This window comes from Lagenorhynchus albirostris, chromosome 14 (genome assembly GCF_949774975.1).
Source record: "Lagenorhynchus albirostris chromosome 14, mLagAlb1.1, whole genome shotgun sequence".
Classification (NCBI taxonomy): Eukaryota; Metazoa; Chordata; class Mammalia; order Artiodactyla; family Delphinidae; genus Lagenorhynchus; species Lagenorhynchus albirostris.
Genome location: NC_083108.1, coordinates 75,460,494 through 75,532,582, shown reverse-complemented (window position 1 = coordinate 75,532,582; position 72,089 = coordinate 75,460,494).

The window sequence follows — 72,089 nt, the reverse complement described above, 5'->3', positions numbered from 1 at the left end:
GAGGCAGATCGAATGGCTGTAACCTCAAGGTTTCAGTTTGTACAATCCATCCCATTATTGGGCAGATGGGGCTGTCAGTCCACTCCAGTGGGATTGTAGAAGACGTTGCTTGGGTTTCAATTTCATTATTTCTTATACAAATACGTATTAGCATTTACTATGTGTTAGGCTCTGTTCTAGGGGTTGGAGATATAGCACAGAGAACCAAAATCTGCCTTCATGAAGTGTATATGCTTTCCCACCTCTTTGCTCATTTGGACTTCAGGTGACCATCTGAGATGTGCAGGGGAAATCAGATTACCCTCTCTTGCAGTAGAGGAAAGCCATGAATTGTAGACAACAAGAAGCAGCATAGTACAGTGTCTTTATATCTGAGAAGGAATTGCAGATCTGAGCTCCAGAATGTGACATGTGGGGAAGGTCACATGATCTGGGTGACCACTGGTACAAGGAGGATGAAAGACACTTGAAACAGATTTGAACTCAATTCACAGCCTGGAGCCCACAGTCAAGAATCTGGAGGCTGAAACCTATCTTACCTCTGCTGGTTGCACTCAACTCACTGATCTGCAAACATAAGAAGGGTGGGAGGGAGATGCAAGAGGGAGGGGATATGGGGATATATGTGTATGTATAGCTGATTCACTTTGTTATAAAGCAGAAACTAACACACCATTGTAAAGCAATTATACTCCAATAAATATGTTAAAAAAAAAAGAATACCTGATTGTCCTTACAATCCACTGAATTTTGGGATATTTTGTTATGCAGCATTGTTGTGGCCTGGCTGACTAACACAGATGGCTTGGGTCACTTGGGCAATGGTTCTCCTATGCAGCAGTGTTGGGTCAATGACCCCCGTATATTGTATTTGATAAATCAGCCAACCTCCCATTTCAATTTTGCAATCATGTGCCTGCCTCTGAACCCCATGCAGATTAGCTCTGTTACTTCTTTTCCTGATAACCTCTGTACTCCGTGGTGGATGGGGCTTATGAACATATCATTGGAAACAAGACCTATGGGATAATGAATTAGAAAATCAGAAAGTCCTTTCCCCAACCACCTTTCACCCACCTTCCTGCTGCCCCTTAAGCCATGCAGTTTAGGATACCTCTGAGCTTTGAGTGACTCAAAATTTATTTGGGGGAAGGACACATGGAAGAAGTTACTTACCCAACACTGAAGACGTCATTTAAATGTAGGAAGGCAGAAACCCACCAAACCAGGGTGAGACATTTCCTCTAGGAAACAGCGTGCCCTGATGTATTGAGTGTTTGGCTGTGTTCAGCACGAACACAACTTAGCTTTTCTTTTTATGAAAGCAATCAGCATTTATAAAATTCTACCCCTTCCACCCTTCACCTAACTTATGAGCCCTTTAGCTATAACCTTCTTATGACCTGCCGCTTATATGGGCCCGAGTCATTTAAAACTCAATCCAAAGTGAAACACGTTTCAGCCGTGGTAAAATTAATTCCCTCACTCTTCATTGGTCTGAGACCTCATGGGGGAATCTGTGGCTTGAGGGGGGTTGAGGGGGGAAAAAAAAGCAAAGAAGGAGAGTTTTGTGAATAGAAAGAGGCTTCTAACAGGAAAGATATTTATAAAGCTGCATTTGGGTACCGTTCAGTTTGGAAGGAATTTGTTATAATGGCAATATATAAATCTTTGAATGGTCTCATAAATCATAGCTTCGTGCCCAGCCAATCAGAAGCCACGAAAACCTGGCACTTTGGAACACTCAAATCGTTACTAGAAAGATCCAGTGTGGCTCCTTGGAAGTGGAATCGGAAAATCTGGCTACATTTGGGGATGTGTGGAATGTCTTGAATTACTTCTCAAACATTTTAGATTTGATAAAACCCAAGACACGGCTTTTCCAGCCCCATTTCCCTTCTCCCCCACCTCCTGTAATTATTAAACCCATGTGTACATCAAGAGAAGCTTAATCCATGTGTTTCTGATTCATTTACACTTAACTCATCAAAATATTGTTTTTAAAGGGCTGTTTGTTGTCCAAAAAGCCTTTTCCCCTAAGCTTGAAAGCTTTAACGTCGCAGAAGCAGGAAGCTGCTTGTTGCCAAGAGTAAATGGGTGAGAAGTCCAAGGGATAGGGTTTTGAAGTATGTGCAACGAATGTTCAAACAGGTTCTGAATGGAGCCAAACCTACTTTTCTATCTCTGAGCAATCTCGGGAGAGCCACGGGGCGGAAGTTTCAAGGAACATCATCTCTTCCCAAACCGCGTGAAACTGCATTCCAGGGAGAAGCATGGCCAAACCAACCAGAAATACAAAATGCAGGCATGGAAGGAGACCGGGGCCGGTGACCCTGTGAAATGAGAAAGCACTGCCTTGAAAGTTAGTAAAAGCCACATGGTTTTTGTCACAGCAAAGTCACTCGTATGCTTTTTTTTTTTTAATAAATTTATTTATTTTTAGCGGTGTTGGGTCTTCACTGCTGCGCGCGGGCTTTCTCTAGTTGTGGCGAGCGGCGGCTACTCTTTGTTGTGGTGCGCGGGCTCCTCATTGCGGTGGCTTAATCTTGTTGCGGAGCACGGGCTCTAGGTGTGTGGGCTCAGTAGTTGTGGGGCATGGGCTTAGTTGCTCTGCAGCATGAGGGATCTTCCCGGACTAGGGCTCGAACCTGCGTCCCCTGCATTGACAGCAGGATTCTTAACCACTGCGCCACCAGGGAAGTCCCGCTCATATGCTTATTCGGGCGTTCCCTGCCTGAAGGGCTATCGTTGTGTTCTTGCCCTGCTTTAGGCACCGGTGTCCGTATTTTCCATGTGTATTCATTCACTGAACATCCTGAGGAAGGAGGTACCGTTATTATTCCCGTTTTCCAGAAGGGAAAACTGAGTCGTGGACCAAGATCATTCCTCCAGGAAGGAGTGGTGGGTGGGATTCAAATCCAGGTGATCTGCCTCTGAAACCTGAGCCTGTAAACCTCACACTACCCTGTCTGTGGCTAGTTTGTGACTGGTTAATTCATTGAATAAATATGGGTGGAGGTCCTACTATGTGCTGGTCACCAGAAATAGTACATAGAGGAGGCAGTACAGTCCCTAGGTCGTGGGACTTAATCTGGTGGTGGGGGAGGAACATAAAACAAATAATTTATTTGAGCTCTGAGAAGTACCACAAAGGGATAATGCATACGGGGATGGGGGAGGGGCACTACTTAGTCTGGGGAGTCCGGGGAGACTGTCTTGTGTGACATTTTAATTTCAGACTTGAAGGATGGTGTTGTGGGTTGAACTGTGTCCCCCGCTGACTCCCCCAATTTACATGTTGAAGTTTTAACCCCCAGTACCTCAGAAGGGGACCGTATTTGGAAGTAGGGTCATTATAGATGCAATTAGTTAAGATACAGTCATCCTGGAGCAGGGTAGGCGCCTAATGCAGTATGACTGGTGACCTTATGGAAAGGGGAAATTTGGAGACAGACACGCACACAGGAAGAACGCCCTTGAGAATATGAAGGCAGAGATCAGGGTGAGGCCCCTACAAGCCAAGGAACGCCGGAGATTGATGGCAAACCCCCAGAAGCCAGGAGAGGGGCGTGGAGCCATCGTTCCCTAGCACCTTCAGAAGGAGCCTGCCCCTGCCCACACCTTGATCTTGGACGTCTAGCGTCTAGAATTGTGACACGACTCCAGAACTGGGTTTCGGCTGTTCAGTTTGCGGTGCTTTACCATGGCAGCCCTAGTGAACTCATACAAGTGGGACGGTGTTAGCCACGTGCAAGGGGCGTGGGGCGTAGGAAGGAGGCGGGAGGAAGAGAAATCCAGGAAGAAGAATGGGCTTTGCCAAATCCCCGAGGGAGGAGGGAACTTGTAGCATCTGGGGACTCGGAACCAGGGAGTGAGGGCGATAACAGGTAGAAGATGAGGCAGATTGAAACCAGACCCTGGCATCTGAAATACATCATGCGGCATCTGTGTAAGGGAGAGTGTGGAACCAGGGCAGGGCTTTAACTGGGGGATGGACATGATTGGAGGTGAACTTTATTTATTTATTTGGCTGTGCCGATCTTAGTTGCAGGATGCGGGATCTTCGTTGCGGCATGTGGAGGCTTTAGTTGTGCCACGTGGACTTCTTAGTTGCGGCACGCGGGACCTAGTTCCCTGACCAGGGATTGAACCTGGGCCCCCTGCATTGGGAGCATGGAATCTTACCCACCGGACCACCAGGGAAGCCCCAGAGGTGAATTTTAGAAGCAGTGCACTGACTGCTGGAGAGAGATTGAACTTGGGTGGTGGGGAGCAAGAAAGGGTGTAGAAGTGCCGTTTGGAAGTACTGTGTCACGCCCAGGGGTTTCGGCTTAACTGCTCCTCTTAAAAGGCCATATTCATCAAGTCATCCCCTCCCCACCCACCCGCAGGCTTCACGTGCCTGAGGAAGTAGGGTAGACTAGGATATGGAGGGAGAGCCAACCATGTATTCTGTGCACTGTGAGCTCCTCTGACCGTGTGCTCCTACTTCAGCTGTGAGCCCTAGCACATCCTCTGCAGCGGCAGACATCTGTGATTTCCACCTGCTTGCCATCCATTCCCCCTTCTTTCCAGTAACATCTGTCTGCTTTTGCTCTGGGGAAGCCACCCCTCTCCCAAGGGTGGGCATGTCAATCAAAGTTCCATCCTCCCCGAGTCGTGGGGTGAGCGTGAAACCCCAGACGATCAGTTGGGCTCTCCTGAAAATTGTCTTGAGTGGAGTGATGCAAGGACTAAAAAGGGTTGGAGCTGATGCATCCAGAGGGTGACGCCTTGAAGAGTGTCACCACTCGTTCTTGCTTTTGGATGTTGTGTTCTGCTTCTTGTTTTCTGAGTCTATTCTTTAGGCTTTGTGAGCTACCCAGTAATCTTCCAGAAAAGTCCTGCTTTGCTTATGGCATCCAGAGTTGGCATCTGTAGTTCACAACTGAGAACGCCCTAGATGAACACTCTTGTATAGAGTCAGGGCTCAAAAATGGATAGATGGAACTAATCAACATGGATCACAAAACCCTCCCCTTGCCAGCTTCAGAAAACGGCTATGTTTGAATTGGGTCAGGACATGGATGATTTATGTGACCTGAGGCACCATTCAAAGAGGAGGGAACGTTTGAGCTCATGGGGTTTTAGATGTCACAACCCCCAGTCCCCCAGTCTAAGAGGGTCTCATGTTTTACATGCTTGTCAGATTCATAAATCTGAGATGGAGAAGGTAAAAAAAAACCCCTCAGTCCACTTCCTGGAGACCCATGCCAAATATTTCCCTGCCATGGATTATTTATCTTTAGATGCTCCTTGGTCTGGATCTTTGTAAAAGTTGCCCTCTACGAATGATGGTGCCCTTATTTCTGGACCATCAAATTCATCCTAAACAGTGAGATCGTTAGGCAAACTCGTTAAACAATTTAACACTCAAGGATTAGGCTACTACCTTCACCTTTCACCTTTCCGAAGATTGGGAGCATCTCTGCGAGTCTTCCTGTCTCGTTCCAATCATCACCATCACCACCACTCCATCTTAGGCCCCACAAGCTTTTGAGGGATTCAGACAAATGCCGCCTCATGAGTGGGATGTGTTCCAAAAATTTACAGTAAGTCAGTGGATGGGAGTAAATAGGTATTTTACCATAGAAGCAGTGTTACACATGTGCAGAGTGATATGCTTATTAGAAAGATCTCATTTTTGTTAACCGCCCTCAAAAAAAACCCGTCACGCTCACACACACACACACACACACACACACACACACACACACACACATATCCGTGTCTATCTAAAGATATATAAAAATGTAGGCTACACACCAGATTGCTGATGCAGATATCGTTGAATAACAAGATACTGGGCAATTTCTCTTTCCACCTCTTATTTACATTAAAATTCTTTTCCTTTCAATGAGCATGATTAGTTGTCTAATTAATCAACCAACAACTACATAACTATGAAAAGAGAAAATATATAATTAACCAAAAACTACAAAACTATGAAAAGAGAAAATATAGTTCCAAAGGTATTGCGTGCTCCAGGCCAGTGATCACTATTCTAATAATTTAATTGCAGTGGTTTTAGAATATTAATATTTACAAACCAACACAAACATAATGCTGATTCTGTAAGTGAGCTTATTTAAAAAATGGTTTCTGAGTATAGCACCAGGCTGGAGGCATGAACGCAGGGACTGTGTGTTGGTGTACCGTATCCCTAGTTGTTTAGCACATAATGAAAAGAGGAAGACAGGAAGGAAGGGAGGAAGGGGCCATCTAGTACAGTGGAGAGAGTTTTAAAAAGTGCAGTCAACATTTTAGGCTTTCAGCTTGAGCTCTGACTTGACCTAGATGTGTGGCCTTGGGCAAGTCATTTCCTCCCTTGAGCCTTGGTTTTTCCATCTGTAAAATGAGAAGATAGGACTAAATTGTCCTGGATCAGGGGTTGATGAACTCTGGCCCTTGGGTCAAAGTTGGCCCACTACTTGCTTTTGTCAATAAAGTGTTATTGGAACGACTCACACTCCTTTCTTTACATATGGTTATGGCTGCTTTCATGATACACTAGCAGAGTTGGGTGGTTGCTACAGAGACCTTATGATATGCAAAGTCTTAAATATTTACTATCTGGCCCTTTACAGAAAAAGTTTGCTGGCCCCTGGTCTAGAGGACTCTCAGTTGAATCCATATAGGAATCTGTACTGCTTAGGGTTTGGTTTCCCACTCCTGTGACCTTGGGTTTGTATTTTCCTCCCTCCCATCTCAGCCCAGTGATAGGGAGGGAGGGTGGGCAAGAGTTGCCTTTGAACTTCTGTGAGTCACTCTAGTGCAGGGTTCACCCCCTTAGTCTCCTGATCTGCTGTTGGAGGGTGCGTAGGATCAGCTGGTCTGGGAGGAGGGATTTGAGGGGTGGGAAAAGTCTGCCTTTTGCACGATGCTCCTCAAATTAGAAAATTGCCTGAGTAATTGATCATGCCGTCAGCACCTTTAAACGCTCTGTAAAATAGATACTCAGATCCTTCCTGTCCTGTCTCTTACGCCAGCTTATGGACATTTCTGAATACGAATCTTCATTGATTATTGGAAACATTTTTCCTTCCTGTGCAAAATAATCATAATCATTTTCCCTAGATGGTCAGGTGACGGAACCCATCCTGCACGTGCATGTGCTTTTCCCTCTGATGTACTTCTCCTGCTCTGCTTGGGCTCATGAATTATAGATTATATTCTTCTCTTTGCCTTTTAATTTGTCCCATGGATGCTGAAACCATTTCAACCGACCCTGCACTTTCCCCGCTTAGGGCTTTGTAGGCAAGATAGACTTAATTTTCTGGGCAAATAACCCCTTGCTGCACCAGCTGTATCTAATCAAATTCCAGGGCCTTCTTCCCACCAATGATAACACTGATTCACTAGTATGATTCTTCGGGGGAGACAGACCTCTGGTCCCAAAGGCTTGGAGACGCTGAAGTTGTGTGTAACCAATGCTGGTAATTGCTCCCCTTTCTGGGACGTTGCAAGAACTTGTTACAAAGGGCTCTCCCGCCTCCTGGGAAAGCACACTAGTCATGACTCAGTGCGGCTCTTTGGTCCTGGTTTTTCTCAGGAGAATCTGTCCCCATTTGACTCTGATTCTGGGGTAAGCTGAACAGAAAACGAAGACCAAACATTTCTGCGTTTCCTCCCTTCCGAGCCCTTTCCAGATCCAAGTGTTTCTCCTGAGTCGTGCCTCTGCAGCCCACATGGTCATTGTATTTCTCCAGGGCTATTAACAGAAGTTACAATAAGTCAAAGATGAGGGAGAGGGATGACGTAGTCATATTTTGCTGATGGCTCCATATCTTTTAATGTCTTTCTTCCAAGGATGAAATTAAATGATGGGTCCAGAGTGTTTTGTAGAACAATGAGTCTCAACCTATAATGCTCATACAAATCTGTTAAAAATGCAGATTCTGACTCTGTAGATCTGGGTTGGACCAGGGATGCTGCATTTCTAATAAGCTCCCATGTGATGCTGACGTTGCTGGTCTGAAGACTTTCATTAACAGGTTGGGTAACATAACAAGGTTTGAATGAAAGGCATCCCATTGTATAAAGGTTGGCTTCCCCTTACAAGTACACTAGACCCTAAGAAATGGGGTAGGGATCCAAACCCAGGTCTGCTGGACAAGCCTGCTACGGTGCTCTAGGGACTTCTGGTATACCTACAACAGCTTGACTGGGTAAAGTGAGGATGGCTCAGGACTAAACAGGTGAGAGTTTCTTCTGTTCAAGCAACAAGTAGGTACTGAACACCTACTCCTTTTTTCAAACCCAGTGATAATTCTGAGTTTTGGCTGGAGGGGCTTTTATATGTCCTCATTTCTGTCTCAGTGTGTTTGAACTTGTACCCCCTTCTTGAAATATGCTTTTGCCAGGTCTTCCTCTTGGCTTGCCCATGCAGTTCTTTTAGGTCACAGCTAAAATGTCACCTCCTCTTAGAGACCTTCCCTGACCATCCAGTCAGTCCAAACTACGCCTCCCATTGTGCTCCACACTATTTTGTTTCCTTCAGAGCTCTTGTCACTCTTTGACATTGTCTCGTTCACTTGTTTATTTTCTGTCTCTGTCCACTAGACCGTCAGCCCCACGAGAGCAGAATTTGCCATGCTTTGTTCACTGTTTCTCTCCCGGGGCCTGGCACAATACTAGATACACGGTTGGTGTGCAATAAATGTTTGTTGGATGGATGAATGACCCCCAGGAAAGTTAACAGGGACAATGTTTATTATACTGCTTCTAATAACCCCTTCTGATCATACCTAGCAGGATTTATAGGACATCTACTAATATAGTAATGGCAAATTACTCTTAAAGGGCCAATAAAGCCACTCCCATTAAGACCTTTGTGGTATGTCAGTATTAACAGAGTCTCAGCTAATATATGTGACTGAAAGCCACAAAACCAAATCCGCTTGGTGTGTTAGTCTGCTTGGACTGCTGTAACAAAGCCCCGTGGACGTGTTGGCTTAAACAACAGAAATTTATTTTCGAACAGTTTTGGAGGCTAGAAGTCCAAGATCAGGGTACCAGCAGGATTGGTTCCTAGTGAGACCTCTGTCCTTGGTTTGCAGATGGTACTCTCTTGCTGTGCTCTCACATGGCCTTTTCTCTGTGTGTACACACAGAGAGAGCTCTGGAGTCTCTTCCTTTTCTTATAAAGACACCAACTCTATTGGTTTAAGACCCCACCCTTATGACCTCATTTAATCTTAATTATGTCCTCAAAAGCCTTATCTCCAAATATAGTCACATTGGGGGTTAAGGCTTTGAATAGGAATTGGGGTGGGCAGGGAGTCACAATTCAGTCCATAACACTTGGTTTGTAGAGATTCTGACTTAGGCTAACTCGAGGTAAAAGGGCTTATTACAGGAATATAAGGGGGAATTCAGGAGGGTTTCTTGGTAGAAGGGGCCCTAGGGTCCTCAGAAGCTAGTCTGTGATTTATATTCTAGCTTCTACCATCAAGGTGACGGCTCTTTACTGAGCATCTGCAGTGAACATTTCTTTCCATCTCATTTCTTTTTTTAAACCACTTTATTCAGGTTTGTTTGACAGACACAAAGCTGTACCTCTTTATTGTACAACTTGATGAGTTTGGAGATAAGTAGGCACCTGTGAAACCATCACCACAATCAATGACATAAACATATCCATCACCTGCAAAAGTTTCAAACACTTAACGTAAGATGTATCCTCTTAGCAAAATTTCAATTATACTATACAGAGTTGTTAACTATAATCATTATGCTTTACAATAGATCTCTAGGACTGCGTCACCAGGGAAGTCTGTCCCTTTTCATTGTTCTGAACACCATCCTGCTTTCTAATTTTTGCTGAATTTTAAACCATCAGGGCCCCAAATATTATAGAGTAGAATGTTAAACTAGCGTGACTTCCTATTTGCAGAGCACACTTTTGCAAGTACTGGATCCTGAACCAAGACATTTCACCAAGTAACAGGAGTTGATTCTGTCCCAGAAAGCTTGTTAGTGTGGTCCTGTCCCTCTCCTCACATCAGCTTCATGAGTTCTACTCTTTTTGGTCTTGAGTAGACAGGCTTTGACAGATAAGGAATTCCAAAGATACTCTTGAATGTTAAATACCTTAGCACTCATTGTAAACCTTCCAGGGTGCAGGGTAGGCATCCATCAGAGCTGATGGGGATTATTTTGCATTTGGTTGATTTCACTAAACATCTTTTTCTCTTGTTGCTTTTATTTTTATTTTAAAATCTTGACCCAACACTGTCTGTCAAGTTTGAATAGAGATGCAGAAAGATTTTTAAATCAAATTCCCCACCTGTCCAGAATCTAGGAAAAACCCCACAGGATGTTATGTCAAAGGCCACATGAATAGTTCATTTCTGGGGAGGGTTAGAAATACATGGAGAAGTGTGTTTCCTAGAATCTCCTTTATTGTCCAAGCAGGGCTTGGGCCCTGCCCTCAAGCCTTAGTCAGAAGCCCTGGGGTTAATCTTCCTAAATGACGATTAACAGGTGGGACATGTTGAAATCCCTGTGGCAAGACCTCTGGGTCTATAAATCTGCAATGGGACCAATGCTCTGAATTCTTAATCAAGCCTGTTTCCTTTATTAATCTCTAAGAGCGGCAGTGATTTATAAGATGGGTTTCCATTTGGTCCAGAAAATGAAATTCATTTCACAAACCTATAAGTGTGGTCCAAATCAATTGGCCATGAGACTTTCCTATTTCATGCTCTGTGTCACACTGCTCTTTTAACTTGATTGTTCCATTACCAAGTATTCACTTAAAAGCCTCTGCTGGGTCTCTGTGTCCGACACAAATAATATCAACTCCAATGCAATGATCACAACGGTGACTAAGACTGGGCTTTCAGATGACTGCAATTGGAAAGGAACAGGAGATGAGCTGAGAAAAGAGGGGGAGGTAATGGAGACCTAAATCATCTGATGCTGAGGTTCCTGAACTGATGGAGGTTGGGGTGATCATGGGGAACCCATTCAAATGCAGGTTTCCGGGCCCACCCATGCCCTGTCATACTGGAACCTCTGGGAATGGGAAAAACGTCTGGAGAATCCTACATGTGAAGCCAAAGATTCTAGGGATACAGGGAATTTCTCCCTCAGTCTAACAAGACCAGCTTGTTCATTCATTCAAACATTTGTTGAACACCTACTATGTGCCAGGCACCATGGCGGGAGCCTGGGATACAACAGTGAACAAATAGAAAAGAATCTCTAGCTTTGCGGATATGGTGACCACTTCATCGATAGTGGAAAATATAATAATAGTGATTATTAGTGCTCCTTGAATACTCACTAGAATATCTCATTTAATCCTCAGTGTAGCTATAAGAAGTGGTGAGGCTACCCCCCATTTAGAGATGGGAAAACTAGGACTAGAAAAATTGAGTTACCCAGAGTCACTGCCGATAAGTCGTGGAGCGGAGATCTGGACCAAGGTCTGCCGAACCAGCCTGCTACAGTGTGCTGTGGACTGTGTGTCTTCATCTGCTTCAGGTGAGGATGGTATTTGACTAAACACATGACTGGTCCTGGTGTTCAAGCAACAGGCAGTTATAGAGCATCTGCTTTGAGAAGACCCCTTCTCCAGAGGCGGAGACCCAAGGGTGAATGAGATAGCACGTCTGGCAGATGGGAGAGCCTCACCAAGGCACAATATGACACAGGTGGTAAGAGCTGCGGTGGGGTTCTGGACTGGTTAGTCAGCGCACATGGCAGGGGCTCCTGCCCATGGTTTGGAGGTCTGCAGAGGATTTGTGGAGGACGAGGACCTGTGAGAACTGAACGGCCTGGATGATGGAGAACTGCACGTACAGTAGTTCTCAGGTTCTTAGCCTGGCCAGAGGGGCTGGTGGGAGATGAAGCTGGAGAGGAAGGTAGAGGCCAAGTCATGGTGGCGTCCTAAGGAGTCCGGACCTTCCCGAGGGTGTTTGGAACACGTTGAATAGTTTGATAGTTCCGCACGTAAATTTCAAAAAGAGACTTCCTGCTGCAGCGGATTTGGGAGATGAGTTTAGGTGAAGCAAGGAGCCCACTTAGCCAGGTCGGAGGTAATGGGAGGAGACATTGTCAAAGGTTATCTCAACAACCTCACACGTGTGTGCGTCCACGAGCTGGAAATGTTGGGGGATCTCCTTGCTGAAGAAACGGTGCTATGGTACTACTCAGCTGGGATGCTAGCCATCTGAGGAGGACCAGTTGCCCTTTGGAATAGCTTCCAGGAGTCAAGAGCCAGGATGAGGCAGGCACTGGTTCGAGGATGTCAACACTGATAGCCTGAGCCCTGTCAGTTGCTGTTAATACTGTCCAGATAATTTGGACCCATATACCACATATTACCCAGGCAATGATCCACTTGGTTTGGGCAAAAGGCCATGAGTGACGAACACATGATATCCATGGGGGCAGTTGGTTGGATTCAGGGAATTTCTGCTGATACCAGAAGGAAGTGTAGAACAGGGATGTGTAAGCAGAACAAGTGTTAGTCCTGCTAATGGATGCCACCTGGTGACCTTTCGGTGATAACAGTGTCAGGCACATGATAAAGACTCGTGGTGACAGGAAACACCCTATGTTTACAGAACAATTGTCTCAGCATGGGTTCAAAGTGCAGATTGCCTGTGTTAATTTGGAAATCCTCAGAACAGCTCAGAAAGGTGAGAGTGTGTCTGTGTTAAGCCAGGATGCTTTTGCTGGAGGGCTGGGTGCCACAGCATATCACGTCGCTGTCATCATTGCCATCATCACCGTCAGCATCAGCATCTTTGCCATCTTCTTCATCACCAGTCTTCCACTTCTTGGAATCTGCTATGGGCCAAGTTGTGGTAATCATTTCATAGGCTCATGTCCTTATAGCGGCCACAAGGTCCTGTGGGATCGGATCCCTTGTTTCTTCTCTGTCCATCTCCTTGCTTACTCTTCTCTAGCCTCAATAGGTTGCTTGCTGCGTTTGACTATACCAGACACATTCCCACCTCAGGACCTTTGCACTGGCTGCTTTCTCTGACTGGACCACTCTTCCCCACCTCCCCACCCCCTCACTCACCTTCTTCAAGTCTCTGCTCAAATATCGCCTTCTCAGTGCGACTCACCCTGACCATCTTATTCAATACTGAAACTTTTCTTTCATATACTCTTAATCTCTGCTGCTTTGATCTACATTTCCCCCTATAAAACTTATCTTTTAACACTCAAAATAACTTACTTATTTCTTAATGTCTATTGTCTGTTTCCCTTGCTAGAATATAAGCTCCATAATGGTGGAGAATTTTGTTGATTTTGTTTCTTTTTATATTTCCCAGTACCTAGCACTGTGCCAGGCGAGTGTAGATGTTCAAATAATGTTGAATGAATGATTAACCCTCAGAACAACTCTATACAGTAGAGGTTATTTAACCTCATTTTATGGATGAGGAAATGGAGATTCAAAGAAGTTAATTCACTAGCCCCAGGTTACACAGGAGAGCTGCCAATTTGAACACATCTCTGATTCCAAAGAAGCTTTCACCCACCACTCTTTGTTGGCTAGAATCGAGTGAGGGGCTTAAAGAGATCATTGGGCTTGATTGAAGTTACTCCTTGAGATGAAGAAAGAAATCCATCTTTTTGGAACCTAACCCCACATGTTCCCTGTGGGGTCAAGCCTCTTCTCATGAGCAGTTTGCCTTTGATGTAACATTTAAGCCACAGTTAAGCCAACTGAGTTGAAAATTCAACAGATCAGCAGATTTTAGAACATCAGGAAATGGGGTGAAACTCCAGAGGGGGACTAACCTGTCTTGAGGAGCTCTTATGGGGATCATTGAAATTAGTCCTGCCTCTGTATTCACCCACCCCTGGGATCGACAATTTTCTGTGTGAGAACCCAGAACAATTTACTGCACTGGTCTGTTCAGGAGCCTTGTAGGGACCCTGCTGCTTCCCTGCCCAGAATCCCTTCCTTCTTCACTGGAAGCAGCCTCCTCATTTCTCTTTGGAGGATCACCCCTCTCCACTTGCAGGTCATGTGGCTTGGGTGGGGCTGACACCCATCAGATTCAGAGCTGTGCATGAGACTTAGTCTGGCCAACTGGGCAGTCCATCCCTGGGCCCCAGTGATTGGTTGAGGAACGGGTGTGAGACTCAAATGGGTTCGGTGAGAAATAGCTCTGGGACTTTTGCTGGAGCTCTCAGGAAAGAGTTCTTCTCCTTCGAGTGAGTTTCTGAGCTGGCAGAAGGCGAGTCTGGAGCTCCCTGTGGCCTTTTTTGAGACTACATGTTGAAAGTCTGTCTAGAAATGACGTTAACAAAGAGGGAGGAGAAGAACCGAGAGCTGGAAAAAGGTTTTACTGGCATATAATTTGAGCCCCTGGATCCAGCCATGCCTGAAATCAGCCCTCTACACTTCAAAGCTACACAAGCCAATAACGTTTTTCTTTTGCTCAGGCTGGTTTCAATTTGATTTCTGTCACTGGCAATCAAAAAAGATTTCTGCTTAATCCAAACGGGTTTGGGTTTTAAGTTGGAGAAATAACAACAAGCGGGATTACTTGTGTACCAACACAGTCCTAATAGGAAAGTCCACTAAAAGGGAGGGGATCGTTTCAGACCCTCCTTAATAGAAATGAATGATACTCAAGTCACTTTATAGCTACCTGTATGAGCCTGTGCTCTTATTCCTTTAAATAGGGGTTTGAGCTGGAAGGTTCATGTTTTTCTGCATTTGGGATCCCCCTCAGTCAAGAAGCCTGGGTCCTTTTTCCTCCTCTTTTATACCTTCCTTTCCCTTCCATTGAAACTTGCTGTGACCCAACTGTGCAGAGAATTAAACGCCTTTGTACTCCTCAGTGTAGCAGCCCTCAGCCCTCCTTTCCTCCAGATAGATTTCTATCTTCTGAAGGTATCCTTGTATGTCCTGTTCCCAGAGCCTTAAGTAGAGTGGACAGACTAACTCATACTAAAGTGTAAATGGCTAACAACTCAATATTTTAAGTGGAGTATTTGGATAGGGCAATACTTTAATCCAAAAGATGGGAACGGTAGGAAATGTTAGCATGGGATTCCTTTCGGAAGGAGTGGGGAGGTTCCCAGCATGGTTGTTCGTCTGTTGCACCTGTATGTGAGTTTAGCCTCCCCCGTGTTGGAGGATGGTGGGGGCATTTTCCAAACCTCGTAGGCTGTAAAAAGTCAGAGGGGTAAAGGAGCAATGACAGTCCAGCCTGGGCCTCTGCATTACTCCCCGCACTCCCATCCCATGGGGTTGGGCGTTGACACGCCGCTGACCGGCAGCCGAGAATAGCCTGGCACTGGTCCCAGAGGCCATCCTCCCCCATCAAGGACTTGGAGGACAGAACAATCCATGCCCTGTAGCAGGAGGGTTTCCACCTAGCACCTGATAAGCTGGAGCTGAGTTTAAAGAAAGCCCATCAGATGGTACATGTTTTCAGGAATAAGACGCCCCTATCGGTCCCAAGTTGGGGGGTGATGGAGACACTGGTGGACTTAATGCATTGCTGGCCCAGACCCAGGCTCTGGCGGCCCATTCCTCTCAAATTCCTCTGTAATCAGCTAAATTAGCCCATTGATAGAACAGCTCATCAAGGGGCAGCTCGGAGGAGGGATTGATGGACGGTCACCTTTTCAAGGGGCTCCGGACTGGGGGATAAATGGCCCATTTGCTCATGAGGTTGCTATCGAGTGCTCTCCCTAGGTCAATAATTTTTTCTTTCTTGCCCTCACTTCCTGGTGCTGGGCAGAAAGAGGCCCATGCCATATCAGGTCTGACTCTTTCCCAAGCTGGAGTGCAAAGCTCGTCCTTAACCCACTCATTGCCAACAGAGTACAGCCATCCTTTTGGAGGGGAGGTCTTTCCTTTACATACACTGCACATGCACAACTGTAACGTGAGAGGCCCCTCCCCATAATTATCCTGCAGGAGAGAAGAAGTTACAAACACTTAGGTCCCTGTGAGGTGTCTCACATGATGGGGCACTCCTGCGATTATTTTATTTAGACCAGCAAGGTCCTATTTAAGAATAACTTGGACATCAAAGCGAGTTCTTTGGAAGATTCCAGCATTCACCTGTCAGAACCAAAGAGACGTAACAGTAATTCCAGGAGCTATGACTCAGAACTGCCAGTATTTGATGTCAGTGTAAACAAGCCTTCTACAGATGACTTTACAAACAGCTCTGTAAGCAGTGGTGTTGTAGAGGTCACATCGAGACACCTACAGGATGAATGAGGGAAAAACACAATTGTCCCAGCCGTCACCATGTTGTATTTATCAGTACCTGTGGTCTGAAATAACATTTCTAGTGATGGCATATTGCATGGGTCAAAAACGGCTGCGTTTCTAAAACACTTGGGCAGAAGTGAACATGACTTGAGCTGCAGCGCCATGTGAGATGGTACAGAAAGGGGCTTTCTTAAGACGACGATGCAGGCAGAGTTTGAATGAAATTGTTTCATGGTATGTGAGCGGGAGAAAGTAGATTTTCTACATCAACATTATTTTACATTATATGTAATTTAAAAATATATGTCAAACTCAATAAATTACATATGATAAGTATAAACACTGGACTCCATCGAGGTCCCTAAAAGTTGTAAAGTCAAGTTATATATACATATATATATGTGTACATATATATATGTATATATAATTAAAAATTATTTTTAGATGTTCCCATTGGGAAAAGCATGGGTTCGTCTTATAGGTGTGGGTCACCTTATATTTGGAATTCTCTCATAGTCAGGTATATACCTAAGAATCTTGGGTATTTCTGAAGGCACAGGGATGATTTCGGGAGAGACCGGATAATTTTTCTTTCGGTCTTAGATTTAAATGTGTTTAAACTTTTCTACTGTTTTTTTTTAATGTGCTTGGAAAAACAAGCAAGGAAAAAAGAAGGGATGTTTGATTTGGGATAGCATTTTCCAAAGTGAATTCTGTCCTGGGAGCTGCTTCATGAGAAAAAGGGTTCCATCATCAAAAAGTTTGAGCAACAGTGTACTCAGTTGCACCTTTTTGAGGAGTCAGATATACTTGGCATATCAAAGGCTCTGAAACGTCTTGCAATAAGGGAATGTACCCAAGAAAATGAATTTAACTTAGAGCTCCCTAAAATCACTAGATCTTGAAACTCTTTTCTTACAAAACACTTATTACCATCACACAAAATAAAACTGAATGGTATCCCAGAAACAATGAATTTGAGCTGGCATTAAAAATGTCAAGGGAGGTCACAAATATGAAATATTTTGCACTTATATTTGGGAGATATAGTAGAGGGCGTCTAGGTATTTAATTGACCACGTAAGAGTCCATCCCTTTTTCTCTCTGACAGAGTACACAAATTGTGTACCGTGGACGGCTTAGATTTTGTGGCCAGGTAGGCGTAGAATCAAACTCTGGCTTTGCTGCCATCAGCTGTGTGTCCTTGAACAAGTGTCTTCACCTCTCTGAGCCTCCATTGCTACCTCTATAAAATAGGGGACCAATCAGTACTTACCTTACAGGATATCTATGAGAGATGACATGAGATGGTACAGAAGTATCTAGCATCATGCCTGACACTTTTAAGGACTCAGAATTATCGCTGCTGTTTACTATAATATTTCTTCTCACAGCCCCTGAAGTTTTGTAGGTTTGCTCACTTGGCCCAGCTTTATCTGGTTAGCATGCTTGAATTGAGTTGAAAAAAGAGGGATTGTAGCGATCAAGTTAGGGCAGACTTCATTGTCAAGGCATTTATCTTGGGAGTATGCAAATGACCTTGCTGATTCCCACCTGGAAGACTCCCTCTCCTATTCTCCACCCCACAGAGAAGAAGCCTTGTCCCAGGAGTGCGGACACATCACAACCAGCTCACCAGAAATGAGGCTACTGGAAACTTCAGAAGTCATACAGTTTCTTTCAGGAGAGCTGTCAGCTTCATTCATTAAAAAATGAAGCTCCACTTTATTGTATTTTAATGACGAAAGTCAAACATACACATGATAGAAATTCAAATACGACAAACGTCTGATGTAAACAGTGAGAGCCTCGCTCTCGTTGACACTCTTCTCCGGGGGCTGGACACTGTGAAAAATTTGCCGGGTTTTCTTAAGGACTTTTCAATATCATCATCATCATCATCATCATCATCATCATCATCTTACAAGCATCTTTTGAGTGCTTAATGTACCAAGCCAATGAAAATCCCTTCCATTCATCTCTCATTTCACCCTCACACCACATTGCGCATGGGCTGGGCACTAGGGTTTCCTCTTATTTTACGGGGGAGGCAATTGGGGCTCAGAGAGGTTAAGAAAACCCAAGGTCACACAGCTAGGAAGTAATGGAACTGGGTTGTGAACTCCAGTTGGTTCGACTAGGGTCCACATCCTTAGTGATTATTACACACACACAGACACACGAACACCCCACAATTTTCTATCACCAGATAGGATCATATTATCCCTAGTGGTTTGCAACTTACCTTTTTTCCTTAGCTATATATCATGAACACCCTTCCTTGACAGGACCTATAGCCCTAGCTCATTCCTTTTAACAGCTTGCATACATTCCATTATGGGGAGGAACATAATTTATTTAACCAGTTTCCTGCTGACGGGAATTTGTCCATTTGTGACTGTTCCCTGTCCCTCCTTGGCCCCAGAAGGGCTGAGCTTCCTTCAGCTCTCCGGCTTTCAGAGGAGAATCAGCATCGTGTCTCCATCAATCTAAGCTATGTGGTCTTTAAAAATACATAACCCAAAAAATAAGGCTCCATTAAACAAACTTATAAAATATGAATTAGTTGCTTACCCTGCTCCCTGTTCAAGAGCATAAGGGTCATCCCCCCGGAACTTAGGAATGGGGATCTTCTCTGGTCTTCCGCCCTAGGTTTACAGGAGGGGTGTCACCCTCTCAGATATGGGGTCTTGAACCCAGTTAAATTGTGCATCTCAAATGGAAAGGACTTAAGTAATTTGCTGAGCCATGAAGCACAGCTAAATGTACTTGAGTGAGTGAGCGAGTGTGTGTGTGTGTGTGTGTGTGTGTATTCAGGTACGCTTTTATCAAATCATGCACTGAACAAAAATGTGTTCAGATAAACTCTTAGGAAAACAGTGAACTGACCACTGATGGAGAGGCTGGGGAGTTCTGGGGTTAAGGCCATGGGTGTGAAGCCAGACCACCTGGTTTGGAGGCTTGACTCTGCCATGTACCAGCTTTGTCATCTGGGCAGTCACTTAATCTCTCTGTGCCTCAGTTTCTTCATCTGGAAAATGGAGATAATAACAGTCCCTACCTGGTGGGGTAATTGTGAGGGTTAAATGAATTCAAATAAATAAAACAGTAAGTACCTGACGCATCCTATCATACATGGGCTGGCTGTCATAGTGGTTAGATATGTGTACACTATTATAAATCTTTTAGAATTACACAATTAATATATGACCACTGAAAAGGCAGTATTGATTAGTAGCAACAAGGAACCACGCCCTGGCTCCCTCAAATCACCTGTACTCCCATGTGGAAAGAACCACTGTGAACACTTTGGTCTGTAACATGGCAAACATTTTCCTTTGTGGGTGGGCACTCTTTTGCACGCACACAGATGCACACCCCTCCACATTCACATGTGTGATTTAATTATACAAAACTTATATCTTATGTACTCTTTTATAACTTAATTTTTCACCTAACAAATTATCAACATACCCACTGTATTAGTTTGTCAGGGCTACCAGAACAAAATACCATACGCTAGGTGGCTTAAACAGCAGAAATTTATTTTCTCACAGTTCTGGAGGCCAGCAGTCTGAGATCAAGATGTCGACGGGGTTGATTTCTTCTGAGGCCTCTCTCCTTGGTTTATAGTTGGCTGTCTTCTTCCTGTGTCCTCACATGGTGTTCCTTCTGTGTGTGTCTGTGTCCTAATTTCTTCTTCTTATAATGACATCAGTCATATGAGATTAGCATCCACCCTGATGACCTCATTTTACCTTAATCACCTCTGCAAAGATCCTGTCTTCAAATACTGTCACATTCCAGGGTACTGGGGCTTAGGACTTCAACGTATGAATTTTTAGAGGACACAACCCAGTTCATAATACCCGTTTTTGGGACATCAGGTATTCTCTGAACCAGAAATCATAGATATATTTTGTCTTGTGTGATGACTCTGATCAGCTGGTATATCAGCTGGTATAGCCTGGAAGGTTCAGTGTTGTGAAGGATTCTGAGGTCCTCTCTGGGCACAGTGGGGAAGGTTAAGATGACCTCTGCTGTAGGTGAAGGCCTGGGGAGTGGTGATACGTGTGTAGTGGGTTGTGCTTTTGACTGAATCCAACTTGAGCTGGCCTGCTTTGTGACTTAGCTTTAGTCCATCTCATTACAGAGAGTCATGTTGTGTGGTAGCCACACCTGGAATGTGGCTTTGCCCACACCGGTTCCTCCCATCCTGACCGCCAGGGTGATAATGATGCTTGAGGAGTGGATGGACATGGTTGAGTCCATATGGCTGACACCACTGGCCACATAACTCTCAGCTCTGAAGAATCACCTGCAATGGGCTTGACTAGATTTTCTCCCCTCTGAAATGACCAGGTGCTTTGGATCATCTGGCAACAGTGACTGATGTTTATTCTGCTTGTGCCACTGCTAAGTAAGGCCTGATTTAGGGCAAGGAAATAGAGTCCATGTGTATCCTTCCTTGGCTCACAATTTCATTTTGAGGGACCCTAATCAATTTGTCAATATACAGTTTTTAGTTACATCCTACCAGTGATTTGGAGATCAGCAAGAAAAAAAAAAAACTTGTGGAAATAGGTTTCTATATCACACATTCATTCATTTCATCTTTTTTTTTTTTTTTTTTTTGCGGTACGCGGGCCTCTCACTGTTGTGGCCTCTCCCATTGTGGAGCACAGGCTCCGGACGCGCAGGCTTAGCGGCCATGGCTCACGGGCCCAGCCGCTCTGCGGCATGTGGGATCTTCCTGGACCGGGGCACGAACCCGTGTCCCGTGCATTGGCAGGCGGACTCTCAACCACTGTGCCACCAGGGAAGCCCTCATCTTTTATTTTAATTCAGCAAATATTTACTGAGAGCTTAAACATACAAAGCATTATAGCCCACTTAAGAAATGCAGAAAGTGAAGCAGAGGAAAGGTTAGAAACTCTCTCTTGTATTTGATGGTTAGTCCATTTTTCTTGACTCCCATCCCATTATTCTTTCTCTTCCCTCTTGTGCAGAAATGCACATCTTAAGACACCAGGAAGACCTGGCACTGAGAAGGGAAGTAAACAACATGTCAGCATCGGGGCAGGGCTGGGGAGAAAGCTTTTGTAGATCAAATTTAGCTCCTGCATTACTCAGGTGGTGAAATGGAGTTTGTGAGAAATTAAATCATTGTCAAAGTCATATAGGTTGTTGGTGGCAGAGCACGATCCTGGAGCCAGGCATTCTCCTTCTTGGCTTGATCTCATTCTTGGGCATCCCAAATTTGACTCTTTTGTTATGTGGGAACCCCCAAATGTGTAGGAATCAGGTGTTGTTTTTGTAAGCATTTGCCAAGAAGAGTTACGTTCAAAAACTTTCCGCCTGAGGGAAATTGCCGGTCACCTGAAATGTTTCCAAGGGGTCTTTCAGTAATGTACATTCCTCTCACCTAGGTAGGAGAGCACCTGGTCCACCTCATCTCCATTCTCACTGGATGTAGCCATTCACAGTAAGGACAACCACAGAAACAAAACTTTGCTAATTTGATAGCGGGAAAGATGACATCACAGTCATTTTCATGTTTCCTTCTTTGACCTACAGTGTTGTTGTGCATTTTCTGATATGTTAATTGCCTGTATGTATTTACTCTGATCTGAATTGCCTATTCATGTCCTTTGCTCATTTTTCTATCATAAGGCTTCGCAAATATGCTTTACATAGGAATATTAATAACTGTTTTTATAATTAAAACATGAACCTTGTGGATGCTGCAAATATTTCAGCAAATGTTTTTGTATGGATTAAGAGGCTTTGCCATTTTTAATCTTTGTTGTCTCTGTGGTTATTCCACCAACTCCCTTCCTCCTAATTATGTGTATCTTGCTTATTTTTTTCTTGATTAAACCCCTCGGAGTTTTGTTTCTTTGCTTTGGATTTTTAAAATCTAAACTCACATATTTCTCCTTTTCTCTTTGTTAATAGTTCTTTATATTTTCCTCCGGTTGTTTTTTGTCCTTTTCTAACTTCCTGAGTTGATGCCCAACTCATTTATTTGTATCCTTTAAATTCCAATAACGGTAGCATTTAATACTATGACTTGCACTTCTGATTACAGCTTTGGGCACCTCCCATGTGATTTTTAAAATACACAGTATTCTCATTATTGTTATTTTCCTTGTTGTAATTGTTGGGTTTGATTTCCTCTTTGTCTCATGCTATTTGGGACGGGCCTTTAAATTTCTAAATGGGCAGGGTTTTAAAAAATAAAGTAATATCTAGTTTTATTACCCTGTGGTCAGACAATTCAACTTTGAGCCACTGCTTGACATTTTGAGTTCAGAAGCTCATGTATCTGAGATAGGCCTGAGAATGCCCCTGCTCTTTGGGAAGCTGAAGGTCAGAAGATCCTCTGATCCAGGATGGAATTGAAACTCTCTCCAGAGAGTTCTCATCTGTAAGCCTGATGTGGATAATAGTGATGGTTGTTAAAAAGTCAAGGGTTAGAGGGGCAGCTTCAGAATCTGCTTTTTTATCCCCGCCCCACCACTGTATATTTTAAAGCTGAAAGGTACCTGGCAATATTGGAGGCTAGAATTTTCTCCTTTTCAGTAGATGACGGTGTGAATGATATAGAACGTAATAGTGTTCCCTCACTGCAGGGACCTAGGTTTCGAAGCTGCTTATGCTGCTTCATCCAGAGAGAGTCCCAGGACTGAGTATGTTTCTTAGGAACTTCACCATACCTTGTGCTGGGTTCTCACTATACCCCAGAACTGTTGGTCTAGTTGATTACTCGCTACCCATAAAGTTGAGCTTTAAGAGGGGGGCCTAGCCAGTGGGCTGCAACTACCTTCTTGAGTCACTGGAAAGGCGTGTTGTTGAACCGTGGATTTTCATTTGAAGAAAAGAAGTGTTGCCCATTATAGCATCCACTTAAAAAACAGAGCAAGGGAGAGATTTTTATTTCCATATGGGTTATGTTAAGGAACGTGTGCGCACGTATGTGTGTGTGAATGTGTACACATACGTTAGAAAGAGAAATGGCCCTATTATGGGAAGCCTCATTAAAGAGGCCTGGAAAGGGTTAGTCCATTTGCAGACTATACATCTTAATCTCCTTACACAGCACACTAACCTGGAAGGAGACAGAGAATCTATGGCCAGAGGGACCCTGGCTTCATTCCAAGCCCTGGATCAAGTAGACCTTGCCTTTTCCCACCGGCTACCCGTCATTAGCACTATATATTAATCTGGAGAAACTGTTCTCCCAGGGGGCCCCAGGAAATGGGAGGACATGGAAGCCGGAGCAGAGTGGGGGAGACCCACGTCTCTCCTCTGGCTGCTGCTCGTTTGCTGGCAGGTGCATCTGGGGATTGGAAACTGGGGAGAGGAAGCCAGGAGCATGCTATAGCTTAAAGCAGTGCTGATAGGTTGAGCGGCCTTTCACCTGTTGCTGGCTGGTTCCCATGTGTGTTAACAGCTTCCGACTGGCCTCGTTATTTGAGAAACCAGAGGCCTTTTGACAAGGACCCTGAAGCTGTTTCTGCATACGCCCCCAGGTCCTCTCAGGGCCCCATTTTAGGTTCCGTGTCACAACACAGAGGAGGGGGAATAGGCAGGGGCTGGCTGCTGGGATTCTGGCTTGACTCCACCCGAAGTGTAACCTGTGACTAGTTGCTCATCCTTCCGAGCCTCAGTTTCCCCATGTGAAAGGTGTGCATGTGTGTGCGCGCGCGCGCGCGCGCGCGTGTGTGTGTGTGTGTGTGTGTGTATGTTGGGTTGGGTGGGAAACAGCAATTCCACCTACTTCTAAGGTAGAAGGATTAAGGGGAGAAGGAAGATGGGAACTTTTTATTTAATTTTTAATCATGTGTCAGGCTTTAGACTGGTACTTTCATGCAGATGTTCAGAACATCACTCATTTCCCTTCCTACCCTTGTCCTGTGCAGTGCAGCTTGCCCTCTCCCTAGTTCCCTTCTCTGCCTTCCCACAGCATCTAGTCTGTCCATTAGCCAGCCCCTTGCTCCTCAAAGTGAGCCAGCACCATGGGCATCACCTGGAAGCTTGTTAGAAATGCAGCATCTCTGGCCCCACCCCCGATCTATTGAATGAGGTGCGTCAGTTGAACAAGATCCCCAGGTGACTCCTGTGCATTGTAAGGTCATCAGTCCTGCCCAAGAGGCTCTTCTCCACTTGTGTGCACGTGCTGGTAACTCAGGAGGCTTTCTCCACGAGTAGCTTCTGTTCTGGGCATTGGCATGAACAAAGGAAGCACTGAATGGGCCAGGCCTAAACGTTTAGTCACGCAGGGGACCGTGTTCTGGATACACAGTGTTCTCTCTTTGTCAGTGCTCTTCCAAGTTTTCTGATTACATCAAGAAGGGAGCCTCTGTTGGGGGCTTTATAAGGCTTGGTGCATTATAAAGGGGTCCTGACTCCATAGTCAGGAGCAGAGACAGCTGCTCAATCAGGGCTAAAGATGTTCCTTGGAACTGAAGACAATTAAACCTGGGGGAAGTGGGTAGGAGTCCCTGGGATCATCTGAGGCTGAGAGTCCATCTGATATCCAGATGCTTTCCTAAATGTCCGGTCTTCCCAGCTAAAAGTAAGCTCCTTCATAGAACAAAGCCTGCATTCAAAGCTTCATTTTGTATGGTCCCTCTGAGGGATGCACCATGTGTGCTCCAAAATTTATTGCCTTGACCTGGATTTTAGCCTGTTAGAGCAGGAAGGTGTCATCAAGATATTCCATGGTAAGACGTATATTGCAAACATGCTCCTATCCTTCTTGCTTGTGCCCAGGGCAGACATCACTAATCAATTATTGCACTCTTCCACTCTGAGCTCAGATCTGGATACAGCACTATAGACCATCGTCAATTGATGAGAACTGGTTTGGTCTGCATCAGCACAGTTGGCCTCAGTCCAGATCTCCTGAGTGCCAGAGAACCCGTCTGGCAGGTCTGTTTCTGAACAACCCGTCTGAATGCCCCTACAAGCTAAGTATTGGTAATGGTGATGGATGTAGTGAGGATGATAATTAGGGTCCTTTGGAGAGAGAAAACCTCTTTCTTTTTTTCGGTATGCGGGCCTCTCACTGTTGCGGCCTCTCCCGTTGTGGAGCACAGGCTCCGGACGCGCAGGCTCAGCGGCCATGGCTCACGGGCCCAGCCGCTCCGCGGCATGTGGGATCTTCCCGGGCCGGGGCACGAAGCCGTGTCCCCTGCATCGGCAGGCGGACTCTCAACCACTGCGCCACCAGGGAAGCCCGAGAAAACCTCTTTTGAGTGTGGAATTGGAGACAGGAATGATCTCAAATAATTGGTTCCTTTAGCACAGATGGAAGGAATATGTCATTTTTGTTGTTCCAGCATCCATCATCCTTATTTTCTTTGGGAAACTCCACTCTTAGTTCTAGTGGTTCAGGTAGGATAGACACTATCTCCCTAGTCCAGGGACTAGCATGTGGCCAATCAGAGCACTCCATCCCTCTAGCCTCAGTGATTGGTTCAGAGGAGAGCATGTGACCCAAGCCAGGTGTGTTAGACTAGATCACAAGGTTTAGTCCAAGTTTGAAGATGGACAAGGGTAAGTCCTTTGGACTTGGTGCCGCTTACTTTTTTTGTTTTACTACTAAAGTAGTTGATAAGCAATATGAAGGATATAAAGGACACAAGCCTGTAGGTAGTGAGTGTGGTTCATTATCTCATTGAGGCATCTGTGACCTTTGATTGTCTCAGTACAGTGAGATGTCTGCCGTGTCGAAGGTGGGAAGGATAGGGACTTGTTGTCTTTTATATTCCACCATGTCATCACCCAGGCATCATATTTATTATATATAAGGTAATAATTCTCTGACACAGAAACCACATGGTCAAGCTCTGAGGTTCTAGGCCTTGAACTCAGCACTGGGGCAATGTCCTCTTATCTGCATCTTTGCTGTAGGCCTAGGAGATTTTCACTTGGGACTTTTTAGCAGGCAGGTCTGGATATAGCTATATCATCCTAGGCTTCCATTCCAGGACTCATTGGACTGTTGGCAAAGAAGTTCTTGCTGTCTAGTGGAGCAGGATCTGGGAGGAAGTAAGCTTAGAGATACTATAAAAAAAGAAAGACCTCAAGCTCTAATGATTTCACTTTAGCCCCTGGATCCAACTATGCCTGAAGCTTGTATGCCTGTAGATTTTTTTTCAGTTAATTGGGCCTTCCCCTTTTTGCTTAAGCTAGTTTGAGTTGGGCCTCTGTCGCTTCCACAAAAACAGTCCTGACTAAGGCAGATGGAAAGTGGGGGTGTATGAAGTGTCTTGTTTGAATTGTATTGCGACTCAATATTCATCACTGGAAAAGGTAATGGTGTGTGAACCAGGAAACCTCCAGCTTCAATTATCTCCCCACAATCACTCACCTTCTTGGAGTAGCAGTTTCTGCTTCTGTGGTAGAAGAGGGTTTTGCTGGATGGTTGCTAATGTGATAGAGACACTCTAAAGGCAGAGGAGAAATTCCTCAAGAACAGCCAGGAATAACCAGATAAGCTACACCACAACACTAATGGTCTGAGTCCTACCAACAACCCTATGAGGTAGGTACTGTTGTTATTCCCATTTTACAGATGGTAAGACTGAGGCACTGGGGAGGGAAGTAATTTGCCTAGGGTGGCCTTGCTAACAAATGGCAGAAAGAAAGAAAGGGGAAGAGAGAGAGCAAGAGAGAGAGAGTGAGAGAGAGATGGTGGAGTGCTTTGCCTTGCAAGCCCTTTTCCACGTGCATGAGACTGGCAGATTACTGGCCCAGGAATAGGTTCCACTGCGGTAGCTCATGCGGCAGCACTCACCATAAAGGAAACAACGTCTTCTTGGGTGGGTGCACGTGCTTATACCTACTCGGCTGGTGTAGACTCCAAGTTAATCTACCGATCTCACTAGCTACTGCCTATTTAATCAGGTATGCTTTGTTCACATTTAAAAAATGCTGCATCTGACAAGATCCAGGGGCGGATACTGAGACAAGTGGGCCAAAGTTTGAGAAGTAGGCTATTTATCTAATCTCAACTATAGTATCTCCTCCAAGATGTTTATTCATTACAAAGGGGTAAATCGTAACTTTATAGTAGAGAAACCTGGCAGACACCCATATTAACCAAGTGATCAAGGTTAATATCACTAGTAAATTAGACATCACCACATCTTAAACCTCTTGACACAATGCACTGAGAAGGACGCACCATTGTTTCTGTAGCATTCTTGCCCCCACATGCAAAACCACCCTGCAATCATGGGAAAAAGCAACAAATCCAAATCAAGGGACATTCTACTCAATAAGTGGCCAGTCCTCCTTAAAAGGGTCACGAAAGGCAAAGAAAGACAGTGGAATTGGTACATATTGGAGAGGATTAAAGAGAAATTACAACTAAATGTAATGTGGGATCCCAGATTGGATCCTGGAACAGAGAAAAAACATTAGTGAAAAACTGGTAAAATCCAAATAAAGCCTGTAGACTAGTTGATAGCATTGTACCAATGTTAATCTCCTGGTCTGGTTAATTGTACTTCAGTTATATACGATGTTAACATTTGAAGCTGGGTGAAGGGTATATGGGAACTCACTGTACTAAATACTTTTACAACTTTTCTGTAAGGCTGAAGTTATTTAGAAATAAAAAGTTAAAAAAAAAACCCTGATGCTGCATCTGTATTTGTAAGCCAAGGATGTGGAAAAACTGGCAGTTTTCACATACTGCTGGTGGGTTGACAAGTTGAGAAATAAATTTAGAGGACTGAGGAATATGTATCAAGAGTCTTATTAAACATATGAGTCCCTTTGCCCTAGCAATCACATTTCCAGGAATTGACTTTTAAAAAAAAAAAACAAAACAGGAATGGTGCGCAAGATGTATGAACGAAGATGTTCATTGCTGTGTTGTTTATAATATTGAAAAATTGGAAACAATCTTTTTTTAATCTTAATTTTATTTTTATTTTTTGAGGCAATAAAACAATTTTTTATTGAGAGAAAAGATGCAGGGAAAAAAAAGAAAACCTTGATTACAGTGTGTATTGCCATTATTTGAAATGAACATTTCTCTCATAATTTTCAGGGTTAATTACATTTTAGGACAGATTGCCAATTAAAAATTGGAAACAATCTTAATGTCATATTTAAGTGAAAAAATGTAAATTACAAGATAATATGTGTCGTATAATCTTATTTATCTAAAAAAAGTCTTTAAAGTCTGGAAGGACGCATCAAACTGGTAACTATAGATATCCATGGGAGGTGAGATTAAGGAAGTATTTTTATTTTCTCTATATTGGAACTTTAACATACATCAGATATATTATGGGGGAAAATGAACGTATGCCCTTCTTTTTGAGAAAAGGTATGAAGGACTGCTAGGAATAAATGAAGTCAGCCCTTCCCTTTGCTCCCCCGGCTGTGGGGTTTTCCATGAGTGACTCCTAATATCAGGCCCCTGATTTGCCTCCATCAGCTAGAGCTGTAAGCCCAGCCGATGGGAGGGAATATGCCTGTTAGAGAAGCTGCAGAATTGCAGGTACTTTCTGCTGACTGTGAACTCAGAGCAAAGGTTAAGGCATGGGTCTGTCTGGGTAATCTCCTGGCAGGAAGTGGTCTGGTCCGCTTGGGTTGGACTCTTGAAAGTAGGAGATCACTGCTCCCTGGGGAGCCCCCGATAGAGCCTCCACAGGAACTCAAACCCAGAATGGGGAAGGAGAAGGGAATTTTAGAGGGCAGGGGAGGAAACAGGAGAATTCATGAATCTAAATTCCAGGCATGGAGCATCTTACTTTCACTCTCCACCGGGAGATGGTGAATAGGAACTTTGGGGGAAAGATGAATTGACAGAGGGGAAATTCAGTAGCAAGGGTTAACACCTACCTATAGCTACAGCAACAGAGAGAGTACTGAGAAATAGCTGTGGAGCTTAGCCCTCCTTTGATGTTTGGGGCAAGTCATGTAATTAAAAAATTTTTTTTTATTGAAGTATAGTTGATTTACAATGTTGTGTTAGTTTCAGGTGTAGAGCAAAGTGATTCAGTTATTTTTATATATATATATATATAAATTCTTTTAAGATTCTTTTCCATTGTAGGCTATTAAATGATACTGAGTATATAGTTCCCTGTGCTATACAGGGTTATCTATTTTATATATAGTAGTTTGTATCTGTTAATCCCAAATTCCAAATTTACCCCTCCCCCCTTCCCCCTTTGGTAACCATAAGCTTGTTTTCTATGTGTGTGAGTCTATTTCTATTTTGTAAATAAGTTCATTTGTACATTTTTTAATTCCATATATAAGCAATATCATATGATATTTGTCTTTGACTTCACTTAGTATGATAATCTCTAGGTTCATCTGTGTTGCTGTAAATGGCATTATTTCATTTTTTTATGGCTGAGTAATATGCCATTGTATATATGAACCACACCTTCTTTATCAGTTCATCTGTTCATGGACATTTAGGTTGCTTCCATATCCTGGCTATTGTACATAGTGCTGCTGTGAACATTGGGGTGCATGTATCTTTTCGAATTAGAGTTTTCTCTAGATACGTGCCCAGGAGTGGGATCGCGGGGCAAGTCATGGATTCTTTCTGAGCCTCGGTTTCTCCATCCACAAAATGGATGCAATACTATCCCAGAGCTTGGCTGTAATGATGCAAAATGTAATGATGCAGGCGACGCACTCAGCACGATGCCTGGCATACAGAAAGGGCTCCCCAAATGGTACCCGTTATTAGAAATGTTGTTATTGAGGATCTTCCCATTGTCTTCTCTCATGGTCCCAGTCAACTGGGACCCACCCCTTCCTTATTTATAGTTTATACCAAATACTTTGTCCCTTAAGTCTGTGTTATCTTGGATGGTTATTTAACCGTTTTGTATGTGATGTTCACGTTCATGCCACTTATGAGCTCTACCTGAGTTGAGAGTCAATGCTGCACTTCGGATACCAAATGCGGTGGTGAGCATAAAGGAATACTATGGCCAGTAATCATTTGATAAAGTGGTTGGAATTTTTCAGTTTTTGGGTCTGTCTAGGTGGGGTGCCCCAGGTCTGACTTCCAAGTTGGAGTAGAGTGATTTTTTTTTTTTGCGGTACGCAGGCCTCTCACTGTTGTGGCCTCTCCCATTGCGGAGCACAGGCTCCGGACGCACAGGCTCAGCGGCCATGGCTCACGGGCCCAGCCGCTCCACGGCATGTGGGATCCTCCCGGACCGGGGCACGAACCCGTGTCCCCTGCATCGGCAGGTGGACTCTCAACCACTGCGCCACCAGGGAAGCCCAGAGTGACTTCTTAAAATGTAAACATTCCTTAAATTTCTTTCCAGAAAAATCCCTTATGGGTATTAGCAGGGGAGGACCCAGGTTTTCTGGGGGCTAACAAGTGTGTATAATCCGAGAGGCCCTTTTAAATAATTTGAACCCCAAATTATGATTGCAAAATTGTTAGGGCCTTGCAAGGACTGTGTGTGTGTGTGTGTGTGTGTGTGTGTGTGTGTGTGTGTGTGTGTGTGTGCGCGCGCGCGCGCGCGCACATACAACAGAATCATCCAGGGTATGTCCAGGAATTAAAGTGATAAAAAGAGAAGCAGCCTCTCTGTATAGGTCTGGATGTATATCCATCCATTCATGAGTGAGTAAATGCTGCTGAAGATTGTGGCTTTGGCTCTTTTCTCTGCCTCTTTTGTATTTTTCTGGGATCATTTATCCACTTCAAAAGCCCTGTGGCAAGTCTCTCTGTCTGGTACCAGTCTGGGTGCCGAGCACACAGCAGAGAAGGAGGCCTCATGGAGCTCATGGTCTAGTGGGGAGACAAGCGCCCCAAGAGGCAATGATTGTGCAGGGCAAGCTGTGCACAGGGGCAGGGGGCGCGGGAGGAAGTGCATCTAACCTGATAGGGGAGTCAGTGATTTCCAAACTGAGAGATGAGGATGACAAGTGTTAGCTGGAGAAGGTGAGGGTGGGGTTAGCAGCAAAGTGTCAGCTGGGGACTCGGAGACTTGAGTAAAGGGAACTTGCTCCAGGCGGGGGTCAGTGATCCCTCCTGGGCTCTGCCTGTTTCACACTGATTCCTTCTTCCCTCATGTCTTATCTCTCCTCTCCTTTCCCTCTGTCGAGACACCTTTTCTTACCTCCTCCACCCTAAATCTCAGAGTGAGAGTTGGATAACTCACTTAGGCAGAAAATATGGATGGGAAAACTTTCCTCTTCATTTGTGCAGTCCCTTGAGTGTCAAGCCCCAGCTTGACACTGATTCTCCATGGGAGCCAATGAAGAAGTGAGACAACAAAGACCGTGCACCTTTGCGCAAGCCGTGACTCCCACCTGGAATACCATATGCTGCTTTATATCCAAGTGTGTCCCGACCTTTAAGGTCCAGCTCAAATGCCACCTCCTCGATGAATCTTTCTCTGATTTCCAAGATGGGACTGACCCACTGTTCTGATACCCCCCAGCCGCCATCTGAACCCTTGTACCTGCATTATAGCACTGAAGTCATTCTGCTGTGTATGAAAATCGAGGGAGTAGGGTGTAGTGGTTAGGAGCTTGGCTTTGGAGTCAGATGCATGTGGGGGTCCAATGCTAGCTCTATCACTTATTTGCTGTGTGACCTTGGGCAAATTACCTGGCTCCTCTGAACCTCACTTCATTTATCTGTTAAATGAAATGAATTCTGTAGAGAGATGCCATGTGTAAAGCATTGGGTGCAGTGCTGGCCATAAAGCAACCACCAAAGCATTACGAACTGCCATTGTGGCACGGTTTGCATATCTCTCTCCCTCACTGTACGCCTCTAAGGAAAGGTCCCGTCCCTCGTTCACTTCTGCATCACAGTAAGTGTCTGGTAAATATCAATTGAAGAGAATCCAGAAAGTACCTCCTCTACCCAGAAGAATCTTTCAGCAGCCTGCCTGGAGGGAATGTCATGGACTTCATTTATTCATTTAGTGAAATATGTATTGAGGACCAGGGTCCAGGGAGTTGGGAGGACACAAGCCCTGGCCACATGGAGATTCTGTTTTAGAGGGGAAGGCTGGTATTAAAACAAGGACCCAAGAAATTATTTAAATACAGTTGTGGTAAGTTCCAGAAAGGAGAGGCACAGGGACTACCAGAGTGTATGCAAGTGGCCCTTGATGAACTCTGGAGAGAGTGTCAGTGAAGGTTTCCCTGAGGGAGGGATGTTAGATGAGATATGGAAGATGCACTGGAGTTAACTGGGGGAAGAACTTTCAAGGTGGAGGGAGCGGCTTGTGCAAATGTCCTGGGGTGGATGGGAGCATGGAACCTTGGAGAAGAGGAGGAAGGCCTGCGCGTTTGGAGCCCAAGGGTGAGGGGTCGCGTGGGGTGGGATGGGGCCAGAGAGGCGGGCAGGAGTAAGACTGTGGTGGGCCATGGTGAGGAATCTGGATTTTATTCTGGGGATGACAGTCCAGGAAAGGACACTGGAGGCTGAACAGGCACTCAGGTGCCTTCTGAACCCCTGGGAATGTTGGAATGCCCTTGGCCTCTCTCCCGCCTGGGACTTACCGGAGAAACATCTCAAGCCTGGGAATTCCCTCATAAGGCCCAGGATATGGCCAGGTAAACAGAATGTCATCATGCAGCCCCCTCCAATCACATGAGCCACGGAGGCGTGGGGTGGGGGAAGCAGTAGAGAGTGGCGGGGATTTCCACAACTTCCTTCACACACCAAGGAAAGGCCACACCAGCGACCAGGGGGCCAGAGTGGGAAAGGAAGGGACATTGTTGAGGAGTAGTGGCAGTGAACTTGGCTCAAATCCTTGCCATGTACCAGACTAGTTATGGAACTTGTCTAAGCCTCAGTTTCTGTCTCTGTAAAATGGGTATAAGAACAGGGGGCATTCCCAGAGAACTTGTAGGAAATTAACTGAGATAAAATAAGTGTTTAGCGCAATGCTTGGTGCTTAGCATGTACCCAGTTACTCCCCCAACCAGGGGAAGCAATTCCTCCTCCAAGAAAAACCCATGAACACCAGGCTGTGGTGGGCTGCTGTGTCACATATTGCTGTTATTAATACTTTATCTCTAAGCATCTTATCCATTTCTATCATATAAGCTTTGGAGAATATCTTTTTAGCTGAAACATGGAAGAAGAATCTCCGTAGTGGTTGAATGTGGCTTCAAATGCCATGGGTGTGGAATAGAGTTTCCCCCCAGCAAAGCTCTCCTTGTGGCCCCACTAATGTTCTCTAGACACTCCTATCCATGGTTTTTCTGTGTCACCTCCACCTGAGATACACTTTCCTTCTTCTCCTTCAGTCCAAATTCCACTAACCTTTAGGACCAGCTTCAAACACACCATCTCCCTGGAGACTCTGAATGTTCTATTCATCTATGTCCTCTTTGAAGCCTTATATTTCAGTTCTAAGCTTTCAATTGTAGTGTCTTACTTCCTCTACATGATCTTGGAGGTCAGAGAGATGTGTCTTTCCTCATTGCTGCAAAATGGCTGCAGGGGCTCCAGACCTCACATCCTCTAAGCTTCTTGTACAGAGAAAAAAAGAACTTTCATTGGCCTGATTTGGGTCAGATTTAATCTATGGACCAATCATGGTACCCAGTGAATGGGTAGGGTGATTAGTTCAGACCTGGGATTGGCAAAATATTTTCTTAGACAGCCAGACAGTAAATATTTTAGGCTGTGAGCCATATGATCTTTATTGCAACTCAGCTCTGCTGTTATAGCATGAAAAGAATCATAGACCATATGTAAACGAATGGGCATGGGTGTATTTAAATAAAACAAAAGTTTTGTTATTTACAAAAGTAGGTGACTGGCCCTTGGGCTGTAGTTTGCTGACTCCTGGTTTAGACCAGTTAAAGCCCCATCCCTGGAGAAAGATGGACCCAAAGTAGATGGACTGAGTGTGTGGAGGGTCTGAAAGGAAATTCAGTGTACTAGTTTGCCATGAGAAAAGTTAACGGTTGATGGGCAGAAAAAAGCAACTTATTGACTACAAGGATTATTGTCAAACAAGGGTCCCCTAGCTATCAATCAGTCTCATGCAATGTATTTAAGTAGCAAGAAGAGAAACAGGTTTATCTTCTCAGAGAACCTCCTTACTCCCAAGGGCTCCTCCCCACGTCATGGGGAGGAGGGAGTTGGCTGGGAAGCTCTCACATTTATGTATATCCTATTATCTTTCCAAAGCACTTTTAAATTTACGATTTCAAAGTCTTCCTGTGAGTCAAGAAGGTCAAGCATAGGTATTATCCTTGTTTTACAGGTGAGGACACTTAACCTCTAAGTGTGAAATGGAAGACTTGAAGAAGGAAACAATATATCTTAAATATTGGCCATACAAGATTAGTAGCATATGTACCCCTACTCCCCACCCCATTCTCATGGCAGACATCAATAATCCATCACTGCTTCCCACTGAGCTCAGATGGTATCTAAGAGTCTTTGCCTCAACGGGGCTCTAGGCAACCAACTCCCACATGATCAGAGATGGCACGTGAGAGGAAACATTTGTTATTTTGAGTTGACCATGTAGTACTTGCGAAATTACCAAGTTACTCAACACTCCCACTTGGAGCTCTTATTTATTGAGTGCATTGAGTGCTTATCATCTGCCAGGATCCATGCTCATCTCATTTATTTTTTGTCGAAGAGTTTTAGGTAGATGTCCCAGGTGCTGTCCCTGTTCCACATCTTCTCCAGTCAATTCTGATTTCAGCCTCAGCAGTGGTGGACGGTTCCCTGGGAACACAGACACACCTTACGTTGACAGTCTCAAGGACTTGTTCCCTGGATTTCTGCATTTGTCCCAGGACCTTCTCTGGTGCTCTGAGAGCCTGCTAGGTGGCACCCAAGCTCTTTCTAGAAGTGCAGGGACTTAACCAATAGACCACTGAATAAATACTCCATGCAAAATCAAGACCCTGTTGCCTATGGCAGAGACCTTGATAACACAGTTATAAAAATGGTCTTTTTCCTTCCTCATTTGCTCACTCCTACTTTCTGAGGTCACGTTCCAAATAAATTACCTGCACACAAGTTCATGACGTAGGGTCTGCTTTCGGGAGCACACCAACTAGAACAATTAGGACATCAACCAGGACAACCATGGGTCCCCATTTTGCCTATTCGAAAACTAACTCTAAGAATTCAGGTAACTTCCCCAAGGTCACACAGCTGGTCTTTCTGATTCTAGAGTTCATGCTCTTACCCACAAGGCAGTACTACCAATAGGACTTCAGACCACAGTTGGGCACCAAGCAACAGTGTTCTGGTACATTCAGCGCTACATTTTGGTAGGTCAAAGAAGCTAACTGGATTTGACAAAGAGGAAATGAGCCAGTTTTCGCTCTTAAAAATAGCCTGATTTTCAGTCATCCCTTTCAGGAACAACCACGCTTACCCAAGGAAACACCACCAATGTTTCAGAGAGAGTTTCTAGGTAATTAAGGTACTTCACTAAATCAAATCCCATGAGAAGAGTATGGCAAAGATAAGCCTTGCAAAGCCCACAAAATGGAAATTATGAGCAGGCATCCCTCTGTCCTTTATGGTAGCAGTTTCAATCCAGGTCAATGCCTAGGTACAGACAAGGGTAGAGGATGTGGCCAAATGATGCTCCGTAAGGCATCAAGGGAAACTCCTGCCTAGTTGAGTTGAGGCTGAAAAGTGTGCCTTTTGTTGGCTGTTTAGTTCCCAGTGCAGGTCTGCTTGGTCAGGGGCCATTGTGGCTGGATCTTTTTTCTGATGGTCAATAGATGCCCAGTTGCAACTCCTCTGAATAGGAAGCTCTAATGCTATGTCCTAGTTTAAATACAGTCTCAGAGACCACTAATGTTTACTGATTTCCACTGAGTGCCAGGGCCTGCCCTAAGCATTTTGCATCCATAATCTTGTTTATCCCTCACCATAATCCAATGAAGCAGGTTCATTTCAAATCCTATTTTATGAATGAGAAAACTGAACCTCAAAGAGGGTAAACCACTTGCCCAAGGCCACTGAGTTCTTAGGTGGCAAAGCTAGGATATGAACCCAGGTACCTTTAAGCTGAAATTTGGTTCTCTGTGAACTAAAATAAGAATTTTTGGTGGGAGAAAAGTCAGCTGGTTTCAGCTTGACCAAATGTGAAAGCAGTTTAAGTTCTCTCCCTTCATCTATTTAAATCTATTTATTGATAATCCCCCCTGTGTATTATCCACCTGTGTTAGGTGCTGAGGTTAGGACAGTGAAGCAAACGGGTCTGTCCTTCTCTTGTGGCATTTAGAGGTTAGTGGGGTCTCAGTGATAGCTCAGCGACATTCCAGGCTCAAATCACCTGTGGCTGGGATAGGAGCACAGGATAGCCCCACCTGAATGCCTTCAAATGCATTCTCCAAAGGAGGAAGGATTTTCTGTTACCAGAGAAGAAAGAGAGAGATGTGAGACTAAGAAAACAACACTATCATTCAAAGATGCTTAACACTCTTCGGGAAGAGGGGTCAAGAAAACTTCCTGAAGAGGCTACATCTATGTTGAGGGATAAGTAAGAGTGAGGCAGCCAGTGAGTGGGCAGGAGGACGCTGGTGGTGTTGGAAGACTGCTCCAAGGAAGGTGGGCAGAAAGCTTAAAAGCCTGGGGGCCAGGGGCCACTGCAAAAATGTTGGTATAGCCACAGCATGGATTGGAAGGAATGGGGACGGGGAGCATGTGAAAGAGATGAAACTCAAGAGGCTGGACAATGAAATGCTTTGCACACCATGTTGAGGGCTTTGGACTTGATCCTGTGGGCAATGGGGAACCATTGAAGGTTTTAGACAGGGAGTATGACATGATCAGATCTATGGTTCAAAAGATGGTTTGGGAAAGCTGTCTTGTTCACAGCTGTGTCCTCAGTACCTAGAACAGTGGCTGGCACATAGTAGGTGCTCAATAAATATTGGTTGACTAGAGAGTCTAGGTACAGATTGCTGTGGGTCATCAGAACCCCTTTTTCTCCCCCGGGAAGAAAACTAACACTGAGCATAGATTTAAAAGTGCTTTTGGATTGGGGGTTCAAAGCAGTGTAAGTGACAAGAATATTATGTCATTTTCCTCATCTTGTCTGCTTTCAAAGGCTTCTGTCCTGCTTTATTCCATACCCGTCAGACACCCTCATTTTCATATTTTTGCCTTTGTATTAACAAGTGGGTTGTCCTAACTGCCTTCCACACACACAGGCACTGATTCCTGGAAGCGGAGGGAACCTGCTGGATGTTGGCAGCCACTGCCCTGGGTATATTTCCTCTCGGGATCAAACTACCTGTAAGCAGTTGTGCTGCTGAAAAGAAACATCTCTTGTATCAGGATGTGCCTGGTTAATTTCAGACCTTCAGGCTCAGGCAACCCCTTGACATATCAGAGCAGAAAGAGAAGAGGGAGAACTCCATTGAAAATGCTGGCATCCAAACCAATGTGTCAGTGATGGAGGTGACAGTCGGATGTAGTTTAAAAAAAAAAAAAGGATAGATTTTAAAGTTACACGATCTTGGTTCAAAACTCCAGGCTCTGCCACTCGTTAATTAAGTGGCAATTTAATTGCTCTATGGCTCAGTTTTCTCCTCTGCAAAATGGATATAACTTTTCTATTTTGCAGGGTTTTGTGAGGATTAAATGAGCTAAAGTAGAAAAAAAGTGGTAGCTGTTTGGTAAAGAGTAGCCGTGATTTTCTGGGGAAACTCAAACCCAGATGACATCGATGCATGAGCTATGGCCTGGGTCAGAGACTGAGCCGAGACTGGATGCGGAGGAAATGGCGATTTGGGGCCTCTGTTTCTCTCCATATTTCTTCCTTGCCTCTTTTTCTCCCTGATGCCCTTTTCCAGATCTGTTTCACAGTTCTAAGTAGTAGATGTAGTGTGTGTGTGTGTGTGTGTGTGTGTGTGTGTGTGTGTGTGTGTGTGTGTGTGTGTGTGTGTGTGTGTGTGTGAGTGAGAGAGATGGGATTTGGCTACAAGTATGCAAGACTGGTCAAAAACCCCTCTTAGGGCTTCCCTGGTGGCGTAGTGGTTGAGAGTCCGCCTACCGATGCAGGGGACACGGGTTCGTGCCCCGGTCCGGAAAGATCCCACATGCCGCGGAGCGGCTGTGCCCGCGAGTCATGGCCGCTGAGCCTGCGCGTCCGGAGCCTGTGCTCCGCAACGGGAGAGGCCACGAGGCCCGCGTACCGCAAAAAAAAAAAAAAAAACCCAAAAAAACTCCTCTTAGGATTCTATTGAGCCTAATGACCAAATGACCAGATCACAGCTCAGACCCTTATTGGCTCAGTAACTGGGAAGGACAGGTGTGGAGCTGGTTTCAGCAGCCCATCCATGGGGTGAGGATTCCTCTCTTCTTTTCTCCCATTTCAGTTTCTCCGTTGGCCACATTCTTCTCTCTGACAGGGGGCTTCCCTTTCATGGCACCGATGGGTAGGGTGGCCGTGGGGCAAGGTCATCGGAAACTCTAAGCTTCTATCATGTCAGCTTAGCAGCTCTAGAGAAAAGAGAAAGCCTCTCTTTCCTAGCTTCAGACCAGGGGAGGGCTGTGATTGGCTGTCTTGGGTCACATGTCCAGTACAAGAGCCAATCACCAATCATTGTGACCAGGCCATGGCTACTCTGCACTATGATAGAGCAAGCGTGGGTCACGTGACCTAGGTCCGACGTGACTGCTGCTGTTGAGAGGGTTGTGTGATTGGTGGTTCTATCAGAACTACAAGGATGGCAGAGGAATATCCCGTAAAACTTTGTATATCTGTATATGTGTGAGGCACACCTTTACACACACACACCCCCCACCACCAAAAAAAAAGGAAAAAGGGAGGCTGGGCAAACAATAATGATGTTACTACTACAAACAGTCCTTTTCCTCTTTTGTCCCTGCCTCACATGCTAACTAGGGAATCTATGTCTGTGTTCAGTAAACACAGGCCCTGCCAGGACCTGTTAGATTTGTGGACAAAGGAAGGGGAGGGTGGACTTTGGGTTTAGACACGTCTGAGATCAAATTCCATCTTTTCCCTTTCCTGGCTGTGTTACTTTGGGTAAGGTACATAACCTCTCTGAACTTCAGTTTCCTCCCGTGTAAAAATGAAGATCATAGATCTACCTTATATGACAGTTGCAAAGATGAAATAAAAGTGCTTCAATAAGTGGTAGCTAGTATAAGAATAATTACTATTATTGTCACAATTATTATTAATATTTCTGGAGCTGAGGTGGATGGATAGGAAGGGGTTCCAAGAAAAGAACCTAAGACAGACTAACAGTGTTAGCGTTGGTTAGATATGTTCTAACCCAACGACTTCATTTTACAGGTGGGGAAAATGAGGCCCAGCATGTAGCCTGGCCTGTGTTAGGTCCATGAGGGTGAACTGAGGAATGGCAAAGATGAGATCTTTGTAGGAGACTTGAGCCTGGAGTCAGTTAGCCTTGCCAAAAGCTTTCAGAAATTAGGAGGCCACAGAAATGCTTTTTGGCTGGAAGCATCCACATGGGTCCCACCCATCTTGCTTACAGTCAGGCCTGCTTCTCACTCCCGGACCCTGTGTTGCCAGGTTGGTGAGTCTGTATTTTTTTTTTTTCCCAATAATTTGTTCTGAAATTATTTAGATTCACTGGGTCTTTTCATATGGGAATTAGACCTTTGAAAAACTTGGTTATGGCATGACTTTTCTCCAGTACTCACATAGGATGTTTTTTTCTTCCTCCTTCCCTCTCCTCCCTTCTTTCCTCCCTCCCTCCCTCCCTCCCTTCCTTCCTTCCTTCCTTCTGCTTCTTCCCTCCTTCCCTCCCTCCCTTTCTCTTTCCTCCCTTCTTTTGTCCAAAGTTTAAACCTTCAGTGCATTGTGCTAGGCACTATGCCAAGGGTGGGGTCAAAGAATCATTCATTTGTACATTTACAATATTTCTCAAGTTCATCTATATGCCTGGCATTGTGCCAGGACCCTGAGTACCGGGGATGCTGCAGGAAACAAAACACACGTTGTTTCTGCTCCTATGGGGCTTACAGTGTAGTGTTTCCCATTCTGGAAACTGGATGTTTAGTCTGGGTTGAGTGTCTTCAGTGAGAAAGGCTGGCATGGGGTAAGGTGGAGTGGTGAGCGGGGCCAGAACATAGTGAGGGGTTTGGAGTTCATTGTGAGGGCAGGGGGCAGTCACTGAAGCGTTCTTAGCAGGTGAGGGTCACACCAGGACTCATGTTTGGGAGTGGGCACTGCCCTCTGCCCACCTCTGTAGCACCATCTAGCATCACTCCTTCCTGCATGCTCTGGGCTCTGGTCCCTCTGAGCTCTCATTTTCAGCAACGTGCTGTCCTTCTACCCCTCCAGGCTTTTGCAGAAGCCATTCCTTCCACCTGGAAACCCTTCCCCCTCTTTGCCTAGTTAACTCCTCATTCTTAAGTGTTCACCTCAAATGTGTCTTCCTCTGGGACACATTCTTTGATTCCTACCCTCACCTTTCCCTACCAAGCTAAGCTGAGTCTCTGATCTCTGCTCTCAGAGCATCCAGTATTTTTCTTTGTTGCAATGATCACAATTAAAAAGAAATAATGAATTGTGTAATTGTTAAATTCCGTTTTTTCTGTTAGACTGTAAGCTCCCTGTAGACAGGGTTGAGTCTGTCTTGTTCATTTTTATGTCTCCAGAATCTGGGACGGTGTTTGGCACGCAGAATGCAGAATAAGTAAATACTGGTTAAATTAAAGAATGAATGACAGAGGGAATGAGTGAATGAATGATTGAGGGGTGAGTGATTGAAGGAATGAATGAACAAGAAAATGAATAAGAGAGTGAATGAATAGATGAGTGAGTGAATGAATGAGTGGATGAACAAATGGATGGATGGATTAGTGAATGAATGAATGAAATGTCACCCACAATGTCTGGAATGTGACTAGACTGGGAAGCCTAAATCTGGCTGTAACCTCTCCCCTGACCTAGTCACTTAATGGCTTTTTCAGCAGGCACAAGACCTTATGAATCATTTATGGGTCTCCCACATGCTAAGTGGAAAACCATTTTCATCTGTGGGTCCACTCTGATCGATTGCTCATGGCTGCCTAGAGCTCTGTGAGAATCCTTGGGAGGCTGCTTTGGGCTTGGTGGAGGATGCCACTATCTGTTAGTAATGTCTGCCATGGGTACCTTAAGGGAAACAGCATCACCCATTCTTCCTATTGTTAGCTTTGGGCTTTTGGGGTAGCTGTCCCCTGATGGTAGGGCTCCTTTAAATCTTAAAAGTAATTTTTCTCTCATAATTGGGAAAACAGAGTGCTCTTTGGGGATGTGCGCTGACTCAAAATATCAATTTTGCTGTTCCTTGGCATGAAATATATGTTCTTTTCCTTTCTCATGCTCCTCTTTCCCTTCAAATCTGGTTTCTCACAGGCTTGATCACAAGCCCCTTGAGGGGCCACTTAGCCCTTTCTGGAAAATTAAATGGACAAATTCAATAGGTTGTTTTGTCTCTTGGGCTGAAACCAGAAAGTAAATTCCGTTCGGGAGAATTTCTCAGTATGCAGCTGTGGGACCAGCTGCAATAGGATCACTGGGAGCTACTGGTTAAAAAGCAGCTTGCTGGGGCTTCCCTGGTGGCGCAGTGGTGGAGAGTCCACCTGCCGATGCAGGGGACACGGGTTCGTGCCCCGGTCCGGGAAGATCCCACATGCCGCGGTGCGGCTGGGCCCGTGAGCCGTGGCTGCTGAGCCTGCGCGTCCGGAGCCTGTGCTCCGCAATGGGAGAGGCCACAACAGTGAGAGGCCCGCGTACCACACACACACACACACAAAGCATCTTGCTGGACCTCACCTTCCCTTACCTCTCAGTTAAACATCAGGAGGTGGCATCGTCCATAAAAGGCAGTGGATGAGGTCTGGTGAGGACAGAGTGATTTCTCTGGCATTGTAAAATGAGCCCGGAGTGGAGGGGAGGCCAAAACCACACTGATTCTCAGCCATGACCTGACCTGCAGTTCCCAGCTTCCTTCAGCCAAATCCTACTCCACTTATTTTTAGCATGGGACGGTGGCAGAGGCAGTGGGCCAGCTCCAGGGGAGATGGATTTCTACTTTCAGCTAGGCTGGTTACTAGAGTAAAACGTTGGGGTCTTAATTTTCTTAGCTGTTAACTGGGTGAATTAACATCATCACCATCATTCCCTTCACGATCGGAGTCATCACCTCCATCATCACAATCGTCACCAATATCATCATCTCCATCACCATTTTTACCATACCACCATCATCATCACCATCATCACCCACTGTTATTACCACCGTCCTCATCAACTCCACCACCACCATCATCCTTATTCTGGGTAGCTCTTACTGAACATCCCCAACGTTCCTGGCACTCTGCCCTTCACTGTATAAAGCATTTTCTTATCTTAACGCTCACAACCCTCTGGGATATGTATTTATGTCTGTGTTATTAATACTATTATTCCAGTTTTATAGGTGAGGCCACAGAGGCCCACGTTCCTAGTGAGTGGTGGAGCACAAAGTACACCCAGGCTGCTTTTGTGCTTAACAACTTGATGAAGCCTCTCTAAATAATCTCTTCAGGTCCGTTCCAGATTTAGAAACCCTACTTTCAAAAGAATAGATACAGGTGTGTGTATAACTGAATCACTTTGCTGTACACCTGAAACTAACACAACATTTTAAATCAACTCTACTCCAATATAAAATAAAAATTTTAAAAATGCAGAAAACGAACAAACAAACAAAAAACCCCCTAGTCTTTTCGAGTTTTGCCATCACTGGGTACAGACAGAACGTCTGATGAATTTTTGAAAACATATTTCTTGACAGAGCCAAGATTGGTGAATGATAAATTATTTGACGGAGCTGCTGTTAGAGGACCTCTCTGACTTTGTCCAGGGAAAACTGAGGTCCTGAGGAACACGCCTTGTCCATGGTCAAAGAGCAAATTAGGGCCAGTCTTGGAAGTCATTTATTTTTCCCCTAGGTAGGGAGAAAATTGGCAACAAGATCACTGGTTAATTTTCCCCATGCTCACAGAGGAGAGGAATAGGAAAGCTGGGTTTGGAATCCATGGATCTGGGTTCACAATCTTGCTGTTCTCTTTACTATTATACAGTCTCAGTTGGTAAATGGCTGAACTCTCTGGGCCTCAGTTTCCTCGCCTGTAAAATGGGGATCACAGTACCTCCCTAATTGTGGGACCATAGGATTAAATAAGACAATGTAGTTTAAGTACTTACTTAGCACATACCTAGGACATAGTGAATACCTTCTGCATTTTTATTATAATGACTGTTATTTTGCAATACAGTTTATAAATTATATAGAATATATTTTTACTATATCTTATATTAACCCTCACAGCTTTGCTTTTTTCTCTGCATATCATTTCTCTCCACTATATTATTTCATTGAGACAAAAAGGCTTAATACAATGTAAACTAAACCCAGAATTCCTTTTTAAACTCAGCCTACCAGATTTTCAAAGCAACAAGGTTTTGCTAGAATTGTGCAGCAAGGGGCCTCAAGATTTCCCCTGACTTATTACATCTGTGTGCAGCTGAGAAATTGACTTCTCCCCGCCCAGTCAAATTATTAATTAGTTGCCTTATTGACTAATTTCTAAGTAAGCACTCAGTCAAATTGGGTCACCAATCCAATAGAACAGCGAAAGCTTTAGTTCATCCATTTTTTCAATTGGGTGCTTGTCACTGTCTGGAAAAGAGACTTTGAAACAAGGCCTCAAAACCTCACTCGAGGTTGGAAAATCCAGGGACAGTGATTACTGAGCAGTTTTGTCTTATCTTCATTTCTTCCTCAGCTTGATTTCCTGTAATAAAAGGGGTGGGGGGGGAAACCTTTCCAGTGTACAGGTGGGACGAAAGTTTGAAAGGCTATTACTACTGTTAAAATTAAATAATAGCTATTGAATGTTTCCTCTGTGCTGGGTACTTTTCCCTATTCATAATAATGATTAGGCACTTTTAATGCCGTCTCTTATATATTCTTTGTCATTCTGACCAACGGGATGTCAGGAATAGAATGAAAGTCGCTGTCGTAATGTAAAAAAAAAAAACAACTCAGTGTTTTTACACAGCTACTTGCTTTTAAGGATCCCCAAATCTTTCGTAAACATCTTCTCTGACATCTTCCAGATGGAGGGCGGTAGATTTTGCTGTTGATTTACAAAGGTAAAGATATTAAGGTGCAGAAAATCTGGGCTGTTTTCTGAAGAGTAGCAATCACTTCGACAGCCCTGTGTGTTGGCAGAGATCCTAAAACAGCCCGTGAGAGGGAAACAAAGACGAAGCGGCTACCGGTTTGTCGACCTGGCAGGTACTTTCTCTTTCCTTTCTGGGTAACACCGAGGAGGCATTTAGCCCACGACTGGAGTCAGCGCGTCCCCCCATGTTCTCCCATCGGAGTGAGACCCAAGTAGGGTGGTCCAAACCCCAGCTCTCTCTCAGAAAATCCTTTTGCGGAAATCAAAACAAATAGCATAGAAAAGTGGCTTTCCATGTTGGGGCGGGGGAAGGCCTGGTACCACCCCTCCATCCCAAACAGGCTTTGGATTCGGTTTTATTGGCTAGTGAAAAGAATCGTTTAATAGTCAAGAGCCAAGTGGTGACAAAGGAATTCAGGTAAATTAGTTTCAGTTCTTGCGTAGATAGTCCTTCTTCTGTGGAATTAGAGCTTTAGAAATTAAAGCCTCCTTACCGCTCATTTCCCCACCCCTCCCTGTTCTCTAAGCTTTTTAAAAAGGATTTCTCTTCCCTTGCTAAATCTCTTCGAGAAAGAATTTCTTTTGTTTCATACAGAAGATTTGGGGGAATTAAATTCACCAAAATATCCTAACATCAGTGCATGCAGAAAATTCAATGAAATCCAAATTTAGGCGCATTAAGAAAAAAAAGTTGTTTTTTTGCTGGGACCGTTAAAATATGCAGACATACACCAAGAGAGAGCTTCAAAGCCCATTTTAATAACTAACTACTTACCTGCTCAAAGCATTTACTCACAGGTCCCCCTTTCACCCCAGTCCCAAATACTTAAAGTGTAGTTAAAATTTAAGCTTTTAGCCTCTGAAAGTACTAGCAGGCGCTTGTACAGAAGCGGTGTCCATAAAATCGACAAGCCCGGTTTTCCATTACTCCGTTGTAATTAACAATCCAGTAGTAAATTAATGATCTGGAATCCACAAATGGTGTGGAACTTGAGGGTTTAAGTATTTAGCAAGGGCTCCTGACAGCGTGTTGGGTTCTATAATTTGATTTTGTAACTGAAGCCTACACAAAGGCGTGAGTCCCTGACGGTTAATGATTTTCTAGGCACAGCCCCCAAAAGTGCCATGGACACAGTCTGGGGTTCCCCTACCCCCCCAATTCTCCACCTTTTCATCTGACTTATCTTTACCTTTTTATTCGCTCCATATCCTCGGTGTCTCTCAGCTTGGAAACCCCGATTCTATGATGCTTCTCCTCTCCTGTTAAATTGAAAGAAGAATTCAGTTTCCCCAGAAAGTATATCAGTCACTGGGGTTGAAATGCAATATAATGTATACATTTCAGGTGATGTGAAACAAAGACCAGCAAAGATATAAAATATACATGGGGAAATACAAGAAGCAAAAAAGAAAAAAAAAAAAGGCAATCCTTCTATGACCGACTGATGTTTAAATAACAATTTAGTGTTTAGACATGAGACGCTGGAAGTCAGGAAATTTGAGGTTCCCCTAGACATTCTGGGCTCTTAAATCTGTTGTCAGTAAAGGGGCACAATGGTGTGAATTTTTAGCTGAGCATCAGTTGAACCTCGAATTTCCTGGGTTTTTGTTGGCTCGTATCACAGTGAAACCTTATATTCTTTTTCCCCAAATATATATCTAATTTCCTTTACAAAGAGCAAAAAAAAAAATGTTTCCCAAGTTATAAGAAAACACACGTTATCTTTCCCAATAAGGCATTATCTATTATTGGGTTTTTTTGGAGAGCTAAAAAACATGCACCAAAATAATGTTCCAAACCCGTTTATTGTGTTTTGTCAGATAAAAAAAGCTGAGTTTGATTTATTATTTCATGTAGATATTATGTAGACGCTCGTGTTCGACATTTCCTGAGAAATATTTCCGTCTCTGAGGTCTTTAAAAAAAATGCATATTTTAAAAGAATTAGGTGTTGTTGTTTTCATTTTCTGTGTGTGGTTGTGTGGTGGCGGGTGGGGGGCTGCTTTTAAGGTTCTTCATGTTTAAGATGTTTATTAACTTAAAAGAATTTACTGGGAAATTACGAACTTTATAAAAGACAGACATTTCTTGAGAGTCAATTGCTTCCAACAATCCCTTTCTTTAAAGCCGTTTTTCTATTCTTTCTTCCTATAATTACAGAGTGTTTTAAATGTGAGTAATTATACCTTGACGTAGCTCATGATTTAAAATGGACCTTTGAGAATGATAGCAAAGTGGTTTCTGCGTTTCGTAGTTCAATGAAATCAGAAGCAGTTAAAAAAATAAGTATACAACTGGATTTGTTATTCTTTCAAAATCAGTCATACATATAGACCGTTTTGGGGGGGTGGCGGGGTGAGGGTGGGTGAAATTTCAGATTAGAACGAAGTTATAACCCACATCAGGAAAATCGGACCTTTAATGAAAGAAATGGAAAAGACTTAATCACCAAGACCCCTCCAACGTGACACTTCAAATTACATCAGAACCCTACCCGGTAATGCAAAATGAGAGCCTTTCATCTGAAAAATGAAATGTTTAATGATTTCAATGAGTTCGTACCTCCCCAAATTCTAGATCAGAATAGAGCCTGGATTTCTTTTATATCTGGGAAATATGTATGGAAATGATTCTTTCTCTTGGGTTTTCCACCTCCCTCCCCCCCCCAAACCCCTCTTGCCACAGGAAGGTAATTTGTTTTCTCTGGGGGAGTTGGAGGGGTGGAGGAGAGCAATGTAGTTATAGAAAATGCTAAATGGCATTTCCTAGCTATCTGAGAATATTAACGTTTGAGTGGGTCAGGTCTGCCCAGAGGCAGAAGGCAGAACTCAAGATCATTTTTTCTCAGCTGAGTTTTGGTGATTAAATGTATTTGTCTGAAAAAAAAAAAAAAAAAAAAGGGAATGAAAAGGAGAGAAAAAAAAAGACTTAAATGTAAGGAAAGTACCTAATGAACTAGTTAACATTCTTACTATCAGGAAAGTCTAACCCATTCATAAATAAACAACTTTAAACCACCTTTCTCTCTCTCTCTCTCTCTCTCTCTGTCTCTCTGTCTCTCTCTCTCTCTCACACACACACACACACACACACTCTCTCTCTCTCTCTCTCTCTCTCTCTCTCTCTCTCTCTCTCTTTGAGCTCCTTTTAGCAATTTGGAGTACAGGAGATTAAAGTCTTTTGGAAATTTCCAAGGTCAGACCTCAACTAAAATAGGATTAAGGGGGTAAGGGGGAAGGCAAAAAAAAAATGAAGAGAAGGAAGGGTTTCATTCCCTCCTTCCCCTTTCCCCTAACTATCCGAAAGAAATAGGAAGTTATTTCTCAAAATCCTCTCTTCAAAAGGTTCTGAGATTGTTTCAAAATTTTCCAATCCTCTTCTCCCCTCTTCCCCTCCCCACGGTAAGAAAAACAAGTGAAGAGTGGGGAGTTAAAGGGGGAAGTTAGGGTCCCTTCCAGGACGTACTCCAGGGGGCACTGTGACATCAACAACTTTTGCTGAAAGAGGCTGCTAGTTTGACCACTGCTGAAAGAAGAACAATTCTCCAACTTTGTGACCGTTTTCTCTTCAGATGTTCCAAACCAGTATTCCAACAAAGGAAGTGAACAAGGGAAACTGACTATTTTAACCCCCTCTTTTTGCTGTGTCCCATATGTAATGTTTAATTTCTGCACCAAGGATGTAGGGCTTTGAATACGGAAACACAGGAAGATAAAACAGCTCGGTAAATGTTTCTCTCTTTCTCTCTCTCTTCTTCCTCCCTCCTTTCTTTCTTCCTCCCTCCCTCCCTCCCTCCTTCTCTGTTTCTTGCCCCTTCTCTATAAATGTTTTCTTTTCTCTTTTTCATTTTCCCTTCCATCCCCTTCCTTCCATTTTCCTCTCTCCTTTCCTTCTCTTTCCGAATGCGTCTCTACAAGAAAACAACAACAGAAAGCACATCTTTTCATCTACCTTGGTTGCATTTCTCCTGATTCTTCATTTCATCCATCCTTTTAAAAAGCCTTCCTAGACGCTGCTTGCCTGTTCATTCATCAGATTTGAGTAAGGAGCGCTGTCTCTCAGTACATTTTGGTAGATCTTAACAGTAATTATGTAGCAACTTCAAAGCAAAACTATCTGTGTGCTTTTCTCTCTTTTTCTCGATCTTTCTGCGCACACACATGCGCCTGCAGACACACTCTCAATCCTAACGCCACTAAACCCAAACAAAAAATCCTTTTCAAACAGGGCAGAAAATTGGGTTGAAGTTAGCTGCTGGTATTTCAAATGTAAGATGATTGCAAAAACCTCCCCAAATTTCTGGGGAAATAATGAAAAGACCTTGGAAAGAAATAAAACTTTTAAAAACAAAGAAAAAAAAAAGAAATAGAACTTCTTACTGGACTAGTTTCAATTAAAAATATTATTTGCTCATGTCTCAAAATTTCAATATTTTAGACCAGGGACCATGAATAACACATAATGATAAAAAAAACAAACAACAAACAAAAAAACAAAACAAATCCAAGCAAACAAAAAAAACAGGCTGAGACATACATTTAATTAGTATCTGCCAGAATTGAAGCTGAGGCTGACATACGCTAGTTCCTAAAGTGAATGAGTTGGTCTTAGCAAACCTGTGCTTTTGGAAAGGCAATTTTACCGCAAAGAACAAACATTTAAAATAAGATTTTTACATCTTAAGATATTTTAAAACTCCACCCAATTCTGCCTTCGTGTCTGCCTTTAAATAATCAGAGCTGGGTTTCCAGGTTTCAAGGGGGGAAAAAAAACAACAAAAAAAACCCTTCATTCAATAAAATAATGAACAGCAAAGCTGAATGTTTCATTGACGAAATGTTTTCCAGGGATTTTGACTTTATTATAAATGAGGTTTTATCTCAGGAACTAAAAATACTAGAAAGGAAGGAAATCAACGAAGGGGCTGAAAATACTAGCACTATTAACCAAATCCTCCCCTTGAAGTAAGGACTGTAGCTTGTAGATGCCTCTGGAAGCCTGAGCAGAGCACAGACAAAAGGAATGATTAGAATCCCAAAGACTTGTTCGGTGTAGAAAACTTACAAGCATTCAACCAGAGGACCAGCCTTCTCCAGAGTGGACATCTCCAAGTGTGGCGGATCTGTGTGTGTGTATGCGATTTGTACTATTCTCCGTATATGTGTCTACACTTGTGTCGATGATCATTTAGGAGAACTTCCATATGGAGCGATTGGAAAGAGAATGTCTGACTTTTGTATGTTACTGACACACTTCCCGGCGAATATTACAAATACAAATGTTCTGTAAGTTCTTCCAGAGAAAGGCATCTCCTTCCCTTCTGCCAGTTTTGCCACTTCACTGTTTAACTTGAAACCAGAAAGAATAGAAGCAAAGTAAGCTCTAAAGAAGCACATTTACACATGAGATTTTCTGTCTTCTCTCTTGGAAGAGGCTCATGATTTAAAAGGGAGAATCCCCGGTGTTTCCTCTGGATTTTAGGAGACTATGCAAATGTAATAGCCTGGAAGGAAGAAATGAACACATAGGACCTTGAATAGAAATGCTTATTAATACATGGAACATATCAGCCTCATCACAAAAATTGAGGTTCGTTAGCTGTATTCTTGCTCCTTTGGAAAGGGGATCATTCATTTCAGTTTTATTTTTCTTCTCTTCCTTTATTTTCTTGCCTTTGTTGTGTTAAAGTCTCGTAAACGTGCCGAGGATCATAAATCCCTTTGCAAACCACGATATGCTGATTTAGGGGGTCCTGATTACAAGTGTGTAAAACTGAGTTTCCTAAGAGTTTATTATTATTATTCACCAATATAACACGGTAACAACAACAATTAAGGAAAGCAGTTATAAGCAGAGTCAGTCTCTCCCAGATTTCCGATTTTGCCTTTAAATACCTAAAAAATTAGTGAGAGAGAACGAGGCTTTATTTCTAAATGCCTATTCTCAAGAATAGGATATTAATACAGTAAAAATCATTTGTTCCTAGGCCAGACCGTCAGATTCTTTCAGCAGCTTTGAGATGAGGGAACGTTTTCTAGTGTGGGCTGAGAAGCTGGAAGCTGTCTTATAAAAGTGGCCAGCAGATGGCACTCCACCCCAGGTTACTACTCCTGGACATGATTTTGGTGCTATTCTTGGTCTTTTGGACAAGGGTGTGGGCAGGCAGTTTGAGGCTGATTCTGGGCAGTCAACAATAGCATCAAAAGACAAAGAGAAGGAGAAACGTGATAAAGCCAAGGAGCTGTATTTGCAGGTTGGGGGGCTGTCTTGCTTTTGAGAAGCTTGCTAGAGCTAAAAAAGAACCATTTGTCTTGGTGTGGGTGGATTTTGGTCTGGCACTACTGAACAGGAAACAAGACTATTACTTTGTAGGATTATCCAGATCCTTTTAGGTATTCAGGAAAGAATGGATTCTTTGGTTAGGAGTGTAATTACAACACCTTCACTTACTCTGTGGTAACGAAAGGCATTTTTGTTTTTTTCTCAAAGCTTTTAACCAAAATTTTTGTTAACCATAAATCATAATGATGGGGATGCCCGTGGTGGAGGGAGAGAAGGGAGTTGACCATGTGTGGTGTTTGGGTGCGTGTGTATGTGCATTTGTGTATGTGTGCGTGACATTGTTAGAAATGGGGAAGGTGATTGACAGATGAATATAATGATTGGATGATAGGGAAGGATAGTTGGATGAAGGAAAAAATGAGATATATCATGAATATAGAGTCAAATGATCTGAATTAAAATGGGGAATGCTCAGAACTAACAAAGAATTTTTCTTGACCACTTCTCAGTGTGAGAGGCAAGGCAGGGAATTACAGTTTAGATGCCAAAATGCTCTACTTTCTGGGACAACTGATAGTTATGGAATCATTGCTACAGAGCATTTGAACTTGGACAGTCCTCCAACTCCGAGGGGTATTTGGCCACCACACTCTGGGGAGAAAGGGGAAGAAAAGGAAGTTTTCATTTTCGTGGAGGCTTCAAGGTTTTCATAACATAGCTTCCAAATGCAGTAAAAACCTCAAGAAACTGGAACTCGGCCAATCAGAGCCAGAGAGGCAAATAACCAGGAAACAAGTGGCTATCAGGAATGTATTAACAACAGAAATAACAAAACTTCTTCATGATACATCCTGGAGTCAATGCAAACCGGCTCTTTGTCTCGTGTGGATTTTCTGAGGCTCTACATGTGTATAAAACAGAAAAATCTATTTTTGTTTATTCAAGGTACTTTGTTAGGATTACAGAATCGGGGTTGGAAAAAGCAGTGGTTTTAGGCAAGTCCTCATTCAAGAAAAGAGTGTACTCCAATGCAGCAATAATCATTGCTGGGGATGGGTGCTTTGTGGAAGCCATGCTTGGTGCCTTCCCTCTAACATCTCATTTCATCTTCACAAAACTTCGTGAGAGAGCTCTATTATTATCCTACTTTACAGACAAATCTCTGAGGGGTTAGCTCACTTGCCTAAGGTCACACAGCCTGAAGGATGTAAAGGTAGGGTTCAAACACCTGGGAGAGTGTGCATCAAATTAGGATAGCAAAGCACGGTTCTCAAGCATACATTTTGAGGTAAGGAAGGGTTCTTCTGTTCAAGAGGAAAACTCGCTGAGCCTGGAGTCCTTTTGCACTCTCCTTAGAGTGATGACCCAGGGACAAGAGAAATTTGAGGTTCTGAGGAAGAGAAGTGTAAACTGACTGTCCCAAAGAGATGCCATGTAGGTGGAGGCTGAGAGAGCCCAGTCGTTCTTGCTTAGCAGTGAGCTTTGCACCACCACTCTCCTGGAGCAGAATGGCAAAGCCCACTCACCTCATAAAGCGCTGTGTGGGACAAAGCAGGCGAAGGGGAAAATGGAGTTTTCCCCAGGACTCTGAAATTTGGAGGCAAAAAGTCTCTTCCAGTTTTTAAGAGCCTTTGCCACCCATTTCCCACTGTAGCTTTATTATTGAGCCCTGGCTTTATGGCGGTTGCTGGACAGGAATATACTCAGAATGCAAAGCCAAACAGAGACAGCATTCCTGTCCAAGTATCTCTATCTTCCCATCGTTGCCTTTTCTTCTCAACCAACCTTTTCCGTGACCTTGAGGGCTCATTCCAGGTGGCTTGTCTTGGAAGCCAAATCCTCTGGGTCAGCCTGTGGGGCAAAGTTAGCTGGCTTGAAGAACCATAAGCAGACCTGTTCGGCTGGAATTATGTTGTAGGTCCAAGTTGATTTCCTTGTTGGGACCATGGTAGGGGAGATTTAGTCGTTGTGCCCCTTGGGGTTGAGGGAAAGGGTTGGAATGTGACTGTCATCATGATAACGTGCGGCACTGCGCAGCTCAAACATTTTAATGAGGAAAATTCAACGTCTTCCTACCTGGATTCTATGCACCCTCCCTTGTCCTGCACACATTTATGTGTTTATCCTGTTCACTCAGCTGTTCATGGAGGGCTTAATATATGCCAGATTCTGAGACTCGGCGCTTAAGGAATTAGGGTCCAGTGAGAGTGACGGAGAAATAAATGGGCATTTATAATATGGCCATCAGTTCTGGAAGGGGTGAGATGTGATAGTGCTGGGGAGCACACTTGATTCACTTCTTCCAGTGGTGGGTAGAGGGAAGAAGCAGGGAAGGCTTCCTGGAGGAGGTGACATCAAAGCTGACCCCTGATGCTGAGTAGAATAAATAAGGTGGGACAGAGAAGATGTTTCAGGCAGCGGGAAGAGCACATGCAAAAGGGCTGGTGGGGAAGTGGGGAAGCAGGATGCTGGATACTGCAAATAACTTACTTGGCTGGAGTCCAGGAGGGGCAGACTTGAGGTTAGAGCGTAGGCAGAATTGAGGCTTGTGAACCATGCTAAGGCATCCGTTCATTATCCAGATGGAGCTATGGAAGAATGTAGGGCAAGGGGTTGATTCAACCAACTCCGGCTATATAACTCAGTGGATTTGGAGAATCATGTTTTCTTAAGGACCATCATCTTTCCAAAATCTCGATGCCGTCTCCACTCCATTGCTTCTGCTTCCCCAGGCTCTGGGATGCAGGGACTCCAGAGAGAAGAAGGTGCAGAGTCTCTATTTAAGCTGAGTTGTAATTAATGGTCAAACCAAGGCAGACACAAGAGCCAGAACGCACCTCCAAGGAGCTGCAAAAATCAGGAAGAAATAAAACAAACCCAATGAAATCATATCTTACAGATTGTTCTTGATACTATTTTGGGGAGGGGAAGCTAGATCTCAATGAGAAATGATTTTTGGCCAGTCACAGTGAGCAGCCCATGCCGGCCAAAGAAACATTTTAAAAGACACATTAAACAAAGGCATAGATTTTTTTTCCCTCCGCCAAAAGGACCTTATCCCACCAGCATCTTTTCTACAAAGGGAAAACATCTTGCATGTTGTGACCGATTTCTCGTCCGCCTGGCTGTCCTTCTCCAATGGAAGTAATTGGGGGAGAAAGGTCTGCGAGCATAAGCTTTGATGTCTGGGGGAAGGGGGCACCTTTGCAGCAAATGTCTGCCGCAGTCGCAGTGATTGAGAAAGGCACATCCGTTTTGGAAAATGCCTGCTAATTAAATGAATGTTTTCAACTGGAAAGCATGTCTGAGCTGTTAAGATACATCCCTGATGAAGCTGGAAGGAATGCTTTAGACGTTGGCCTGAAGTGGGTGTTTTATATACCTGGCCTCCTCAAGTCTCAGATATCACATTTCATTCATTCACTTGCTCATTCAACAAAAGTTTGGTGGGCTCCTCTGTGCCAGGCACCGTGGTAGGTGCTGGGTCTTCAATAATGAACCAGGCTCCTTATAAGAGCTTATATGCTAATGTGTAAGACAGATCGTTATTAAGAAACGCTTTGTGTCACATGTTCTTACCTCTAAACATGAATAAAGAAAGGACAAAACTGAGACATGAGTCCCGGTCAGTCCAGTCTCCTCTGTTTATTAGCTCCATGACCTTGAACAATTGCTTAGCCTTTTCCAGCCTCAGCCTCCCCATCTATACAATGGTCACTACAGGGACTTCCCCGGTGGTCCAGTGGTTAAGAATCTGCCTTCCAATGCGGGGGATGCGGGTTTGATCCCTGGTCAGGGAACCGAGATCCCACGTGCCACGGGGCAACTAAGCCCGCATACTCTAGAGCCCATGAGCCACAGCTAGAGAGAAGCCCGCATGCCCCAATGAAGAGCGTGCACGCCGCAACGAAAGATCCTTCATGCTGCAACTAAGACCCAACTCAGCCAAATAAATAAGTAAATAATATTAAAAATAATGGTCATTACAACAGTACTTACGTTATAGGGTGAGAGTGCATATTAGGTGAGATAATACATGGAAAGTGCTCAGTTTAGTGTTTGAGCCACAGCGAGTGCTTGACACAGGTGAGTTATGTTTATTACTGAGGCCAAGGACATCAAAGAGTTTTTAAAAAGTAAATTCATGCTCATTGTGAAAAAAATCAAACAAAAATAGAAGCCCCTGGAATTAAAAGGGGAGGTCGTCCTCTTACCCTACTGGCCAATGCTACCTATGCATTAATGAAGGTTGCATGAATGAGGAATCTGTTGACTTCCTACTGGGCAGTGCTGCCTTCGACCAGTGTTTCCAAAAAAATAGCATCAGCTCTCCACTTGCATCTTGATCATCTGGGAAGAGAGTACTTGATGAAATGAAGATTCCTGGGCTTCCCCCCTCCCACCCACCTTTTGAACATGGCTACTAGAAAATTAAAAATTACAAGTGGGGCTCGTCAGCTCATGCAGCTCAATATCAAAAATCCAAACAACCCAATCCAAAAATAGGCAGAAGACCTAAACAGACATTTCTCCAAAGAAGATGTTACAGATTGCCAACAAACACATGAAAGGATGCTCAACATCACTAATCATTAGAGAAATGCAAATCAAAACCACAATGAGGTATCACCTCACACTAGTCAGAGTGGCCATCATCAAAACATCTGCAAACAATAAATGCTGGAAAGGGTGTGAAGAAAAGGGAACCCTCTTGCACTGTTGGTAGGAATGTAAATGGATACAGCCACTATGGAGAACAGTATGGAGGTTCCTTCAAAAACTAAAAATAGAACTACCATATGACCCAGCAATCCCACTACTGGGCATATACCCTGAGAAAACCATAATTCAGAAAGAGTCATGTACCACAATGTTCATTGCAGCTCTATTTACAATAGCCAGGACATGGAAGCAACCTAAGTGTCCATCGACAGATGAATGGGTAAAGAAGATGTGGCACATATATACAATGGAATATTACTCAACCATAAAAAGAAACAAAATTGAGTTATTTGTAGTGAGGTAGATGGACCTAGAGACTGTCATACAGTGAAGTAAGTCAGAAAGAGAAAAACAAATACCGTATGCTAACACATATATATGGAATCTAAAAAAAAAAAAAAAAAGGTCCTGAAGAACCTAGGGGCAGAACAGGAATAAAGACGCAGATGTAGAGAATGGACTTGAGGACACGGGGAGGGGGAAGGGTAAGCTGGGACAGAGTGAGAGAGTGGCATGGACATATATACAGCACCAAATGTAAAACAGATAGCTAGTGGGAAGCAGCCGCATAGCACAGGGAGATCAGCTCGGTGCTTTGTGACCACCTAGAGGGGTGGGATAGGGAGGGTGGGAGGGAGACGCAAGAGGGAGGGGATACGGGGATATATGTACACGTATAGCTGATTCACTTTGTTATACAGCAGAAACTAGCACACCACTGTAAAGCAATTATACTCTAATAAAGATGTTAAAAAAAACCCAGACAAATGGGGGCTTGTGTCATCTTTCTTTTGGGCGGTGCTGATGGAGACCCTCACACGCTCCAGGCCCCAATGACTGCAACCTAACAATTATGCATAAAACAATTGAAAAAATAGCAGCGCATGTCTGTCCCTCCTCTTTCCGGAGAAAAGCCTCAGATCACCCCCTGCCATCTCACTGCACCTTCCTTGGTTGGAGGAGCCCCATCTGTGGCTCATGCCTTGCGTGTTGCCACCTCCATTAGCACATTAAGTGGCAGCAGGTTCAAAGCCCATCCAAGGTCACCCTCCATGACACCCAGCCTGGCGCCTCGGGCTCCTAGTGTCCAGGGCTGGGCAGCTGTTTCTCGGTTTGGCACAGCTGCTCACCAGGTGATTTTTTACGGCTCTGAGTTCATAAGAGCTTCTTTAGCAAAGCAGAAAATGTTTCAAGTGAGCTTGGAGAGATGAGTGTATTTACCAGGACAAATATCTCGCTCTTTGTCAGCCTTTGATGATATCTGACTGCACTTTCCTCTCTGAATGGAGTTGGGAAAAAACAGTTCATTTAAAGCTTGAAGATACTCATCTTCTCTTCCATTTTGTACCAGCCTTTTTCTTGCCCTAAACAACAACACTTGTGTCTGCCTCCTTTCCCTGGTTTGTTTTCCAGCACAATCTCGCTTCCCTTTGGCCTTTGTTCTGCTCTGCTTCTGTAAATCAGTTTACCTTGCTAATAATAATAATGATCTATAATATCAGGGAAGTGCTTTCCTAGAGCCTTAACTCATCTGACGTGTATGAAATCTTTATGAGATGGGCTGGGGAAATGAGCTTCATGTACGGTCAACACCGAGTGAGTGTTGGATGTTACGTGCATTGAATACTTCTCACAGCTTCAGCAAGTAGGCACTGTCCCCATTTTACAGATGAAGAAACTGAGGCTCAGGGCAGTAAAGTAACTCACCCAAGCTCTTGCAGCTAATGAGTGACGGAGCACAAATTTGGATCTAAATCTGTTGACTCCAAATCTATGCTTTTAACAATTCCCATCTTCTTCATGTGTTCCTACAAGTATGACACATGAGGAAACTGAGGCACAGAGAGATGAAGGGGCTGCAGCTATTTGTAATCTTTCAAGTGTTAGTAGACCCAGCTGAAACTGGATTTCACACGAAAGGGAATTTAATGTAATTGAAATTTCAGCAGTAGGAATGGCTCAGGCAAGCCCTGATCCAGGAGCTCGGTGTTTCAAGGAACCCGATTTTACCATGATAGTTCTCTCAGTCACTCAGCGAACACTTGTTAGCGTTGACTACTGACCCAGAACTGTGCTAGCTTCTGGATAGGGGTCAAATCTGGCTCCAGTCATGGAGGTCTCAGCTCCCAGGAGAATGGGGAGAGAGTGATAATTAAAGCAGAAAATTCCCATAGAGCCTGGTATTTGTTCTCTCTCTCACATGCTTATTTTAACACAGCATTACAGATACAGTTGAATGTCCTGGGGAACCCTTCCCTAGCACATTCCCCTCCCACCTTCCTTACTAGATAAAAACCGATAGGAATGAACTGCTTTGGGCTCACTGTGTTTGGAAGCCTGAAGTCTTATCCACCTGGCCTCTATTCTGCTCTGGGGGCCCCTCTCCCTAATGAGAATTAGGAATTCCACATGACTCTCTAGGAAACAAAATTTTAAAACTACTCTTTTTCATCATTAAAGTTTTTTCATTGGACTATAATATACATCCAGAAGAAATGCACATATCAAAAAGCAGAGTTCAGTGAATTTTCACAAAGTCAATACGTCCTTGGAAACAATACCCAGATCAAGAAACAGGAGATGTTAGCCCCTTTCCCAGTCTCAGTCTCCCCAACAAAATGGGGTATCTTGATTTTGATACCATAGATCAGTTTTGCCTGTTTTCTACTGCATACAAAACAGAGTCACATAAGTATATACTCCTCTGCGTACAGTGTCTTCTGCTTGACGTTACGTTTATGAGATTTCTACCCTAATTTTAATGGGTACATGATACTCTATTTTATGAATATCTCATAATTCACTTAACTGATCTTACATTGTTATAAATAATTAGGTTGCTTGTAATTTATGCTTATTGATTTTCTTTTCAGTTTTGTTTTCTTTATTGGGAACTAATGCATTTGCCCAAAGCAATGATTAAGTATTGGTTAGACTTTACTGCTTGGAAGCGACAGAACCAACCCTGGTTTGCTCAAGCCAAGAGACAGTTCATCAGAGATGCTCACAGGAATGAAGGGAGTGCTGAGGGACCAGGCCAAGGAGAGGCCACAGGCAGTGGGGCTCTATCTGGAAATACACAGGGACAATTCACTGAAGGGAAATCAGTGTGGTCAGAGGCTGGGCAGTAAAAGCCAATGTCCTTTTAGGTGGCTTTTAGCCATATAGAAATTTGGGCTTGAAGGAGGTGTTTGGGGGAAAGTAAGTTCTTCCTGGTAACCAGGAAACACTATATGGACTGGTTTACCTATTTCTAAGACTGGCCCTGGCTTGTCTCCTTGTGGCTTGTTCCAGGATTGAGATATTCGTAGGGCAGGAATTCTCAAACTTTTCTTCTCAAGGAACTCCATGCATATCAGAGAAGTGTGGATAAGAATCTCTGATGGTCCTGGGGATGTGTTTCTCTGTGTCTTCAAAACCTTGGGATTTATTTTAAAAGTTCATGTGAACTTTTCATTCTCTTCCCTCTATATCCATGTTTATATGGCATAAAAATAATTTTATTTTCCAAATCCTCAAACAAGTAGATACTCTAGGACCCTGTTACCAAGCATGGCAAGTAGACCAGCAGCATCAGAATCACCTGGAACTAGTTAGAAATGCAGAGTCCCAGCATTTTAACGTAATTCCCAGAGTCTGCAGTTTCATACAATTCCTAGTTGACTCATGTGCATAGTAAAGCCTGAGTAGCACTGCTCTGTCTTTCATCCATCCACTCATCCATCCATCCATCCATTCATTCATCAAAAATGTATTTAGCATTTGCTCTGTACCAGGCCCTGGGTTTACTGCAGTGAACAGAGGAGACAAAAGTTCCTGACCTCATGGATGTCCAGCCAAGTAGTGAAGACAGACATTGAATAAGTACTTACAGAGGAAGAAAGTGTGCAAGGATCTGTGTGGATGTATATATCCAGGAGGATGGGGGAGGTCAGGGCAGGCTCCCTGGAGCAAATGAAGTTTCAGTGGAGACCAGGAGGATGGGTATAATGTAGGTAGGCTGAGGGAGGGCTGCAAGGAGTCAGAAAATGAGTGCTAGTGCCCTGGGCAGAGGATATGATATGTGTCAAGGCCTCAGGAAGGAAAATCTGGCTTATCAATGCAAAACTACTTCATTCATTCATTCACTCATTCAGCTGACTTAGATAAGATGCCTGTTACATTTATAGCCAGCACTTTGCTTAATGCTGGAGAGGTGCTGATGATGGTGACGGAGATGATGACAATAATGAACACTTAAATAGCCAGACATTATTCTAGACTCTTTATATATATTAACTCACCCAACCATCATCATTAACAGCCCTATGAGACAAATTCTAGGATTTCCCCCATTTTACAGATTAGGAAACTGAGGCAGGGAAAAGTTAGTTAACTTACCCAAGATGATGCAGCAGAGCCTAAATTCAAGCCCGCAGAGCCCAGCTTGGAAATTCATGGTCTTCATCATTACATTCTAAATAAGATGTGGATCTGACCTCCAAGACCCTGCCCACTGCCATTTTAGGCACCCTTTTCCCTACAAAATTTCTAGGATCTTCCATGCAAAATCAACATCTGGTTCTGAGCTTCTCACATCTAGTTGTCCTCTTCACAGGTTTGTCGGGGACTGTAATAGGCATGACTTTGTGGTTTCACTCTCTGAGGTTGACTCCAAGACCACCCACCCTCCATCTCATCTCTGCTTTCCCACACGAGTGCCTCTTGCCTGGAGAGCCGAGGTCTCCCTCCATCTCTGGTCCCTGCTCCGTGTCCCTTTCCCCTTGCTTGGCACTTAGTACATCTTTTCAAATACCACCATGGCTTGGTTTAAAGCTCTTGCTAACTTATACACACACACACACACACACACACACACACACACACACATACACTCACATTCACTCACATGTACACAAGAGACAAAAGGACATCCCCACATTCATTCATAGCCTTCTACTTATTGACACACATACACACACACTTATACACACAACATATACATACGTATATCCAAAGCACACTCACTTACTTACTTACTCATTCACACACCCACTGACACATACGCCACTTTCTTTCACACACTCTTTCTTTGCTAATATGTTTATATTAGCACACACACACACATATACACACCCCTCCCGCCCTGCACATAAACACACACTAACGCCAGCAGATTCTCTGTCGCATACACACACTGGGGCCTTGTTGGCTGCCATCTACCAAAGAACTTTGCAGTCATGTCAGAGAGGAAGAGTTCAAATGAAAATCAGACCCGGTAATTATAGGGTTTTCTACACGCACATTTTTTTTTCCCCAGGCTTGAAAACGAAAGAGGCCCAGGAGATGAGAACCTTTCCAGGGGGCTGGGGAGCAAGTAAGCAAAACCACATTTAAGAGAGTGAGAAAAACTCCCTAAACTATTTTTAAAAACCGCTGGATGGAGAAGAAGAGGACTGGTGACACAACTTGCTTGTCAACTGTTAGGTCTGACTCTGGCGTCTTGGTGCAGTGAGGTTCTGTGGGTTTTTCAAGGACAAAGCCAAGGCGTTTCCCTGTCAAGTCCCCATTTCTATCTAAAGCAAAACACTGAATACCCAGATCAACTCACTTTGGCAAACATGTAGTGAATATCTAATAGATGCTGGGCATTGGAGAAGCCACCTGGGGTACACGGATAACTAAGGGGTGTCCAGAATGGTAGGGGAAAGAGGTAAGTATTAGCTGGGGTGAATTCATTGCAAAGGCCAGAAAAGGAAAGGAGACATCTAAGGGTAGCTGGCTTCAGACACTGCTCGATCCAGAGGCTCAGACAGACTTTTATCACATAATCACACTAAGGGTGTGGCATGGTCAGATGTGGTCACTTGGGCTGCAGGGTGGAGAAAAGACTGGGAGAAGCATGGGAGCTGGAAATCCAGTTTTGGGGAGGGGAGCATTGCAATAGTCCAGGCAGAAGAGCGTGGTGGCTTGGACCAAGCAGATGTGAGGCTGGGAAGAAGTGAATGAGAGATGAGATAAGTTGCAAAGATTCGGTGATGGAGGATGTGGGGCGTAAGGAAGAGGGAGGTGTCAAGAATAATTCCTAAGTTTCTGGATTTTACGGCTGCATGGCTGGCTGAGATAGGTTATTTCTCTTACCTTAACCAAGAAGATGGGTATACAAATTTTGACTGAAAAATGATGGTCTTTTTTTCCCCCAGCATTATTGAGCTGTAATTGACAAAACTGTAAGTATTAAGTGTACAACGTGACGATATGACATATGTATACATTGTGAAAGGATTCCCACCATCGGATTAATGAACACATCCATCACCTCGTGTAGTTATCCTTTCTGGTTTTTACTTTTTTGTGAGAACACTTAAATTCTACTGTCTTAGCAAATTTTAAATTAGGCAACATGGTATTATTAACTGGAGTCACCATGTTAAACATTCTATCCTCAAATCAGATTCATCTTGTACATGAAAATTTGTACCCTTTTGTCGACCTCTCCCTATTTCTCCCACCCCACCGCCCCTGGCAACCACCATTCTACTCTCTGTTTCTAAGAGTTCAACTTTTTTTTTTTTTTTTATCATTCTACATATAAGTGAGATCATGCAGTATTTGTCTTTGTCTGGTTTATTTCACTTAGCATGGTGTCTTCCAGGTTCATCCATATTATTGCAAATGGCAGGATTTCCTTCTTTTTTAAAAAAATTATTTATTTAATTTATTTATTTTTGGCTGTGTCGGGTCTTCGTTGCTGTGCGCAGGCTTTTTCTAGCTGCAGCGAGTGGGGGCTACTCTTCGTTGCGATGCGCAGTCTTCTCATTGCAGTGGCTTCTCGTTGCGGAGCTCGGGCTCTAGGCGTGTGGGCTTCACTAGTTGTGGCACGTGGGCTCAGTAGTTGTGGTGCACGGACTTAGTTGCTCCGTGGCATGTGGGATCTTCCCGGACCAGGACTCAAACCTGTGTCCCCTGCATTGGCAGGTGGATTCTTAACCACTGCGCCACCAGGGAAACCCTGGATTTCCTTATTTTTTAAGGCTGAATAGTATTTCATGGTATGTATATACCGCATTTTCTTTATCCATTCAAATGTTGTTGGACATTTATATGTCTTGGCTATTTTGAATAACTCTGTAACGAACATGAAAGGCAGATTTCTCTTTGAGATAGCAGTTTCCTTCCCCTTGGGTATATACCCAGAAGTGAAATTGCTGGACCATATGGTAGCTCTTTTTTTAATTTTTTGAGGAACATCCATACTGTTTTCCATAGTGGGTGCACGAATTTATGTTTCCACCAAAAGCGTACAAGGGTTCCCTTTTCTCTACATCCTCACCAGCACTTTTTATCTCTTGTCTTTCTGATAATCACCATCCTAACAGGTGTGAGGCTATATCTTATTGTGGTTTTGATTTACATTTTTCTGATGTTTAGTGGTGTCGAGCACTTTTTCATATACCTGTTGGTCATCTTCTTTGGAAAATATGTCTATTCAAGTCTTGTGCCCATTTTTTAATTGGATTACTTATTTATTTATCTTTGCTGTGAAGTTGTATGAGTTCCTTGTATATTTTGGATATTAACCCCTTATCAGAGATGTGGTTTGCAAATATTTTCTTCCATTCTGTAAATTGTCTTTTCATTCTGTTGATTGTTTCTAAGTGTCCGTCAAACCAGATAATGTATGGTACAACTGTACATTAGGGAGCCATCTTGCTTTACTTTCTCAGGCCTCCCACATAAAAATCACAAGAGTCAGGAATTATCATTATCATTGCATAGATAAGGAAGAGTGGGCTAAGAGAGGGGTATTAGTAGTGGTAGCAGTAGTAGCCCTGGAAGGCATTATTGTAGAACTGTTAAGAGGACAAGATCTAGAGGCAGCCTACCTACTTGGGTTCAAGTCTCAGCCCAACATTTTACTAGCTAGGTGGCCTTGGGCAAATCATTCCACTTTCCTATTCCTCAGTTTTTTTTGTCTTTAAAGTGGGGTAAATTTGCTGGTCTCATAGAGCTGTCCTAAAGGTTAAATGAGACAATATGTGCACACTGTTTAAACTCACCTCTGCGTATAGGAAGCAGTCAATAAAGATGAGCTATGTCATTATTGTCAATGACACCCTCCTCATAGATAGTGGGATGTGGTTATAGTCCAGGTCATCGTTGCTACTCAGTATTTCCTGACCTTGTTTTGGAGGGTTTGCACTTCCCCAAAGCTTGGGGTTAGGAATGACCATGGCTAAATGACTGACTTTGGCCACAAAATGTAAGTAGAAGTGATATGTCACTTCTGAGTGGAAGTTTTAAGAGCTGGTATGAAATTGAACACATCTGTCTTTCTCTTTGCCATGGTGACCAGCAAGGTTCTGGAGGTTGGATGATCTGTCAGCCTGGTTCCAGAGTGAGGACATGGGAACAGAGCCCCCAGTTGACCTACAATAGCAATGTAGTGTGAATGAGAAATAGAGCTTTGCTGTTTTAAGATCCTGAAACTGGGGGTTGTTTGTTACTGCAGCAAAATCTGTCCTATTCTGACTGATACACTGATGGGCACTAGGAACTGAACCATAGGAATCTTTGTTAATCAAATAAATATTTCAGAGAGTCACACCTCCATGACGATGTGCAGTAATCCCACTGTATAGATCCAAATAAAGACGGGGGAAAAACTTCTTTAGCTTTTGGAGAGAGATTCTACTCAGCTCTGAAGTACCCTGAAATGGATGTTTATTGAAAGAAAATACAGGCTTGATGGCAAGTATAAGCTTTTATATATAATGAAAATGGAAGTGAGTATCACTGTACACGTGAAAAGGAAATCTATAAAAACCACAGAGCATTTCACAGAACTAGAACAAAAAATTTCACAATTTGTATGGAAACACAAAAGACCCTGAATAGCCAAAGCAATCTTGAGAAAGAAAAACGAAGCTGGAGGAATCAGGCTCCCGGACTTCAGACTATACTACAAAGCTACAGTAATCAAGACAGTACGGTACTGGCACAAAAACAGAAATATAGATCAATGGAACAGGATAGAAAGCCCAGAGATAAACCCACGCACATATGGTCACCTTATTTTTGATAAAGGAGGCAAGAATATACAGTGGAGAAAAGACAGCCTCTTCAATAAGTGGTGCTGGGAAAACTGGACAGCTACATGTAAAAGAATGAAATTAGAACACTTCCTAACACCATACACGAAAATAAACTCAAAATGGATTAAAGACTTAAATGTAAGGCCAGACACTATAAAACTCTTAGAGGAAAACATAGGCAGAACACTCTATGACATAAATCACAGCAAGATCCTTTTTGACCCACCTCCTAGAGAAATGGAAATAAAAACAAAAATAAACAAATGGGACCTAAGGAAAGTTAAAAGCTTTTGCACAGCAAAGGAAACCATAAACAAGACGAAAAGACAACCCTCAGAATGGGAGAAAATATTTGCAAATGAAGCAACTGACAAAGGATTAATCTCCAAAATTTACAAGCAGCTCATGCAGCTCAATATCATAAAAACAAACAACCCAATCCAAAAATGGGCAGAAGACCTAAATAGACATTTCTCCAAAGAAGATATACAGACTGCCAACAAACACATGAAAGGATGCTCAACATCACTAGTCATTAGAGAAATGCAAATCAAAACTACAATAAGGTGTCACCTCACACCAGTCAGAATGGCCATCATCAAAAAATCTACAAACAGTAAATGCTGGAGAGGGTGTGAAGAAAAGGGAACCCTCTTGCACTGATGGTAGGAATGTAAATGGATACAACCACTATGGAGAACAGTATGGAGGTTCCTTCAAAAACTAAAAATAGAACTACCGTATGACCCAGCAATCCCACTACTGGGCATATATCCTGAGAAAACCATAATTCAGAAAGAGTCATGTACCACAATGTTCATTGCAGCTCTATTTACAACAGCCAGGACATGGAAGCAACCTAAGTGTCCATCGACAGATGAATGGGTAAAAAAGATGTGGCACATATATACAATGGAATATTAGCCATAAAAAGAAACAAAATTGAGTTATTTGTAGTGAGGTGGGTGGACCTAGAGCCTGTCATACAGAGTGAAGTAAGTCAGAAAGAGAAAAACAAATACCGTATGCTAACACATATATATGGAATCTAAAAAAAAAAAAAAAAGGTCCTGAAGAACCTAGAGGCAGGGCAGGAATAAAGACGCAGACGTAGAGAACGGACTTGAGGACACGGGGAGGGGGAAGGGTAAGCTGGGACAGAGTGAGAGAGCGGCATGGACATATATACAGCACCAAATGTAAAACAGATAGCTAGTGGGAAGCAGCCGCATAGCACAGGCAGATCAGCTCGGTGCTTTGTGACCACCTAGAGGGGTGGGATAGGGAGGGTGGGAGGGAGGGAGACGCAAGAGGGAGGGGATATGGGAACATATGTATATGTATAGCTGATTCACTTTGTCATAAAGTAGAAACTAGCACACCATTGTAAAGCAATTATACCCCAATAAATAAGTTTAAAAAAACCCAAACCCACAGAGCATTTTAAGGGGTTAAAGGTAAAAGGAAATGGGCTTGTTATGTGCCAGTTAAATAAACAAGGGCTTCTTGGACCAGAGTGGGAGGGTTTCTAGTCACCATTCAACTTTCCAGAGATGTATTTAAAATATGGCATTAGGTGCATGTGGAGTTGTGTTTTTGTCTTTTGCCACCATTCTAAACTGAACACATAAGAGCAGAGAACTAGACTTAGAAACTGGGAGTTTTAGATGTCTCAGAAAATTGAAATAAAACCCAGGCTTCCAGGAGGGTTTGCAGATCTTGGGAAACTAAGGGTTTAAACTCAGTCCTGATCTGTGAGTTTATTTTTCCCAATTTCAGAAATGTATTTAATACTTCAGACATATTTACTGTGGACCCTGGAAATGATGTTATTGAGGGTGAGACACTCCCAATCCTGTTTCTTGACGGCAGGTATTTTGGTGTGTGTGGTTAACATAGAAATTAATTTCCATGTTCTTGTGGCTTGCTTGTTGATGTTGTCTGGGAAAGGAGTGGGACAGAATTCACAGTCCTCCAGGTGCTCACATGGGCTTGTCTGTGGTTTGCATGCTGTGATGTCAGTGGGAATAGATTTGCTGGAGCCCGTGTGTGCAGAGCCGTGGCCTCAATGACAATAATGGTAAAGGGCACAGACTTAGCAATGGATAAACCTTAATTTCTATCTCAGTTCCACCTTAGGCAATTTGTATTCTCTCTCGAAGCCTCAGTTTATTCATCTGCAAAATGGGCACACCGGTGTGTCTTAGGGTTGTTGTGAGGATAAACTGAGACAAAAATGTAAAGTAAGGCTTATCCCAGCACATAGTATATGCTCAATAAATCTGAGTGATGATGATGATAAACTGTCATGAGATGGTGGCCTGTGATGAGATCAGGTCAGACCTCGGTCTTTGGTAATTTAATTTTGCTCAGTGAGATACCATATCCAAAAGCACAATCGGGATGACCCAATGACCACTGAGATGCCAGGATAGTGGAAGTGATGTTTGGGATTTTATTAGCGAATCCCACAGCTGTAGTGAAAGCCAAGGCCTTGCTCTCTTTCAACTTGAGCTTTTACCCAAGAGTGAATTTATAAATAATTTATTTCTTCTTTTTAAAGCATCATTTTGATACCTAATGACTGGCTCCATGAGAAGAAGATCAGGTTCCCAAGCTTTTGTGGTCAGGAACCAAATATCATGTAACTGCCTTGTAGTTATTCCGTATACTATAGTCCTAATTTTATTTGGAGTCTCTCTTTTTCGAGAGCTCACGATTGCTCCTTCTTGTCCATTAAATCAAGTCCAAACTCCATGTCCTGACAGAAAATAACTCTCTGTGGTGCTTCCTAAGATAGATATTCCACCTTCTTGCTTGCTCATTCTTTAACATACTCTGTTCACTGCATCTTATAAGGGCAGATATATGGTACTTGTACTACCAGGTTCTAATCTAGTGTCCATGGCAGACATCACTAAGTGATTTTCACTTTGACTTCTTACCTGGTGTCACCGTTGTCCTCACATAGTACTCCAGGCAGCCCCTCTCCACTGATGAAGCACGGTGTATGAATAAACCTGATTTACCACCCATGACCTAGGCAGACTGGCTTTTTTTCCTGAACATTCTAGGTATTCCCCATACTTATATGGTTTTAAGTGCTGGCCTTTTTACCCAGAATTCCTTTGTCTCTGCCCAATTAAGCCCCATTCATTGTTCAAGATTTAATGCAGTTCATCAAGTTTCTACAAGCAGCCTTGGTATTATAAAATCACAAATAGCGTTCCTTTTCTTGAGTTGATTTGAAATCCTATATGATAGTTTTTCCTGATGACACAAACTCTGTTGACCTTTCCTTGTCCTGACCTCATAAAGCATATATTATCGGAGTATAATCACATCCACTGTATTTTTAAGCCTACGATGAATAACTTTTTGCCTATTTGGGCTTTACGACTAGATTCTTGAGGGTAGGAGCCACATGGTTTTTTTAGAGCAGGCAGCTCTGAGTTCAAATCCTGGCTTTGCCATTTCCTAGCAAAATGAACTTAACCTCACTGAATGTTGGGTTCCTTAAATGAAAAACGAACAGGGTAATAAAACCTACCTCCTGAGGTTTGTTGTAAGTATTCAATGCATGTAAATACCTTAGCCCAGTTTCTGAGAAATAATAAGGGGAAAATATAATGTATCTTTACATTCTGTATAAGTCATAGTGAGATGTAAAGAGCCTTGAAACAAAAGTCCCCATTTCCAACCCTGGTTTGGCCATCAGTTAGCTTGGAGAAGTCACTTCAGAGTCTTATCTTGTTCATCTACAAAATGACCTTTATGGTCCATTCTTTGGTCTGCTCCCACTTTGGTTTGTGATATAAATGGGATGCTGCTGGTGAAAGCAAAGGTGATACCCAAAATATTTATCAATCTGTATACCATGAGGATGGACCAGTTGGAACAGCTGTTGGACAGATGCTGGCTGTAACAAGTAGGATGGCCACTCTGAGTATCCACCCTTGGTGAAGGCATTTTGGAAAGCACTACCCAGATGTGAGGAATCCCTGTTGTCCTTAATCCCTAGGTAAAGTGAAGACGGAAATAGTTCCTACAAATAATAGATAGCTCATAATATCGCGGGAACCTCAAAAAAGGCTGACGCGATCAGGACTCTCAGCTGAGAGCAACGGAATCCCAACTCAGTGGGATAAGTGAAAGGTAGATTTGGATTTAGGTGTGACTGTATCCAAGGGCTCAAATGTTATGTTTAAGACAGTTTTATTCCGTTCACTTTTCATACCTGCTTTCCTCTGAACGCGCTCCAATCTCAGGCCGCTTTCCCCTTCGTGATGACAAGACAAGATGGTACCAGCAGGTCCAGGTTTATATACTGTTCCGCCAGCTTGAAGTACACCAGAAAGAGAGCTCCTTGTTTCCCAATAATCCCAGCGAAAGACCTGGAATTTCTCACTTCTCTGATTGCCTATCAGTTGGCATTTGCCCATCTCTGAGCTGATTGCTGTCTGTTGGGAGGCATTGCTCTGATTGGCAGAGCAAGTGTCTGCTTCACACATGTAAATAAGTCCCCTACGTATGAACCTTCAAGTTGCGAACTTTCAAAGGTGTGAACGTGTGTGAGTGAAAGACATCAACGTCAGGCGTGAGTGAAATTGCAGGTTGCCCTCCGTCTCCTGTCGCTGACGATCCTTCAGCTCTACCATCTCCCACCTCCTCTCCCTCCTCCAGTCAGTAACTCTTCTTGCCCATTCACTTGACACCAGCCCCTGTATGCCAGCTGTTGCGCTGTACTACTGTACTTTTCAAGGTACTGTACTGTAAGATTAAAAGTGTTCGCTTTATTTTTTGTGTTTGATGTATTATTTGTGTGAAAAGTATTATAAACCGATTACAGTACGGTACTATATAGCCGACTGTGTTAGTTGGATACCTAGGCTACCTTTGTTGCACTTACAAACAAATTGGACTTATGAATGCACTCTTGGAATGGAACTCGTTCATAGGTAGGGGACTTACTGTACTACAGGGACCAGGGGCCTTAACTGCATGGACATCCTCATGAGATAGAGCTCTGTACATCCCCACTGAAGGGAAAAGTGGGTACTACCCAGGCTAAAACAACAGCTGTCCATTACCATGGCGTAATGCAGATGAGCTAGAGAAGAACAAGATGGTCCTGTTCTTATCCGGGCTTTGTCACTTCCTGTTCACCATGAATACATAGCTCTCACATGAAAACGAAGAGTGTTTTGTCTGAATTCCTTCCGCTAAGAATCCCACTAGTCTGTGAGACTCTGCTTCCACTCATTAATACATGAGAACATGAATCTGTCATCCCACATCCTTCTTGCCCACAGAGGACAGCACGGAGAAGATGCTTCAGGGTAGGGCGTTAGTAGGATGTGGTGGCTGATGTCAAATGGGTTTGGCATGTTCTCTAAGGCTATGAATTTGCAAAGTTTTGGAATCATGAAGGAAAGGAAAAACCACGATGTGCTCATCCAGGCATTTCTTTCTTTCCTCTTATTTTTCCTCAAAGCCCTGGTACTTCGAGGGAAATGTAATCCTTATGTTTCTATTTAATTTGTAGTATACTTAGGTCATCAAAATGGAGCCTATAAAGAGTCATTTGATGTCCAGGAAGAATTATGAGCTTGTATATAAGCCTCTTAAAATGTGTGTGTGCTTGTGCATGTGTGTGTGAGTGAATGTGTGTATGTATGTTAGCACTTGAGATTTACTCCTTCAAAGCTCTGCATTTCATTAAGTTTGAACTCATCAGAAAGTGAAGTTCAGGGCTCACAGTTAGATAGAAAGATCTATTGAGAGACTAGATTTCTTTCCTTTTTCAGAGCCACACGTGGAATAATGGAAGCATAATGCATGCTTCCTCCGACCCATACAATCAAGGGTGTAGGTATCCCTCTTGATGACAGCTTTTCCATAGCGTTCTCTGTACCCATAATTCCCATTTCCTCTTAATCCTCTGCAGTCCGGCTTACAGCCCTCACCTCCCCACCCACACCCGATTCCATACAGGTGGACCTTGAGGATATCCAGGCTACTGTTAAATCTAGTGTATGTGCTCGTTTTTACTTGGCCATCCAATGGGTATTTTTTTCGACTTCTCAGCAGCATTTGGCACAATCAAACACTCTCCCCTCTTTTTTTCCTTTAAATTTTTTTTTTATTGTGGTAACTTTGATTTACAATGTTGTGTTAGTTTCAGGTGTACGGCAGAGTGAACCTGTTGTACATATATCCGCTCTTTTCTAGATTCTTTTCCCATATAGGCCATTACAGAGCACTGAGCAGAGTTCCTCACGCTATGCAACAGGTCCTTATTAGTGGTCTATGTTATATCTAGTAGTGCAACACTCTCCCCTCTTGACAGAACCTCCTCACTTGGTTTGAGTAATTTCATAATCTCCCATCAATCTTCCAATGTTCCCTGTCTCTCTGGCTGCTTCCCTTATCCTTATTACCCTTCTCCTTCTCCTTATCTTAGCCCTATCCTCTTCCTCTACCCAGCCATTAGATATTGGAAGTCTTCTAGGCTTAGTCCCTGTATTTCCTCCCTATATTCTCATCCACTCCCATGGATTCAATGCCATCTGTATACTAGTGGCTCTCAAATTTATATCTGTCTCCCAGACAGCTCTGTTGAGCTCTAGGGCATGTAGCCAGGTGCCCTCTAACCATCTCCACTTGGGTATCTCAAAGGCACCCAAAACATAACAAGTTCTGGACTGAAGTCATCATCTCCAATCCCCACCCTCCCAATATATTTGTTCCCTGGTGTCTTTGCTCTGGTGAAAATCACATCATAGCATCTCTTTCATTTTTCTATCTCCATCACTGCCATGCTAGTCCAAATTACCATCATTTATTGTCTGGGCCACTGCAATGGTCTACTAATTCGACTCTCATGTCTACTCCATCCATTCTCATTCTCTCTCTGCACTGTAGTCATAGCTGTCTTTTTCATGTACTAATCTTGCCGTGTCAACTCCCACGTAAATGGTTTGCCATTGCTTTTAGGATAAAAATGAAGATCCTTCACAATGTTTATCTGCATGCACTGGTCCCTGTCTACTTCTCCAGCTTCATGCCAACACTCTGCCCTTGCATCCTGGGCTACAGTCACTCTGGTTTCCTTTCCTTGAAGGTGCCATTTCTCCTTCCAGAACAGGCACTTTGCATGTTCCCTTCCATCTGTCTGGAATTTCCTCCCACTCCATTCCCATTTACCTAGGTAACTCCTATTCGTCATTCCAACCTTAGCGTAAGGGTCGCCACACTAGGGAAGTGTCCTGTGAACCCATGACCTATGTCAGGTGACTTTGTTCCCTGTATCCATAACATTGTGCACCTTTCCTTTTGAACACCTATCTTGGCTTGCAATTATATTTTAAAGTATGTATATATAATATATCATCTCATATAGGATAATATATTTCTATTTAATATATTAATATAGATCTCATTTTATGATTACATATATGACATACATTTTCATACATTACATATACATGTTAATATTGCCCATTAGACTTTGAGAACAGAAACCATGTCTGTCTTAATCACTATTATATCCTCAGTGTCTAGTACATTTTGG